The sequence below is a fragment of the Merops nubicus genome, unplaced genomic scaffold, assembly GCF_000691845.1.
Source record: "Merops nubicus isolate BGI_N331 unplaced genomic scaffold, ASM69184v1 scaffold23052, whole genome shotgun sequence".
NCBI lineage: Eukaryota > Metazoa > Chordata > Aves > Coraciiformes > Meropidae > Merops > Merops nubicus.
The window spans coordinates 1-51,357 of record NW_008594571.1 but is presented as its reverse complement, the minus strand read 5'-3'; the positions used below and the strand labels follow the sequence as shown (position 1 = coordinate 51,357).

The window sequence follows — 51,357 nt, the reverse complement described above, 5'->3', positions numbered from 1 at the left end:
TAAATGATTCTATGATTCTATGATACAACTGTAACACAAATTAACTTCTACAGAATTCTAGCCCTGACACCGACAAACTCCCAAGGCTTTTTTCAATCAGTGAGGAGAGAGCCACTCAATGAAGTACTATTAGTCTAGTAAACTCTAAAGCTGAAAAAGACAGACAAATGCTTTATTTTCATCGCTATTAAACACATATATGTTTACAAAATATGTGCATTTTGTGTTCTGTGGATGTATCACAGAAGTTAGGCTGAGATGGAGTCGATTGACTGGGAATCCTTAAATATGTATCATCAAAGTTGGTTTTAACCAACTCTGTGGAGAAGTTCCAAGCATAACAAAATATCCTTGAAGACATGCATTCCTCAAATGCATCTGAACGCCCCCTCCCTTGACACGCAATGTTTTGGGAGCCGTACAGACACATTTCCTTGGCCAGCCTTGGGCAACAAGGCATTTCTCAACACTGCTGCCCAGGGTGTTCTTTTACATCTCAGCTTTCACATCAATGAAGGAAATCACAAGTGGCATCAGTGTCATTACACTGAAGAGTGAGCTTCTGGAAGCCACAAGATTTTGAGAAACTTCCTCCCTTTATTGTCAGTGTGCCAGCCTTTGATGGAATGTGCAGAAAGCAACAGCTATGCAATACACTTATGCCCTTCATACCCCCTGACCATAGGTACACCGCCTGTGGAAGCTTTGACAACCCTTAAGCTTAGTTTTCAGTGGGGCACTATAGCTCAGGGGGAAATCTCAAGACTCGAACTAGGATACACTGTTCCGAAAGGGTAGCTGGATGCCCCACTATCTACGAGAGTGATTAGCTATTTAACACCTTATAAACATGTCTGCATTAGGCAACTGAGCTTTTTGATGCTTGATAAGCTTAACCTCCTGAGGACAGAAGCAAAGATAATGGTGAATCAGCATTAGTTTCTTTGAAGGCAACAGAACAAGATATATCCTTGTACATTTGTCATGCACATTTTTGGGAGTTATACAACTTCAGTTTTGCAAAGCAGTTTTCTGAACTTTCACTGACAAACAAATCCGATCTGAAAAATCTTACATCAGCAACGTTGGTTTGCAGATGTTATTTGCACCATTTATTTATCAAAAATAACTAGAAAATTTTTTTAAAGCATCATTCCAGACTGTACAAATAGGAATGTGACACGGGCTGTCTGTTTTACTTATACTGTTTTACTGCTTCATATTCTGAGCAAAGAGAGAGGCTATTTTCCCCAGGGGTTCAGGAGGGCATACTATTTCATTTCTTCAGAAAATTGTTTCTCTGGATTTCAATCTTTTTAGCTGGATATGACAAAATACAATATCAAGAACACTTATGTTTTTTATCAGCTCTATTTTCAAAGCATAAATAATAGATCAGTATATATTTAAGTCAGGTGACCAAGTCTTATTTCAGAAATCAAATAAGCATTTTGCAATTTTTAAATGATGCTGTATATTTTCACTACAGTATCATTATGCCTCCAAAATGCTTTCAAAAGACCAATTTATAAGCATGTAGCGATTCTGAAGATATTTCACTAGTGTTAATAATACCTCACTCAGGTGGCATTCAATTTTCTGAATCCTTGGGTTAATGAGGCAAATAAATCAAAATTAAATTGGCCTGGAAAAAAAAAAAAATCAAACAAAATTGCATCTATCACATTATACATCTTGAGACTCCTTCAGTACTGTTCACAATGGCTAACACTATTCTAGCTCTCCAAATCATTACATGCACTCATAACACAATCTGAGATCTTAAACTCAAATAGATCAGACTTCATGACTAGATGAACATAGTGGCTTAATATATCAGGAGTGTTCACAATAAGTTACACGCAGTCTTAATACCATACTTTCCATTAAGTGTCCCTAAATTTCAGCTGCCTGCCATTTGTTCAATAATCCAACAATCTCTTTCCAGAAGGATTTCACCACTGCAAACTGAAGTTTTAGGATGAGCCTTAAAAAGAAAATAGATTCTGCAATCAGACTGTCATTCACCATCTCTTTCAAAAAGCCCAGGCAACACACAGATGTAACCAAATAGCTGAAACAAACAAAAATCCTACCATTTTTGAAAAATAAATATTTCCAGTAACATTGCTGTAATAGGAATGGTGGAAAATATACTTCAGAGAAGGAAGTGAAGGTAGTAAAATAGAAAAGAAATACCTTCCAGATATTATAAAAGGGATTCTACTGTTGGGGAATACCAGTGTTGTCAGTTCTTTTAAAAAATGGTTAATAATATACAATCAGAGAACTAAAGATGCTTGGGTTGTTACCAGAAGTAATAAATTCAGCATGAGTAAACAACAATCATGAAATACCTATATGCATTGACAAGGCAGTTGCCATTGTTTTGCTGTTTTTACTTGTAGCCAAGTAACAAACTTCTCTACCCTTATAGTCACCTACCTGTGCAAAGGCATTCTTTCACCGTGAGGAACTTCTGACAGAGCCCCAGTTGATAAACTTCTACTCTGAGCTGTTGTAACCACCTTCATCTGCTGAGTCAGCAGAATAGACTCAGGATTTCCATATACACACTACTTACATTTTTTAATGGAAAAGATCACAAAAGTAGGTTGGGTATTTTTTCCAGAATAATTTAGTACTATTAACATTTAAAACTTCATTAAAGTACACAGAACAGCTTGAGGGTATTTTTATTTAGGAGTTAAGGGCCCAAGTGCCTTTACATGGCACAGGCTGAAAGCTAAGGAATAACACAGAAACACGTTTGCACAATTTCACCAGGCAGCACCTTCCTTGTGGCTTTGCAAAAAGAGTTTGTATTGCCAGGAGCTTAATAAGGAATAACTTATGGGATGATCTAATGTATTTGTTTTGCTTTTCCTCCAAGAAAACAAATAACCATATTGGCCAATAAGTTTCAAATCATTGCTAGAAAAGCAGTGAGAAAATCTGTGAGAAAGACCCTTCTGTTTTGGTGAAACTGTCATTACATAAGTGTTTTATTATCAATCTATGACATATATGTGTATGTACAGCAAACGAGCAATCTCCACAGCCAGGTCCAAAGAGAAAGCACTCACTCCTCTGCTCGTGGCAGACTTGGCAGAGATGGGTCCGTTCATTCCCTGCCCCACACGAGCAATTTGGGTCATTTGCTTCCTGCACCAGTCCCAGCAGAGCTGAACGTTATTGGGGACCAAGGGCTCAGATTTTTGACAGCTCACAGAAAACCATCCCAAGAACTGTTGATTTCATCTTGATACCGAAGAAAATAAGCATTTTCCCAGCTCCTGAATTAAAGTTCAGTGCCTAACTCCAGCATGCCAACACTGCCCAGTGCTGGACTGCTGAAGAAGCAGATATTTTAGAAGAACAAGTTCTACTTCAAGTTATTCCTTTGAGTTTCGGTCTTGACAGACAGCTTTGATAGAAAGTCACCATTCAATGGTTACTGCTTGCTCAGAATGACACAGTAATTTTATTCTGATTTTTAGTCCATAGAACAGAAACCACAACTGTTCTCAATCCTCTCAAGGCTTTATGCTCTTTGGCAGGAAGAACTGATTTGTGTTTTTATAGTACCTACCAGGTAGTGGTTGTGCACTATCATTACTCAATAATTTATAACAACAGGTGAGGAAGAAGGCTTAGAAACTAAACCAAATGTATCTTGAGCTGCTCAGGAAAAAGATGAAACATTGCTGGAGCAGCTAAAACAGCCTTTTAAATCAATATGTGGTGCAACTCACATGTTCTGAAAGGTATTTAAAAGCATGCAAACTTGTATTATTATCATCATGCACATAACCAACTCTGAGAAGTATTATCACGGGAGTAACATACGCAGAGTGACGTGTCAACTGCTTGCAGGATCAGGCTTTAGCCATAAATCAGAATATAAAACTTGGATTACATTAAAACACAACAAAAGGGGTTAAAGAAACTCTCCCAGAAAAAAAAGTATTTTAAAAGAAGCCAATGGCACAAGACTTCTTTCTTCTACTGAACCGATGTTAATTTAAAAGCCAAGATTAATTTAAAACGTTCACCTGTAAATCAAAGTCCCCTAAGACCAATTTCTGCATTTACACTATTTGCAAAATATATTTAACTTAGAGGCATCCTTTTTTTCCCTGAAATAATTGCTTATAAGATGAGAACTAAAACACAATCTCAAGTGTAGTAAAGGTAATTGCTGCACTTACTGCTCATGTCATGTTGATGTATTACTATGTATCAAAGGTCACAGTTCTGTACTCATACATTATCAAATTTGAAAGAGCAATATTCGATTCTGAACAACCTTTAAACTGCCCAGAATGTGTGTGAAAATGGATGTCAGGCTAACTTGGGCTCAAAAAAAAATGAAGCCATGTTTCGGAAGCTGAGGGGTCAATCAACCCAGACTGACAGAGTTAGGTGTCACTTCTCTGCACCTCATACTCTCTTAGATTATCAATGAGGTGCAGTACACTGATCACAAGCTAAAGCAGCTGTACTAATGAAAATTAAACAGTATGAAAAACTTAGGTAATACAGCCTGTGACACAGGGCAGTACCTTGTGGACAGGAGTAAGGACATAAATCACTATTTAGATACAATAAAACCTGTAATACCCAGCCTGAGATGTCTATGGAATCGCAGGCCAAAGTCAACATTGTCACAACTCCACAGTCCTCTCTGAAGTTTACACACAATTTATTTATTTTTTTTTCCACACTGAGTCAAGGCAAGTTTTCCATGCCTTTACGTCAGTGCATACACAAAATTGGGTAGTCATGTGCCAGCCTGACCTTTGAGGGTGGCTTGCTGGCTGTCCATGCCATGAGCCAGGAGGTTCTCAGAATTGGCTGTAGCACAGATAAATGAGTCTTATCAGAACCTATTCAACCTTGAACAACTTTCTTTTTCTACTTATGCCAGTACAACTGGGGGACAGGGCTGTACTGAAGAAGCTGGGACACTTCCATCCTTTTTTGGTAATGTATCAGCATCTCTAAAAAAAATTTTAAAAAACATCTGTGAAGTCTAAGCTGACTGAGTACAGCCAGCATAGAATGAACTACTAAAAAGAATTACCACCTTAAAACCATAAATCACTACTATGCAAAGAGCAACCTGACTCATCCCAGCCACCATCATAATCCGGATCAGATGGATATTCAATAGCTTTTTCAGAATCACAAGAAATTACAAACAGCAAAGGCAGCATATATTCCAACAGCGACCTATATAATTTAATTTCATACTACTTAAATTTTACTTTATTTGGTAAAACACCAGATTTCAAAAGTAGAGCACAAGTTTAATTATCAAAATTATGAACGGAAAAGCTAAGATAGCCATATCATCTAGTCCATTAGACACTAAGAATTCACCACTAATTAACATTTTTGCCATGGAATTTAACTGAGTTTCAAGCCCAGATGATGTAACTACTGCTCAAGGCCACAGCTAGGACTAAAATGATACTTCTGGTTAAAATTATACTATTTATAGTACATAAACACACATACCCTTTACTTTTTCCTTTTACAGCAACAAGTCTATTAAAGCAATAAGAACTTAAACTATAAGGATACAGGATCTCCTGTTTAAATAACAGTTCAATACACAAAAAATACAAGATACACATACAAACATTACTTAAGAAATACAAACTTTCACATTTCTTCAAGAATATAAATTAAAATAGTTTTCTTAAAATTAATTTTCTTGCTGTTGTTATAAAATGTTTTTCTCTGTGTGCCGAACAAGTCAAAATTAGGGTTCATCAACTGAGTAGAACTCGTTGAGGTGATGCAAGGAATTAGAGGGCAGACCATCTCAGGAGAGCTAGGAGGTCTTTGTTGCTTGAGTTTTCTACAAGTCCAGCATCTCTATTTTCATTTAGGCAGCAAAAAGGAGAGAAAGAGAGAAAGAATTATTATTTCAATGTCACAAATTTAGAGCTGAATATGAATTTACAAATTGAACACCCCAAACTGCCAGATCTCTAGCATCTGCACCCCTTGTTTCCTTCGGTATCTGACTACCTCAGGATTTTGCTGCGGTATTTCTCTCTGGCAGTTGCAATCTGCCTTTTGAAAATTATTCTTGCCATACAATTAAAGAATACATGATTCCACAGTGGCAAAGGCTTATGAAGCCCTCATGAGAAACGTTAGTAATTGTTTTCCAAGAGTTCTAGTGGTGCAATGCTGGGCACATACAGAAGCAGTCCTGAAGTAGCTTTGCTCCCAGTGACTACAGCAAGAAATAACCAGTATCAGAAGAATCACTCAGGACCCTCCCTTCTATGCAAAAATTAAGTCATGGTCAAATTGATTTTATGCAACCCTGAAAGGGCTGTATTATGATTCAGTGCTTTAGATTTTGCACTGTTGCCAAGTTAGATAATCTATCAAGAATCTAAGAAGTGTTTGCTTTAATCTCAAAACCCCATGGTCTGGGAGCAAATTATTGTATAATCAATATGTTTCATTTTAAAACCCTTCTCTCTATCCTGCCCATCATACAGCTCTCTAGGTCTTATTCTTGCAGAGAAAAGATTGAATGTGACCTGACAGGACCCCAGAGAGGTTCACAAATCAAAGGCAATGGTGAAGATAAGTCAAATTCCTTGAGACTCACAATCTTAAGGGACAACTCAATTTATTTTTTAACTGCTGGAGGGGAGCAGTTCCTACTGTTAAAAGCTATAACTTATTCCGTTTGTTGTGTAAGCCAGCCCTCACTCGACCAAGTGCTGAGAAATTCCCACCTACTCAGGATGCCAGCTTTTTCATCTAAAGAGGCAAAGCAGAACTGTGAGCATGAATCACTTAATTCCAGACTAGCAGATGTAATCTCAATTATGGCACACTTCTGATGGACGCTTACAGTTTGCCTTCCGACAGAAGCTGTGACATGGTACTATGCAGAGAGACCTGAAAGCCAACAGCCCAATGCCAATCAGCCCCCCAGGAACGTCAGCAGTAGAAGAATTGGTTGTAATTCCTCACCTTCATCACCCTCCACAAACTTGAGACCTCTAAACTCCACCTAAAGACCACATGGTCAGAGGAGCACTGCCACATATCCGCAATTAACAGTTTCACCAACACTTTATTTCCAGTGAATCAAAATATTTGGTAATGGCCAAAAATCTCTTCCCTGCTCTATCACACAGACCCTGACATTTAATACATTCTTAAACCGGAGAGGCACACACCGTCAGAAAGAATCCACTCTTCACTAAGCAATCTCCTACCGTCCTCTCAAACTTAATTTTAAACCTAACATCTCCTACAAGGCTATTTATGGAAATCATTAGGAACTTTCAAACTTCCAGTCTGAGTTTATGAATTAAACACTAGGAACGTAAGGGGTTTTTTTTATGTATCCAACGTATTTGTAGACTTCTCTATTTTCTATTAGGCATGTGTTTTCTATGCAGTCAACACTAGAAACATCCATGAAACTTCAGAGGCTCACTACACCAGAAATATGGACAGATTTGCATTTATCAATTCAAGAAAGTAATTGAAACATGAGATGCTGACATCAAAGGCACTAATTTTTTTAACCACGTGACTAGATGTGAAAGAACACCTTAAAAATATTAGGAAAAAAAAAACACCCAAAACAATATGGAAGATATGGAAGGAAATGCAAGCCTAAAAATTTTGCTTGAGAACACTCAGTGAACTGTGTGTTCAATGTGGTCAAATTATAATTTGCCACATAGATGCAGAATTAATCTTATTGTTCTAGTGAAACACACAGACTGGCCATCCCTTACTCTGTCAAAAGGTTTCCTCATTGAGGAAGATCTAACAAACCTCTCTCCAGAAGCAGCTTATTTTTAAGAGCTTTCTTTACATTCAGTACCCTTGGAAAGAATATGTGCAGACTTGATGACTAAGACTTCTGAGTTTTTAATAGGAGACAACTATTGAACAATGAACACATCCCTCTATACTATTCACTCATTCAATACCATTAATTCTAATCTTAGAAAATTCTAAAAAGCAAACATATTTCTCTGATACCATCCATTGTCAATTGCATCCTTATTAGTGACATAAGAACATGACATTAACCTGGTGTATGCACTGTCATGTAGTAGTTGCCAAATAGCCAAACCCTGCTATGTTTTAAAAGAAAAAAAAAAAAATCTTTCCAAGCTTTTCTCTCTCTCTTCATTATGACCTTGTTCTAACAGACAAAAAAATCACTTTCCCTTTGCCACTCCCCAGTCTGTTTCACTGTCATTCTTTTATTTAAATCCTTCCATTAGCTTCTACCAATGCAGTAATACATGTACCACATGGGGTTCAGCCTTCTTGTTCTTAATTTCAGGGCAAGCATACACACTCCTAATTACATGCTTTTGACAACCTCTAGACCAATCCATAAACAAAGTCAGCTTTCACATCACTTTTGTTTGCCTTTCCTTGTGAGCTTCTGCTTTTCCCACATGTAGGCCAAAGAGCTTTCTTGAGACAAGCCATCTTCATACCAGGATTCCACCAAATGATCTACTTCTGTCAAAACCTCCAAGGGTAAGCGGTTGTGTTCTCCTTTAGAACAAGCATTACAATTTGAAGTAGCATTCCCTCATTTCCCTTTTCTGCAGGCTTCTTAGTAAAACTTAAATTTGGCAACTGAACCATTTCAATTTATTTTGAACTAGAACCCTCATTCATCTTTCATGGCAGATTTTACATAGGTCCCATTATTCCTCCCTAATATATAAAGTGTGTTTGGATAAAAGCAAACCTCTACAACTATAATATTTCAGAAGCAATTAAAACATGGCACCAACAAGCTTAGGAAGTACTACTTTATTAGCCCACTCAGTCTTGCTTTTCATTCAGGCCAGAGGAAGAAAGCAAGTTTGTATAACATTTTTCAGAAGTGAGATTTTCACAGGACCAAGGTTTTAAGAACTTTTGGGGAAAAAAGAAAGTAAGATTCAAGTACATACTAGGAAGTCAGAAGACAAGAAAACATGAAAACACAGCATTTGTTACAGTTTTCCCCCTACTTGCTTCCATCGCAGCTTTTGAGAGTCAGTCTGCAATTGGATTAATATCACTGACAACTGCTGTACCTTTTTGCCCTACATACTCCTACTTCCAAGCTTTGGGGGGGTTACACAGACATAAGTGTGGCTACAGGCATTTTTGGATTTCGATCCAATTCCTGTTGAACAGGTGTCTTGTACTACTGCCACACTTTCAGCAGACAGAAGCCAAGAAGCAACTCCTGCAGAAGCAGAATCCTTTTCTCACATTCATATCAGGACAGGGATACATATACTTGGCAGCACTAACATGTGAATGCTTACTGCAAATTGAAGAAAGCCCAGAGTCTATTACTGTCACATGTACCTCCCCGAGCCTGAACTCACTTGCAGATTAATTAAATATCCACCCTCATTTATTATAGCTGCTTTAAAACCCCGAAAAGTTAAAAATAGATCAAATAGATCAAAACTTCAACATCTTTTTTAGGCTTTCTGAAGCAATTAATGGGAATCACTGCTTGGACACTTAGCATGGAAGTCTATGAGGGAAACTATCATGTGCTTAAAACTCATTTAGTCTTACCCTCCTCAAAAATTCTACATGCTTTTAGGTCTCAAAACTAGATTTTCACATTTTAGCAATGATGTGTCTTCACATCATGTTGACTGTCTCTACTTGATCCTTCAGTGGCATATTAAACAAAGTATCAATCATTCCTGAGGCAAGTTGCTAACAGCACATTTAAGAATGTTTGGAGAAATAATGACCCACTCCATAACAGATACTGAGTCTCTTTTTTTCAAAAAGGTTCAGGTTCCAAAAAACCTAAGAAGCATCAGTTTCCTTGACAAAAGGAAGACATCTGAAAATAAACATCTTCCAGACTAATGAGAAAATTTTAATATACAGCTGCAATATCAACAGATCTCTTCTCAGTCATTTCAATAAATAGTATATGCATTAACAGGTCAGTGGTAGTTTGTCACAGAAAAGACCTAAAATTGCTCTATAAAAAGCCAGACACTTAAGATACACATTTTAAAAAGGAAATAACACATGGTCCTAGAGTAATCTTAACTTTTCAAGTGACAGTAATTCATACATTCATATCCCATATGAGGGATCTTAATGTCAAAATTTTACTTGGTTTTAGTGCTTATAATTTAAGTACATCCAACAACTTACTGTGCCGAATTACTGAAGCATTCTGTGATGTATTTTTCTCCAAAGAATTCAGCCTTTTAACAGATAGTGAGGTATAAAATGCAATGGAGAAGAATCTCAAAGTCTTACAAAATAACAAGTAAGCTTTGTCACCTTTCACGAAAAATTATTTCTATTTTGAAGAAGTTCTTGAATATAAAATGTAATATCTTGAAATATCAAAGAATGCAGTCCCCTATCACTTTGTACCCTGTACTTTTGTTATACCATAAGACACATTCAGAAAATTGACTGTTTTCTTTGTATTCCCAACTGAGATAGTCACACAGAAAATGTTTTCACTAATTGGTTATATAAATACAGTCAAACACCTACAAGTACTCCTTTAATCACATGCCTACATTCTGTCCATTAAGACTAATTAAAATATTAATTGCAATTTAATGAACCATAAAAAAAATCCTCATCTATCTAAACACAGACTAAACTCAATTCTGACTGATGTAAGGGCTGAGTTTCTAAACTAATCCCAAAGAATCAGAAAATAAAGCATATATTTGGAAAATAATTCATCATTGATGTTCACATAATTATGTCTCTCTATAAAGACATGTATACTAAGGTCACATTTAGAAACATGTTTTTCTTGTAGAGGGCTTTGTAGACAATAAGATTTAGGGTTTTGCTGCATTTACACTGTAAAACCAGTTTACTTTGGGACCAAGATGATGGATTTAGAAAAAAAACAACAAAACTAACAAATGTTTTTGAAGTTTCCCTTCATATAGTGAGGTATACATAAAACATCACACACAAGACTTTTATCAGTAAACCAACCAAGTTACACATGGTCAGCATTTATTTCTGAAAAAAAAAAAAAATAAAAAATCTGATTGGTCTAGGTACCTCAATGCCAGGTACCAAAAAAAACTCTAAGTCCAGGTTCCCAACTGTTATATTTGACCACGTATAAAAAGTATCTTTAGCTTGAAAAGCTATACAATAAAAAAAAAAAAAAAAAAAAAAAAAAAAAAGGTGTTTCAGTAATCCAGCAGCTAATACATTCATTGTAATTTTAACAAGTTTATCAAGTCTTAGGCACAGTTAGAAAAGTATTTTGGCAAATGCACATGCACTTCCCCTGTTGATCCGGGATCTGTCTATATTTATTCTGTCAGAGCCACCATAGCTACATATAGACAAGGTCCTTTTAAGTGTCACAATCCCTTCTGAACTTCAACAAAGTAACCGTAGAATAGCTGCATACAGCAGAACAGAAATTCTCTTCACTTTTAGGAATCACAAATCAAGTATTGCTGCTAGATGTCTTTATTTTCATTAAACAAAATACACAAAGGCACAAAATTCACTTATATCTTGTCATTATTGTACAGGTATAAATAGTGCTTGGTATTCAAGTACAATCAAGTGCAGAGACTTTCTATATATTTTGTAAACACAAAAGAGTTTTGTATGTACGTGCCTCTGGTTCATCTGCAATGCAAACACCAAAGGAGATGCCATTTATGTGAGTGCCATTTAAGTTAATTCTGTCAAAAAGTTAGACAATGAAGAACATTAACACCACTGTAATGACACTTCCAACTAACTTGTAAACACCTGTGTATTTAAAATGTATTCAATCCATTTTAACAGGGAAGCATCAAAAAGTATCTTAAGTTCACTAGACTGAACTTACTAGTCAGCTGCTGCCAGCAATTGCTCTTTACGTGTGACAGCTAAAGAGATGTCAAATTATAGGTCACCCTTAGCAAAGCTTTTACTTTTATGTTTTCAAATATGCAAACTGAACGATGGCTACAACTTCAACCAACTATACACTCTATGTGCTAACTTAAAGACATGTGCTTTATTTACAATACCCACTTTTATACTTAGCTTTGACATACTGCGGCAGTTGAGGCAGTTTAAGCTCAAGCAAGATTTTTAAGTTGTACCATTAAAAAAGCTCACCTGAATAGTAACAACAGGCATGAACAAAGCTAAAAACTAGCTACAGAAGGCACTTGAAGTACTTTATTCTGCTTTCATTAAAGATTCTTCACTTTGTTCAGCTGAAATAGACTCTGAAATGGAGTCTTCAGTTGTTGAAACATTTTCTGCTGCTTCTTTTTCAACTTCTTCAGCTAGCTTATCATTTAGCTGCTCAGTACTTGGTGCTTTATCATCAGTCACATTTGTCTCAGCAATCTGAGCTGCATCTTCTTCAGGTTCTGTGAAAAGAAAAATGATGAAATAACCATTTCCAGAAATGAAGAGAAAGCTAACACTTAAAAAGCAAACAAAACAACATTTTGCAATGGCACACATGTTTTGACTAGTCACTGCATGAAGTTCTCAACTATAAAATATTTTAGTTTTCTACCAAGATGGTCACAGGTAAAACCTGTAAAATTTAAGAAAAAATAAAATACTATGGAAAAGATTTTTTTATCTCCATTATGAAAATATGTATTATTTATGTTCCACAACAGAATCTTTCTAAGCTTATTCATTAATGTAAGACAGTGTCAGAAATAAAAACATGGTGGTAATTCAGCTTCTTGTAATGGAAGTTTTACCAACTGTAAAGATTTTTCTGTAAGGGTCCAATCTGTACACAAGACTTAAACATTCTATTTGGCAGAAACTACTTTAAATGTCAGAATCCAGATATCCAGAAAAAAGTATTAGAATAGTCTAGTTCTCAACATCTCAGAATAGCCAGTGAAAATGACTTGGTATTCTCAATATTCTCACAGGAAGTGTGGGGAATATACACGGGAGTATCTTCACTCTCAATGTGAGATAGGAGTTTCTTTGATAATAGGTATACGTTGAAGATCAGTCACAAACATTTCTCGTATTACCTTTAAAGAAGTAAATACTAGCTACACAATAGGATTTCAGTAGCATATGAGAAATAAAAGAGTTACATTTTGAAATATGCATAAGCACAGAAAAACTGAACACTAAACATTGCACTAAAGGGCACAAAAGTACTATAACATGATCCTGTTGATGACAGTTTATTTATTGACTAGTATTAGTTAATACTATGCAGCATTAATGCATACTATGAAGGCAAACAGTTTGCAAAACTGATGCAAAATCACAGCTCAAAAACATTAACCTTACCAAATGCTTGTAATTTCATATTTATCAAAACATGTTGGGTGTCAGAGAAAAATGGACTGATTCAGGCTGATATCCACAGAGTTCAAGCAGGGCTGAAAGTTTTGGAACCATTGCTCCAGCTTCCCAAGTCACAACTGACAAGAGTAGCTGCTGCATAAGCTGGCAGACCGGGCAGAACTGCAGTCTTTCACCAAGAACTTGAGACCACTTCTTCACACACACAGCCCCATGTTCAATACCTTTCTCTTCTCTAGCTAGTTCCAAATCCAATTCAGACTGCTCAATGCAGCCTAGCTTCTCCATTTCTTCATCTAACTTGGTCTTCCACCTTAACAAATTTGGAGCCAACTTATCTCCTGATTCAGCCTCCTTCCCTGCTTTCCCAATCACAGGCTGCTCAACACCTGCCCCGGCTTCTTGCTCCAAAATTTCTCTGGAGCCATCTGTCAGATAGTCAATCCTCCTGTTTTTGCCTGAGAAAATTAATGGTCTAGTTTCTTTCCAGACTATCCCACTCTCCCTTCCTATTCTTCCATTACCCTTTTCATCACACCCAAACCTGTGTTCAGTCTTTATCTCTCAACTGACAGTTTTCTTTCGGTCTCATCTCTGCATTTTTTCTTCAGCCTCAAATTCTATGAATAAGTTTGTGGCTTTTCCTGCTACAATATCTCCACACTTAAGTTACATTCCTTCTTTACTGCTGCTATTCAGGCTTGACTCAGAGGATGTGAGGAAGAGACAGGTCCATGCCCTCTCAACTCATTGGTAGCCATAGCCCAGCCATTACTTCTTTACAGTTTCAGCCCTGCAGTCCTCAACTGAATGATGCTTAGCACTCTGCAGAAGTGACTCATTCTTAGTCCAATTGAGGTACAGAGACTATTTGTTCAGTCTGATCAGGAGGACACTGAGCATCTACAGTGTGAGGACAGCCCCAAGGACAATCAGCCACTAGCAGATGCAAACAGATGCTTCTAATGGAAAGGAACAAAGCCAACCAAGTGCATGTTCTAACTACATTCAAAGGAACATGAGAAGGATACTGTTTTCATTTTTACATTCTACTAAGAAGTATGGAGACACTGCTTCTCTGAGAATAAAATGTCATGTTTTAATGATTTTTCCTTCCAACTTATTCTTGATTAAACCTAGTGAAAGTCTTGAAACTCTCCAGAATATACAGTTAAACCAGACCAACTTAATTACTAGGCCAAAATTTTCCGTGTAAGCCTGACAAAGTTGTAACAAACTAAAGAGTAGGTCTTTTAAGCTAGAAGTCAGAGCTGTCCTAGTAAGTGGTGCTACTAACTCCAACTATAAACACAACCAACCTTCAGTAAACACATACAGTGATTCCATTTTAAATACACTGATGAATGGAAAGCCTGTCTCAAGTCAACTTGATCTCAATATTGAATGATTTAAGTTATTGTAAGAGCAATATCTAAGAAAAAAGTTTAAATGTGGTATACTTAAAGATGACAGAGGAAAATTAGTGTCCTTGATTAATACTTAATCCACCATTTCACTTTTTCTTTAAGGAAAAAGTGCTTCACAGTAGTCTGTGTTCATGGCTCTGATATCTCAGAAAACTATTTTGAAGCCTTTGAAAAGAAACCTGCTAATGGCACAGCATTTGATTCCCTACCAAATTTGATTACAACCTACCAAAAAGGCAAACTATGTTGTTCAGCAAAATTGAACGACGGTAGACTGGAAACACATATTTTTTAAGCCAAAAGAACTTGTTTACAAGTCATTAAATTCAAGATGAGCTCACCACTATCTACTTGAGAAATCACTGAATTCTAGCCATATTAGCTCAACTAAGGTAAAAGTAGAGCAGTCAGAAATCAGCAAACTTATTTTTACAATCAGTTTTATTCCTAGATAAAGTTTATGCTCCATTGATAACACTTGCTCAAAGCTCAGCTCTACTTTTGGAAGAACTCACAAATAAGCACACCCTTGAAGTTGTTTCCTGGATTTCCTGTTCTCAGCATTACTGAGAACCTTTCTGTTGAACAACAAAACAAATTTTTGCATCTGCCTTTTAAATGGAAGTCCTTTCAAACATTAACAGTTGCTGTATTCCAAGAATCCTTAAGAGTGACAGCATTAAGCATTAATAAAAGCATAATAAGAGCATCAAGTCATCATAAAATATTTTTTCAAGATGGTCAAGAAATGCCATAAAAAAATCTGGAGACACAAGAAGCTGTCTCCATAAAATGCTGACCCCTATGGTGAAATCTGAGGTTCAAAGGCATCAAAGACCTCTGAACATCAGCACCAGATACTCACTACTAAACACTGAAGCAGTCAAATTTTGTTTCAATCTTCAAAACATTGCTAAATGCCAAACCTGAATCAAGAACACAGCGTAACAGTACTAAATACAGGCAGGACAAAATTAACCAAGAGGCTGAAAGTGGTTCCTGTTGGCTTTTTCGGTATGATCCAAACAATATTTCTAAAAGTACATGAGAAAACAGACTAGCCTTTGATGAAAAAAACTAAAGATTAGCTATTTAGGAAAAGGGTAAGGAAATCACTGAAGTATATTGCTTAATTCTGGTACTAAAATTTCCCAGGTAACTCAGATGGACATGGTGTATGGGCCAGTAACCTGCATCATCAAACTGATAGTTGATGACTCCATATTTCCAGAGGATTAAAAAATTCGAGGTTCAGCACCAACAGCACTCTCCATAACCATTCTTCAGGCCTCTCATCCACAGGAGTTGCATGTAACATTCTTGTCACTGCATGAGCACACAACTGAAGAGATTCGGTTTCATACTCCACTCATTAGTAAAAGTAGCTGACTGGTTAGAAAAATATTTATAGCACTTCTGTACCATATTAGCTTGCAGTTTCTTTGAGCTATACAGCTGTGGTTTAAATAAGCTGCAGATAAGATTTGTATCTCTCTGTATTGTCGACACTGTGGTGAAAGTGGTTTCCTGACACTAATGTTTCCTTACATCTAAGTGCAGTTATTCTAGCTATGACAACAGTTATATTACTGCAGTCAGTGAACAAGTCCTCCCCAGAGTTATACCTCAATGATAGCTTCATACCCTAAACTTACAATCAAGGAATATGTTCATTTATTAATAAAGCCCAACTGTCTGTAAGCAGTTATGTTTCAAATTAGGGCTCTGATGGAAAAAGTGATGTACAGAAAATCGTATTTTCTGATTCTAAGAGATTACTTTGTGTCACATCACAGGCAGTGAACACAGTGAAACTGATAGGGTAGTGCTGGTCTCTTCTACAAGACACTTCTTAAATATTAGTTATGTAAAATATCAGCATATACTCTACTTCTGGCTGCTTCCCTATTAGCAAAGCATGGTTTATATAATCTTGAAGATGAAAAGTGCAGAAAAGATCAGATGTTTAAGCCAGATAAAATCAGAAGTCAGTATACCAGTTATTTTTTTCTTATGCCTCTTCTGAAAATTTTCACCATACACTTCCTAGTAGGAAAAGAGAATTGGGGAAAATATTCCACAGTGGTTTCCTTTGTTCTATATTTTATCCTGAAATACTTGATAAAACTCTGCTTTCAAAAAAAGAGAAGTTATTTTGCAGAATTTTCACTCCTACATCTCAAGTGCCTCATGAAAATCTCACACTAGTTCTTGAGGTTTTACATTTTTTACAACATCTATAAACTGACTCAGCAGCTCAGACCCATTAAAGGCCATTTGATGAACATTTCCTTCAATGATAATACCAGCTTAATTAGCACCCCTCCCTCACAATACCTCTTAAGAACCTGTAGTTATGGCTAATGCTCAGAAGCCCTCAAGCACACACCTCCAAGAGCTGAATATCCATCTTTAAGGGCTTTCCCATTTGATTCATACAGAGGAAAATGAGTAGAGTTTTGAAAACCCCAGTAACAAATTAAAGTTATAAGACTTAGATGTAAAAGTAGCCAAGAAGCTACTAACTTACCCTCCATTCACTGAAATAATGATTAGATCATTCGAGGGCAAAAGTGATATTTACATCATCTTAGCTTCACGTATCTCATTTCAGTCTTACTTCCACACTAATATAGTACCATTAATGAAATAAGAGCACACTGTGTCACACAGGAAAAGAAACTAACCAAGTTTTCCCTATAATGCTCCCCCATCTGACCACACCCAGAGATGGGTACATTTAGATAAGACTTCCCTACTGGTCTCATGCAGCCTTCTCATGCCAAAAAGTAAAGGCAAATGCCACTTTGTACTCCCTGTTAAAGATAACAAAGGTGAAACGTTCTGTTACACTGACAGTTCCCCACAGGTGGTGGGTTTCTAGCCTGAATCTTGGGGCTGTACACTATTTGATAGCTTCCCCCCATGATCCCTGCTTAAACTAGTGTAAAATCCAATCAAGCACTCAACACACATCTAACTGGAGATTCTCTGTTTTGAAATTATAGTTTCTGGAGTCTTTTAAAACACTTCATCTTCCTATTGGCTGTACACCAGATGCCTACTGTATATGCAGACTATAAAACATCTCCAAAGGAACTATGTGAAATTAAAACTGACAATTTGTCTTTGAAGTCCCTGAAATCAAACAAGGCAGTTTTACTAGATTTTCCTGCCCTGAGGAAATCAGCAAAAGGAACAAAGGCAGAAATTCCAACACACCTCAATCAAATGACCTCCTAAACACAGTGAAAGTTAATCGCTTCAGGACGTATTCCCTTCTTAACTATTTCTATAATTTACAGTGTTATTTTCTATCTGTTTATCAGTAACATTAGAGTGAAAAATTTTGTTGAACTGTTATTCGCATGAAACGCATTGTCTAACGTGAAGACATTTTAGGGTACTGGTTAGAAGATAACAGTATCAACAAGCTCAGCAAGAAGCAGGGACAAGAACTTAAAAAAAAAAAAAAAAATATATAAACCGCACCCCTGTGAGGCCAGAATAGACTAGACTACTCCAGTTGGAACGGACCAGTAATGACCTAGTCCTGCCTGACCAATTGGGGCTGACCGAAAGTTAAAGCATATTATTAAGGGTATTGTCCAAATTCCTCTTAAATACTGACAGGCTTGGGGCATTCATCACCTCACTAAGAAGCCTGTACCAGCATTTGAGTTCTTCGGTTGTTCTTACAAAAAACTAATCAAAACAGAGAGCTTGTGACAAGACAATTTCATTAGATACTAAAAAAGGAGCAGACTTCATGAGATTAGCACATACCTTCTGTCTGTTGAGTCTCTTGGGGCTTTCTCCCTTTAGGTTTTAAAGGCTCAGTTTCAGAACTCAATTCTGCAGATTGCTTTTTTTCAAAACTGAAGTCTGGAAGCCGTGGAGCTTGAGGTCTAGTTTTTCTTGCAGGATTCAGGAAAAAGCAGTAGGCACACCTAAATGCTACACAAAAGCACACTCAATAAGTAGCCCCACTAATTAATTTCATGTTTCACATTTATTCCTATTCTGACCATCCAAAATACTAAAAACCAGACAATTAATAAGTGACCATAAGGACCTGAGAGTACCTCTATCAAATTTACACAAGCTGTTCTATATAACTCCATTTTAAACTACAGCATATGCTTGCTTCTTAAAAATCTGTTTGCTTTCAGCTCTGCTGCACTTAAAAGTACTGCCCAGAACTGTGAAAGATTTAACCACAATGAACAAAATAATGCAATGCAGTACCACCACATGTTGCTACATGGAGTTCTTCTATTCTTTCCTACAAAAGCTGGCAGATATTTGTTTGGTTTGGGTTCCCCCCCCCTTTAAGATGCCACTTTCCTCACCCTTTAAGTAAGGAGATGCTATGGATTCTGCAAGGTATGTCTCACTCTGCTTTTTGATGAGCATCCTGCTCCATGTGGTACTTAAGAAACGACTGGTTTGTTCTGGAGAAGTACTGGATACCACGTAATAGTTAAATGCCTGCTTACCCCACCAAGACAAGGGGGTAAGTAGCAATTTCTTGCACAGCTGAATTGTGAATTCACTTGAGTTAACATGACATGTAGACTACATTTCTTTGTTCCGTATGAAAAGTTGATCTTATTCCTACAATGCTGTATATTTAGTCAAAATTAAGCAAAACAAAATTAATTAGAAGATTTATCTAAGATTCCCTCATGTCTTAAGCATTGAGCTTACACTCATGTTAGAAAGGAGGCAAAATAAAACATCTCTGTTCAATAAACATCTGTGTCTGTCTTAAGTTATTGTCAGCCATAAATTCACATATAGCCCCCTAGAGCTTCTTCCCATTCCTTTTCCAATACCTCTCCAAGATCTTCTTGCCAAAGCAAAACTTTAAGTTCTGGTAAAAGCAGCACACATTAATATCAGGCAGTTTCTCAATATAAAACCCTTCCGAGAACCATTCATCGCCAGTAGCATTTCTCAAGGATGTATCAGAGAAGGCTTATTTCTACTGAATAGTTTTCTACACATAAAATTCTTGGCCTGAAGGTCATAATAAAATACTTCTCCAAATCTTGTAGTGCATCTTAAGGTACAGACTAATAAGTTATCATAAAACTGTTCCCACATGAAGTGGCATTTCACAGTGTCAGTTAAGTACATAACTGCAACCAAAATTCAGTAAGATGCATGTTAGTTATGATGCACAAGCCAACTAACAGAGTCTACCAGAGATCAGTTCTTACCTATGTATTCAAACTCCTCCTTCAAAGCCATACCATTGTGAGAAAAACACTGCTGACATATAAGGGCATACCTAGAAAATATGAATAATACGTAATTATGTAGCTTTAAGCAATAATGCACTGAAGTGAGGTGCATTTTACCTTGGATACTGACTATCAGCTTAGATATTCACTCTTGGAAGGTAATTTCCACTGGGAAATTATTATCTTTTAAAGCAAACTAAATCTGTATGTTAAATAATACTTTTTAAAGTTGGTTTAAAAACAGTGTAATATTCTTAGGTACAATTCAAACCTCATGGTTCAACATTTCTAGTATCATTCTCAGAAAACAACACCCAAATTAAGTTTATATCTTATTATAATACAGTCAATATTAAAAGTGACCATGGTTAAAATGGAAATTCTGATGTTTGGGCACCTCTGAAGACAATAGGAAAGGGCTATTTCATCACAAAAATTTCCAATTCTTTTAACCTTGACACATCTGCCATAAAATAGAAGCTTTCTATTTGTTAAAAGTTTTTAGGTATTTCATTTAGCAACAATTTACCTGTTCTGAGGACCATCACCAACCAAATATTCAATAACTCTATCCACAACTCCTCTTTCTCGAGGAAGAATAGGTCTTGCTAAAGGAGGGCCTGGAGGATGAAGACCTAGGAAGACACAAGCTATGTCAAAATTATTTGCAACTACATTATAACATATAATATTTCACTGGACATGCTAATGTAATAAAATAATTGCATGTACTTAATACACATGGCCACATTTCTTAGTTCACTAGAAAAGCTGTAATATTTTTAAATCCACAGTACTTGAAAGTTCCTATTCTTTTCCTTTAGCTTATAAACTTATTAAATCACCCTACTTCTACACCTTGAACACGTAATTAAATTTATAACTTCTAAAGAACTTAAGGTATCAACAGTATTTAATGATTACTCACAGAAGCTTTTTAAACAAAGAAACTCCCTGACTTTTCTTGATACACTCTCAACTCTGCATATTCAACACTACCTTTTTCACCTGTTTGCATATGGCCATTAAAGTAGACCTGTGGCACAAATCTGTCTTTCTAAAAAGCTTTAAAACACCTGGTCTATTATACAAGACCACTGCAAGCTGCCAGCTTCTGTGCATGTAGCTTTGAGTTCTTATGTCTACCTCCCTTTCCAACCTTAAAACAGATCTGTAGGAATCAAACATTTTCAGCAGTACGCTCCCTAAGTGCTACGCATAGAACGAAACTGATCTTGCCATTAAGGTTGAATTATTTCTAACAGCACAGCCTTTCAAAACACATCTCATCAATACTCGATAATTGACCTAAATGTACTGTCCTCATCTGTATGAGCACAATAAAATTTAATCAGAAAATAGTGTAATTTACAACTCTTCAATAAGCATAAAAAAAGTTTCATACTCAATACAATTTTTTTTTAAATAACCCTAATTTTCACAAGAGAACTAAATTCAGCAGATATCCATCAGGGAATATGTTCCCAAGTTACTTCTCTACTCTGTCAACAAGCACAAACCCAGACTAAGAAAACCCTCACAGGAACAAGGCAGAAGAAACTCAGTACAACATTAACTGGACCTAATGCTTCCTTTCAAAAATTCTGAAAAAGATGTTTGGATAAAGGTTCAAGCAAAATGCACTTCCGACAGCTTCACCAAAACCTAAAAGACCAAATACTTCAATTTAAAACAAAAAGATGAATGGACAACATTCAACATAGGTGTGAAGTAAATGTCTGAAGCACTGATGTAATCTGCAATAAAATTAAAACATTAGAATAATTTTGTGAATACCTGGCTAGCACTCAAACTTTTATTTAACCCTATATTCAAAAGATAAAATTTTCACATGACCTGTGTATCAGCAATAAATGGAAAGTTTCTAGAAGTTAATAAACAAGGTAAGTATTAAATGAATTTACCTAGAATGAGACATCACAACATGTTCCAAGAAGAACTTCAATTACCTGCCTACTAATAACTCAGACCAACCATCCTAGTTCTCATGCTGTTATGGACACCAGTAATTAATATGAACATCAAAAGCAATCATTGTAGAAAGACTGGTCATTCTGCAAACCTTGGCAAACTCTCAACTACCTGCTGGTTATTAATTTTCAAACATATGGGAGCTCTGTGGTAATACACATTAAATTGATTCTTCTCTACAAAATATAGTATAATGAAAATTAATTATTAATCTTCTCTAAAGTTCAGATAATTAAGTTTATTCATATTTGTTGCAAGCCATGCATGAACCTAGATGCAATGATATTACTCTTACAGCTACTGAATTTAGATATTTCTCACTACTGCTACATGACTGGATTTTTATATGCCTGGAGGGTTTGGGGAACTTCAAGAGAACACAGGGCTCCCACTTTAACAGACAACTGCACTGGCTTCTACTGCTATCTAGTACAAAACAACATGTTTGGTCAAAATACCAGTTATTAGCAAATTTTAAAAAGTGTCTATAAAGCATTATCACGAAAACATGAAATGTTTTGATTAACAGGCTTGGCAGCTGTCCTTCCAAATAAGTCCATTAGTTTTTCTTTTTTTTTTTTTAACTTCCTCCTTCAAACCATTTCTGCAGTAAAGGCTGGATTTCATCCAGCTTATTTAATGTGTATGAATCTTCCCCTAAGAATAAAACTGTTACATAACTGACATTATTTTATTATACAACTAGCTTCTTAAACAAAAAGAAGAATGTGATTTTAAACGCATTACAAAATTTTCAATAAGCAGATTTCAGTAAATGTGGCTTGTAACCAAATTAACAATTTCCTGGTACAAGTAGCTGATTTCTGGTACTTCAAGATAATCAAGACTTGCTAATAACTTGTCTTTACAGTTCACTTCAGGGATAAAAACAAATGTAGTAGTTTCATAATGCAGGTAAACAACTACTAACAAAAAATACTGCTTAATAGACTCCGCAGAGAAGGGAAAGATCTCAACTTTTCATGACAAGCTTATTCCACTATACTAAACAACACTAACAGGCATTTCAACCCTCAGCTACCCAAGATCTTCCTTTAAGGGACCATATGTCGATATATTATGTACTGCTCTACTTTCAGATTGTATCATGGAAGTTAGTAAGCAATGGCATACAGTTCATAAGACTTTAGTTAAAAATCAGGAACACAGGACAAAAAAAAAAAAAATCACTGTAGAAAGAGCAAAGAATTACTCCACATTACAGTGGTGCCCAAAAGATTTCTGGCAAGTTGCAAACCTGTTTTCAAGACAGCATTTCATCTCCTTTCTTGCCTTGTGATACAACTTGACAGACATCCTGCAACAAATGCAAGGCCTGGCACTAACCTATACACAGATTTACAATTCATGGGGAGGATACCACCACCTCCCACCCAAAACTTTTGTATTTTGCTATCCCCTCCTATGGAATTCAGTTCATGTTCTATTTAATACAGTCCAGCCCATCTGAACACCAAACTAGAAATCAAGGGGAAACCATTTTCAGGATATGAAACCAAATTTTAAGCAGCACTAATTTCTACCAGATTTCAACCTACTGCTAACTCTTGACTCTTGTACCAAAGCAACAATGCAATTTCAGAAGAATTCAGCTACAACAGACAACTTTTCTGGTATATTTGGTATTTTACACTTTAATCTACGAGTATAGATTGCATGACTATACCTCCTAGAGTAAAACTTCAAATAAATGTCAAGATGCATGTTAAAAAATATGTGCAGGTTTTAGCGAGAAACATGAATGTATTCTGAAAGTGTTCTCCTCTGTACCTGATTTATATAAGTGTAGAGCTCTTCTAAAGAACATAAAAAGGTATGTATATTGTTGACTGCAGAATACTGCAAAGTTTTATTGCCATTTAAACAAAGAAGCCATAACTGTTAAATGAGCTCAGGCAATAGGTTTCAGCATCAAAAGGTGCCAGCTGTAAAGAGTTATGGCTAATTGAATATGGAACTCCTGCTTAATCAGATAACTGCTCTGCTATTTCCAAATGAAATGCCATTTCCATACTGTCTGAAAATGGCCTAGTTTATTGGTAACCAGAGAAAACAATATAAACTGTAAACAACTTTAAGTGCTCTGTTTACCCATTCCAGGCACTGAAGTAGCAGGAGACCCAGGGCGTCTTGGTAAAGCATTTGACTGCAAAGATGGCACAGCAGTTCTTTCTGGGGTTCCACTCAGAGCTGATGTGTCCCTCTGCAGATTAGGAGATGCTGGAACCAGTGATTTTGGAGAGCTGTGTTTAGGAGTTGCAGGTGGGGGTGTAGAAGCATTTCTTTGAGCTGCAGTCCTCTGACGAATTTCTGACAAGAACATGTGCATACTGAATTTAGCATTATAAACAAGAGATTAGCACAAGTGCATTAATAACATTATTCGATCAGTAAATCAGAGTCAAACAAAACCAGAAGGGTCTATAAATAATGATCACCAGCTGTCTGGCTGAGCATGTCAGAAAAATCCCATGCAGAATACTGTGTTTTAATAGCAAACTGTTAAATAGTTAGGGCAAAAATCTTCTAGAAGAAAATTAGCGGACACCTACCTTACAATTCTCTTCTCTAAGGCAGAACATTGAAGATATTAACAGCTAGACTCAAACCACAATGTACAGACAGAACTTATCACTGTTTTTACTCTATGGTTTAAGCACACTTTCAAGTATTTAGCTTGCCATGAGTACAAAAACTATTCAATCAACCTCCAAAATATTCAGGCTAAGTGCCCAGAGGTAAATTTTTTTTTTAGATACAACAAATGAAATAATTCTGAGGCCAGAAGAAAATGTAATGCTTAATTTAGATCATATAGTTTCATTCACTTTTTACAGCAACCCTATCAACAAGCCACAAAGCAAGAATGGGCTCTGCTGGAACATGTCCTTGCTTTTACTTCTTCTCACTCCACTGTCAGAGCTACAATTAAATCACTATTACAAAAAACTTAATAGGTTTCCTCAGTTCTTCTTAAGTGAAGTCAGAGTTCTCAATAACACCAATGGGAATATCATCCCAGGAATATATTAAGGTTTGGTTATTATATTATTCATGCAAACCTGAAGTTCCATTATATTTACAGGCAAACTTGTTTCTCAAAACAAACTAAGAACTTCACTCATGAACAGCAGTCACTATCATTTATTCCTTATCCCATCTATACCTAAACACCTCTAGGGAACCTTTGAAATATACTATTGCAACAAGTGAAACTGAAACGTAAGCCTCACCTTAGGGCTTTAGACATTAACATGTTTAACAAGGAATATCTTAGTCTCTAAAAGGTACACCTCAAGCTACAGCTATAATGATCTACAGAGTTAGTGCCCAGTGCTCACACAAGTTTGAACAAGCTTGCTTGTCTTACCTCAAAACAAATGGATTTTAACATTAGAATTGGAATTTAAAGTCATCTCCCTGACTTTCATCATTAGATTTTATCTGCTGACTGTGTGTCATGCTGGAAGAGTTGGAAAGCTTACCAAGCAGTTTATAGGTCCACTAGCAATCAGCAACAGGGAGATGGGTGTGCTGAAGCCTGAAGGAACAATCCCTGTGCCCAAAAGTACAATACTAACAAACTAAGCATCTGTATGGGCTGGAAGAGGAGTTGCCATTGCTAGTGTATAGGTCAAATAGTTCTGTTGGAAAAGTGCCTGTATTTAGTGCCACAAAACTGCAATGTACGTAGGCTATGTTCTTGCTTACTTATCTGTACATATAAATAGGATCAATATACAGCAGAGGAAAGAATAAAAGACTCTTCAGTATCATCAGTCGGAAGACTACAGCTGCACAAAATCATACAAAAATCCTCCTAGTTCCTCTTCCTACAGACCAAGACAAACTAGTAGTATTCCTCTGCCACACTATATGTGTGACTGCATTTCTTCACACAACTTTGTCATCCAAGTTAGATCAACAGTATGAAGATTCTGTGTTTTCACTTGGTTTTAGCAAGTGAAGTGAAGTTTGTTTCCTCACTATCGAAACCATTCAAAACCTCAAAACTAGGATAAATTGGTGAGGTAGTTGCAGAAACTCCATTAAGGTTTCCTTGGTGACTTGTTTCTGCTTTGAAAACTGTTCCTGTGTTGAAAGTATTATTTTAATCGATTCATTTATGATGAACCTCAGTGCTGACATTTCTATATGAGCGTTTTGAGAGAACTTAATAATAACCTTTCAAGTCTAAATATGTTAAAACAATTGCATCATTCTCTCCATGCCATCTGACCAATGGGCATAACTCACCTACAAACAATGTATTCATTCTGCCCCATGATTTACTCATGTTTTCCTGTTATAGTTTCCATTTGTGTACTAGTTTCAAAAATCAAGCTAAAGGCATTCAAATTCTTAACTCTTTTCAGTTCCACAGATCTTTAAAAAAAAAAAAATATGTAACAAAGCCTAAATCCACTTGCTCCAAGATCATTGTAAATAGCTAAAAAAAAGTATTTTAATCCACTGCTAAAATTTTCTTTATCCTTTTTCTTTAGAAAGCCTGCCTTATTATGGTCTTACATATAAAATGTCAAAGATCATTACTATAATTTCTACATATGAAATTTCACTTATTTTGAAGACTGCTTCCCTATATCACCTGGTTTAAGCATGTCAGTTTTGGTTGCTTAACAGTTCTGAGTGTTTCAATAGGTCATGGATATAGTCATATTTTTTCTGAGCTCATAATACACTATTCATCAGCAATTTCCATGCCACCTGCAAGACTTTTGCCCCTCTTGCCTCTTCTTTCTGAAGGGTTATTTTTTCCAAGCCTCCTTTAAAAATACTCAATTTTTTAAAAATTACTGCTACTTTCACGACTCTTTCCTTGTATTTTTGCTCCTACAAAGATGTCGAATCCTAGCACCTTATAGTCAGTATTACAGAGATGTGCTTCAGTAGTTTTAGTCTCAAAACAGAGGTAAGAATGTAAGACTCCCTGCTAGTTTCTACAAAAGGTTATCAGGTTATTCACAAGGCTTTTTTTTGACCCACCTCCCTCCACTTAAAAGTTTTTTTTGGCTTTCACTTTATTCTTATTTCATACTTAAGAGAACTTGCCAACACTGCTGCTCCCCAACTAAAAAGACGTTACCAGAAGAGTTTACATTACAAAAAAAATGAGAAATGCTCTCCTTGGCAAGAACGATAGCCCATCCACCCCAGTATTTACCACATTAATCTCTTGAATTGCAGATGTTAATGACAAGCCACAAACCTGGATGATTTCTGTTGCCTAAATCTCCAATACCACCTCCAGGATCTATAAGCACATTGTCAGGGACATCAGAATACAGACCTATGTAATCATTTCAGTGTCACATATGGATTCTGATCAACTCCTTGAATTCCTTTTAGATCTGCTGTCTGCTTCCATAATAACAGCCCTAATATTCTTCTGCAGTAACTGAAGACGAACTATATACTCCTCAAATTGAGATGCAATGCGTTAATAATGAGCCTCTTGGAAAGTTCCAGTTTTCCATAACTCAAGTTTCACAAGTTAGCTGAGTAGGCACGCCATTCAGGTTTCAATGCTAACACAGCATACAGCTACTGCTAACGTAGTTTTAATAAAGTTTTGCAATTTTCCAAGGTTTTTTCTTCCCTGATTTTTGTGCATCTGCAAACCAGCTGTATGAAGACAGATTACTTAAAAATAGAACTTTTATTCTTCAAGCACATCAGAGGCCAAATTTTGCAGTTACCAGCACTGAACAACACAGATACATAAGATACATTACATAACAGGACTACTATTCACATTCGGTGATTCAGTATGATCTATTGAAGTATATCAAGACATTGCCAGTGGTGAGGCAGCTGTATCTTTCATATTTATAAGCATAAGTGTTTTATTTCTCTCTCACTTAAAAACTCTGAATTTTGTACAGAAGACTACATAATTTTTAAAGAGCTAAAGCACGGTGCAAGTCAAAATATAGTTCACATAACTTCTTGGCTTTAGTGGCAAAGACCAACTAAGACCTTTCTTTCTTCCTTTCTCCTTGTGCCTGTACTCATCCTACACTTCTAAACATCTATTATTGCATTATTTTTAATTCAGGTCACAGAGTGATCCAATTTACAATGCAGCCCAGCTAACAGCTGTATTAATACAATGAAGGGAGCAGGTATCAACAAATAAATACTGTTGATAAGTATTTCTTACACTGCCATTATATATTTACCCTATTTTTTTCATGTGCCCAAAGCACTGGATGTACTCATTAACTCTACATCTCAAAACATTTCTGATCAGATACAATTGCACTTGGTAAGTGCATATGCCAAACTCAAGATTCATCTGAATCATATGTTAAAACTACAATTACTTAAGTACATGTCAAAATCACAAAAACTGCAAGAACAACTAAGAATGTGCAAGAATCGGAGCACTACTATTTGATTTCCCAAGAACCAACTATTATGCAACGCTGATTAAACCTTTGTACTAATTAGTATGATGTGCAAGTTACTATTTCAACTGGTAAGTCAAAAACATACCAAATAACCAACCTTCCATCAGTTGCCTCACACACAACTGTCCAATATGACTACACCTTGATCATTATTTATCCACTTTTCAAAAAGACTCAATTATAGAGCTCAAGACAATGAGTTTGTCTGCCTGGCTAGTTTGTGTCCAAAGAGAACAAAGAGAAGAACAAGGAAGATTTAATGTTAGCTTGTTAAATACTTTCTTATTCTCAATCACTATCATTCTTCTTCTATTCACATATTGCATACACCAAATTACACCACAACCACATTAAGGTGTCCTCTAGTTACAGGAAGTTAGCACACAAAGCAGAACCTAATATTTTTATGGGGCAGGTACTTAATGTGAACAGCAATAAGCTAGTAGTTTTTTAAAGGTTTGAAATAATTACTGTACATACCAAGCACAGGTTATTTAGAAAGTCTCCACAATTTCACAACCTAAAGCCATACAGAGTTTGTCCCACCTGAACTCCAATGCACATACAAAATAGTCTGAAATCCATTTGTACATGGACAGAAATCGGCACCAATTCTAAATTCAATGTGTTAGAGAACAGATTGGGAAAAGAAAGGAAGTTGTGCTGTATATGAACAAAATTATGTGGAATTGTAAGTTGTAGAAGACCCTTAAGAATATCAAACCCAACCATAAGCCATGATAACTTACAATATTTATTTTCCAAAGGCTAAACTGCATTTTTATTGAAGATAAATTGCTTACTTTAATGTGGATGCACCCAAAGAAGTTGAATTGTGTGAATCAGAAGCATACTTTACCTTTTCTAAATTGTGTCCTCACTCAGAGGTCTCCAATTCACACCACAACACAGTCTCAGAGAGCAGCACTTACATTCTTCTCAAACGAAACTGAACTGAAAGATGCTCTCCACCAGGTCCATGAGACCAGTTTACAGCTAGCCCCAAATAGAAACCTCTAAACACATAGTGTGGACAAACTCCTCAGCAACAACTGTTTCACTCTACAAATCTACTCCTATTGTACACACTTAATGTAGACCACTACCTATAGTGCCTGGGTCTCAGAAATACTTTTAACTCACTCAAATCCTATCCCTCATAGCCCTTCTATTAATCATCAAGTCAAAATCAACACCACACACTGTATGCTGGATCCAACTAACCTTCTTTTTGACTAACTCAGAACCCCGGATCAAAAGTATACACACTGTGCTCTCTCAACCCAAACACAAGACTAGTTTAATAGAAACTGAGCAACTCATTTGTTACCATTGCTACTCACACAGCCTGGGCAGAGGGAAGAGAACAATCACCCAACTCCTTAGGACTTTCAAAAACTCTGGTGATATCTCATAATAAAGCCAGGGTGACTAAAGACTTCTCATTTCCTACTTAATTTAACAGCTAGTTATCTCTAGAGCTCTGCTTAACACACATTTCCAGGCAGTTTCATCCGCTGGTTAATGTTACTTGCATTCTACAAACAGGTCTGTCACTCTACTTCTGGAGTGTTTTCTAACATACCTCAAGAAGAAGAATGAATATTAAGAGCTAAAAAAAGAAAAGACTGTCTAAACCTTACAGGTATGACAAAATTTTTGGCAACTACTCATGACTTGTATTAAGACAGAACAGAACAGGGTGTCAAAATAGCCCTTCAGTCTTAAAATTATCTATGAATGCTGCAGAAATGGAATGGTGGCAGAGATAGGCAAGGAGCAAACTTGAGAAAAAGGTGTTATGCCTAGGATACCAGTAACCTTTACTGCCAATGTACTGCACTGCAACTACTCACTGTCAGTGTCAACAAGTAATGATGGTTTAAAAATGTTTTAATGACAACTTGAAGCTAAGCAAGAACAAAATAGTGGGTTTGACCATGCAGCTTATAAACACTTTTGTGTAAATCCAGGTAGCCTGCACACATCAAAACCAGCATTCCAAGAGCAAGAAGTAAGACAAATTAAGAAGCTGGCTACTCACAAGAACTAGACACAAAGTTGACAGTTCTAACATATGCTCTAAAGCAATCTCTATTTTAAGGAAAATTATGTACATCAGAGTCTGCATTTTATTTTGAGCGCCAGCCTCTGCAGGTCTAAGTTGGTTATACCAGCAAAGTAGTGCTCACAGAGATTTTTTTGGTAGTTATCTTCAGTACTATAACACAAGGTAGCCTTTATAATGTGTTAAAACTAGCACCTTCAGTTTATATTATATAAAATACTCAGCTTTAGTTGAGTATACTTTTTACAGTATATTAAGTATACTTTTTATAGCATATTACTCTCGACTTTAAACTTATACTAATTTGTTTGCCTTTTTTTGTAATTATGGTCCCCATTTTTAATGCAAGCAGACTACTGGGAGAGTTCTTTGGGAGATCTTTTCATTCTCAATACCTGTGTGTGCAGTCTAGAAACAAGGCTTCCCTGAAACACATGCAAGGTTTTTCTGTTTCTTTTATTATTTTATTCAATAGCACCTCGAAACGGAACACGATAAACAAGACTTTGCATCTAAGAAATATCTGATTCCTGCACTAGCTTTGTGGAATCCTCCCATTCACCACACAGCAGTAGTATAAGCATTCATTAGGAAAGGTCAACTAGCCAGAACCAGCATAGAAAAGCTAAGTCATAAGATTTGAAAGCACCTTAATATTCTATAAAAATTGCAAGTATGTCGCCAGTTAGTTTTCTCCCTGCTTTAGCATCAAGCTGCTTTAAACATCCTGCTGTCTAGAAGAACAGCAGCCTTTAGTAATAGATGCCTTGTCTGAAAAATACAGACCAGTAATGGACATAGTCTAATAAATAGTCTATTAACCCTAAATAAAGGTCAACTGATCTACAAGTTTTATCATAGAGAGAATCCTAGAGTGGAAATTGCTATGAAAGATGAGTATCTATGCTAAAGAGCAGTCATTTTACAGGGCTATTACCTTGTCCAGGTCTTGAGGTTGCAGATGTTCCAGCAGATGGCAGTTCAGCCTCCTGCCAATTAATTATAAATAACATTATCTAGATGCTCAGTTCCACAGTACCTTTTGTAGTAAATCAGTATAAATGCCAAGATTCTTACCTTCGATTTTGATTCTGGATCAAACCTTTCAAGGATTAACTTAGCAGCCTTGTAAGTTTCCTTCTCCATTACTTCCTCAAGCTGGAAACAAGAGATTCCACACATCAATACACAATTCTTCAAAGTATTTCCCCCTATATTACTCCCATTTACAAACAACGTATTAATGTAACCAGAAGGTGAAGCTCAGCCCAATGAACCAGCAGCATATTTACATACCTGTGGATTTGCTGTATTCAACAGAAATTAAATTTTGCTTTCAAGAATAGTTTCTAAACTCTAACAGGCTAGTTGTATTTAACAGCTTAATCACAAGGAAACACCAAATATTGCTAATTGTTTACATATAATGAGGAGAATAATTACATGCACCAACTTCAATAATGAAATGTGCAAAAATCTATCAGCCATCATTATTGGAAGTTATTAGACATGACAAGCAAATGACAGGTAATTCCTTAGATTTATTTCCTCATAGCACTTAATGCTATTAATTTAAGGAAGGTCATTAGCCGAGTGCTTTACAGAATAAAGTGTCTGTGCCAATTAACTGCTGTCAGCATCGATTTTAGATTATTTATTAGCAGAAGCAATTAGCTTGCTGCAAATGCTGTGAAAACCTCACTAACTAGAGAAGAGCCATGGAATTTGTTCAAATGACTTTAAATGCTAGAGCTCCATCTTAACAGTGATTCAAACCGCTTTTCAGAAAAAAGGAACATGGTAAGAATCTAAATAAAAATATTTACTGAAAACTATGCATACTTTAGGGAAGGTAATTAAAGCACTTCATTATTATAGTGTTTTATTTACAATGCACTCAAGTGGCTCTATAGTTAATACATGGGCTTAATTAAAAAAGTTATCACTAGTAAAATATCATTTTAGTGGTTAACAGTCAACATCAGAAGCTTAACTTTAAATGGAGATAGTTGAAGTTATGACAAATAGCTAATATGTATAGAAATTATCATACATTTTACAGTATCTTAAGCAGACCTTTTCTCCTAGAGATGACTAATGGCCATGATAGTTAAAAGTGGGGGGGTTTGTTTGTTCTTAAGTTTGCTGTTGGCATAAACTGCAAAACTGAAAAGGTCAGTGGTCAAAAAATTAAGTTCTCTCAAACTCATTTATCACTGCTAAAATAACAAATGGTGCAGGTTAACATAGACTTTCATGCTATTACTTAACTAGTGACAAACCAAAGTTTCAGCCGTTCTGCATACATAGACCTTGCAGGGGTTTTACCTTTTGACAGACCTCAAAAACTAATATAAAGAAGTAAAATACATAACTATACAAGGCTAAATAAAATTCACTCAATCTAATGGATACAAAGTATCCATTTAATGTTTCACTCCTACACGCACTACCGGAGGTTTAAGGCAAGGAATACTATCCAAGCTGTTAATTAAGGACTGCTGAAACAAAAGGGAGTGAACAGGGAAGTTAAAAAACAATTTCCTAAACTTGTATTTCAGTAGGACTTTGGAGTTAACTCCCTAACTTTATAAAACAAATGCCACACAGTGCAATAAGATCAGAATTAAGGGTCTAATAGAAAAAATAAAAGTGCTTCTAAAAGTGAAAACCATAAGGCAGACCTTTGTATGAAGGGGTAAGGTTAGTGGGGTGAAGCTGCAAAGCAAGGAAGCGTTAACAGTCAGTGTCCGATGTCTGGCCCCCAAATCAAAATAAAAAAGCCCCAAGCAACTTTCCATCAATGAACATGTAATGCATGCAATTGTCTTTATAGCCACACAGGAAAATGAGATATAACTTTCTGCATGACCAAGTGACCTTTAGGAAGACATAGAACAGAATGCTCCACCATCACTTGACACTTACTTTATCTAATACACTTCTTGCTATAGCAGTATTAGATAGGGTGGTAGTTATTTATGGATATAAAAGTTTTGCAAAAACAGGAACATCATTTTGGAATGGAAAAAAGCAGCTTTCATCACAAGATTCAGATGTCAAATCAATTATTCACATTATATAGTTACTGCATAACTCAAGTTACTCTTGATATTCTGAAATTCAGAGACCTTTATAATTTTAGTAAAACTGAACCTGAAGAATTCAGTTTCACAACTGACTCTACAAATTTCTTGAAAATATAAATTTTCCTGTAAATCTACAGAAGAAACTGGTTTGTGCACTGCCACAGAAAGCTCATTTATAAATGCAAATTAACATACTGACTACTGGATTATTCACCACCCTGAAGCATAACCTTGGAAAGGTTAACCTAGTGCTGAGCAGTGTCTCGGTAACACAGCAAATTGCTTAACATCTCCTGCTCTTTTTCCATTATATACTCTTCTGAAATCCAAAACTTCCCACAAAAAAACATTTTTTACTTCCTGCCAAGCGCTAAGTCATCATCTATTATTGTCAAGCTTAAAGGCTGAGTAACCAGGACCACAAGCAAAGCCTCTGTGAAAGTTAATACTGGCATAATTGTGAATTTCTCAAACTTATTTCATGGAATTAACCATATCTCAATACAGAAGCATGGTCATATACCATATTCTCTCCTATGAATAATTGCACAGACCGTCTTCTTTACAGCTAGCAACCAAACAGAATTCCTGTGGCAACAACATCAGTTGCCTATATTGAAAAGTAATATGAGTAATGTATTTTAAGCTGCTTGCAAATGCAATTTTGCAACAGGATGTCTGAAGCACTGACACAGTGCAAACTTCTTATTCAAGATCCTAATATGAGTTCTTAAACTGAACTACTTGGTACATCAAACTCAACTATGAAGAAGTTTTTCCTTATGTTCACAAAGCCACAAGACTCATTTCAGTCTACTATGTAAGATAGGCCAGTATAAATAGCAAAAGTTTTCTTAAAATAGGAACACCATTTAAGCCACAATAATCAAGTGTACTCTGGTTAGATCCATGGAAACAGTAAAAAAACCCAAGTAACTGGTTTGTGTGAATACTGCATAAAAGAAATAGCTTATTTGATCATTCATCAGTAAATATGATTTTTAACCATGTTTTAAACTTCCAATTTCATATAATACTCTAGCACAAACTGGGGAGAGAAGACTGGACCTATACAACAACTGACTCTCAAGAGTTTCTGTCACATACCGAAGGTTATCAAAATATCTACAGTTTTCTTTGCCTGGAAGGCTGAAGGTATAAGGTTCATTAAACAGTAGTTATTTAAAATAACAAAATTTAAATGTTGCCTTTTTTTTCCATTATTAGAATAACTTCAAAACAGCCTTGAAATCAGATTTTTTTTTTCCCCCCTTGGAAAATTAACAAAGGCAACTTTCTAAATTCCTTTCTGAAACAGCAAGGAAGCCTGTCGAAGTCTAATATTACACTCAGCCTACTATAACAGAATAGCTGAGCAAATTTGACCAAATTTTAATCCTAACATTAGCAAAGTAATTGCTATCTCCACAACTCTGTCCTCCGGCTAAGAATTATTCCACCTTTAAGACTGCTGCTCCAGGTAAAATCTCCACTAATTCGCACTTGTAGCAGCTTAATACATGTCCTGTGCCCCTGCTTTAATGCACTTAACCCTCTGAACTTGCTCATCTATACACTTCCAGGTTTAAGGGTTGACATCCTTATTAATGGAGAAATTTAAGGCCAAAATTACATACACAATCACAAACACAACCAACGTATCCCTTACAAGCAAGGGTAGAAAAAAAATTGTTGCAAACTGAGTAGCAAATCATAATCCAGCAGGAAAAATATCCTCTTCCTCCCCTCTTCCTGTGATTTTACTTAGTAAAGGTTTTTGTTCTGTTTTAATAAAAAGTAGGTGTTGTTAGAGTTACTCATAACCACATATAGACCTAAGTAAATCAATCCAGAAGAAAATAAAATCCAAGTACTACTAAAAAGAAAAACTCATAAAATTGTATTCCATAATATTTTTATCTAAAACACAAATTATATTCTGTCTCATTACCTGCATCCACTTTCAGCTCATTTCAACACGCTAGGTTTCATGTATGATGACCTAATTTTAATGCTTAATTAAATACCCTTAAATTATGAAGAAACTCCCAAGTCAGTCTCCTGAGTAAAAAATTCAAGAGATTGCAATAAGTCTTCTGGTTCTGATTCCTTCCTAGGAACCAGGCACCCGCAAAATCAGGAGGTAATCACGGATATTTTATTCCCTTCAGACTGAAAAATAACTCAGTTATAGATTATTGGACTTCCCAGAACTCTGCTTTACTAATCCTATTTCAAAGTTTGTCTTTAATCATTAAAGCTTGGCATGCATATATACTAATGGCAACTTATATTTGGAGGTTTAAATTCTCCTTTGTTACAGTATAATTTCTATATTGCTAAGTATTTGTGCAATTGTTTAACTGTTAAATCCTCCCTGCTCTTCTATAATAGGGTTTTTCTTGCATATGCAAAATAAACACACCTTGTTTCAAGAGCCTCAATTCCCAAAGTAAAGAACTCTTCCCTTTATAAACCAACTAATCTTTTATTCAATACCTTTTCTCTAAAAGTGCTTCTCAGACAAAAACTCAGCATTACTACTCCTGATCTAGTCTGATTACAGAAAAATAAACTTAAACTGAAATGAAGGCTTCACATCTCAGACTCCAAAAGCTGGTTTGTTCTCCATTAGGCTCTTTCTGTTCCAAGAACTTTCCATTCAAGGTGACCCAATGACTATGTAAATTGGAGAGTTAAATAATATCAGTTCAACAAGTTTTCATGAAATAAAATTTAAAACATTGAAATAAATGCGTATAACTACTTCCTCAGAAAACAAGCCTCTCCCATTCCTTTTTATTACCTCTCCAACCAAAGGATACTTCCCTTTAATAGATTCCTTAAAGATTAATAGACAGAAATATTAGTAAATCCTCTTTACCAAAGGTTAATGACACAATGAGGTTATAATTTCTATATCTATATTTTAAAAGTGATAAAGAGTGGAAGATCAGTGAAATCCGTTTCTCCTGTACAGACCATATAACACCAGACTGATGCTTTTCTGGTAGCTTTGTTGTGGGGTTTCTATAAGTTTAGCTACCATAACAAAATCCAGACAGCATGAGGTGAACATGTCGGGCAACCCATTAACAATCAAGCCTCATAATAAATATATAGGATTTTTTTAGGGGATAAAGGGCTGTTTTGTTGAGGAAGCATGTTTGGTTTTTGTTTGGTTGAGAGTTTGTTTTGGTGGTGATGGTTTTTAAGTTTTGCCCTGCAAGGCAAGAGATGAAGCCAACAGCACACATAAACAGAGAACTTCCTTATGGAATGATTAAGTAGACATGAAACACCTTTCAGTGTAAGAGTGCAAGTAATCCAAGACTTGCAATCTTTTCTTTCCTAAATTTGTTTTACTGAGATTAAGTGTTAATTCAACTGAAGTAAATATCTGGCATATGCCAGTTTTATACTGTAAACTCATCCACACAGCTCGCAAAAGAAGATGACCCCAAGACAATGGATAGAATTGATACATGACAAGATGAATTTTTTAGAGGAAAGAATGCAATGGAAGAAATATGTTGTACAAAAGTAAGACAGAGGAAGATGGGAAACAAGGGGTGGTGCATTTAACAGAAAAACAGTAATTTGTTTCTTGATGAAAAAGTGAATCCAGACAGGATGGAAGTCTTTTTGCTGTTGATGAACAAGACATTTAAGTGACAGAGTGCAATTATATCTTTAATAATTACTCTATGTTCTTAAACTGGTGCAACATCTAATAATGTTTTATAATCCTGAAGTTAAAGTAGTCAGTAATGAGTATACTAAAGCACACATTTTCATTTTCTGCCAAAGTGGAATCACCTTACACAAAGCAACACTAAAACAGTACATTTAAGTCAAACTGAACGGAGACAATTTATAGTCATATGCAAACAGTCCTTTGTAATTTGGGGGTACTGTAAGCCTTGTGTGGTACTACAAAAAGTATGAAAACAGAGAAATGGTAATAGTTTCACCTTGCTCCCTCTGCTCTTCATTTATATATTACAGTCAAACAACTTCTAGAGATACAAAAACAGTTTAGTGGATCATAAGAACTGGCTTTCTGGATGTTTTACTTACTATTTTTTTCTTTTGAGATTTTAAGTCTTCCAGTGCATCATCTAAAAGAAGGACATAAGTATATTTATGAATATAAATATAAATATGAGATCATTTCAGCACACTCTACACATTGGTTTCACTCTGTGAACCCTACAACATTAAACTTTGCATAAAATGAAGTTTTTATTTGAAAATAAATTATTTTAAAGGCTGAAACTGCTTATAAGTTATAGTCAGCTGTTCTAAGTTCAGAGTTACAACTACTTAAAAGTTATATGTACAATTTCCTCATTAAGAAACCAAGTGTAGCCAGTGCCCTGCTTGGACCTGCATTAAAACTGGTACAACAATGAACCAAATACATTTAATCTCTTGACTCAAACTACAGAAAAAAACCTTCATGTCTAAGTATCAATATATCCAAGTACCATATTTACTGGCTTTAGTATTTCACATAAGCCTCTTAACACATGCTAGTTTCAAATGCCAGGTCAATTCTGAGATTCAAATCTTTACTTCACCCTCTCAATACTTTCAAACTACAGCAAAACCTCCAGTTTTGCAAGAAAAGTTACCAGAAGGTCTTTTTACTACTAAACATTAAGAGACTGTTACAACTGGTAGGCTCAGCACCTAACACCTCTAAAACGAAAGGAAAGAAGAAAGGTCAAATGCATGTGGGATTTTCCTTTAAGTCAATGCTTGCATCTTAGCACTCACGTAAAATCCACTGTAATAAACCATCACCTATTAGAGAAGATATTCTTTTCATAAACCCATGTCCTACTACCTCCTTCACAGAAAGAGGAATTTAACAAAAAGTTTAATAACTTCTTCCCCTTCTCAGATCTGCTGGACATCAGCAGTTCCCTTCTGGTAAGATAACAGCTATTTTTACCCATTTTTCAGTTTTTTAAAAAAAGAAAATACTTTATAGACCTACATGAAACAAAACCAAAGCCCACTAAACTAAACACATACTTTTTCATATCTTTACTTCAATTGTAGAATAGTTGGGGTTAGAAGGGACCTCACTAGTTCCAATTTTCATATACAAATACATACAAGTACTCTATACACGCTTTTTTAACATTACTTCAGGAACACTGCTGTTACTTGAAATTAAGTGAACACATAATTACTTCAACTTTCCCAGAATGTAGAAACCCATTTTGATAGAATAAACCACTTTATTATATACACAAAACACTAAAACTGTACAAATTTGAAAGTTTATGCAATAAAGTACAACAACTACAACAATCCCTTATTCATTAATTAGACAAAGAGTACATGGTATAAGACCATATTTAGCACTGGGTTGGACCACAGAAGACAGCTTCAGGAATTGTGCATCTTCAAATCAATAAGGTACCTTCCTCCACCAAATTTTAAATTCATATTAGAACACAGCCCCACACAAGTTAACACCTTGAAATGCTCTACAATGCAGTGTGGTATCAAGCAGCCAAAAAAAAGGGGACAATTTCATTAGCTGTCAAGTTACTTAAGAAACAGGAACTGCTTTTGGTAGAGAAATGCCTAGAACATCTTCAAGCATAGCCTCCCACAAAGCAATGCAATCACTTTCAAGAGTGAGTATTTGGTTTTGATCACTTTACCTCCTGTATTCACGAAGAGCCTCATGAAACACCTGCCCCCTCAAATGTGGCCAAATGGCAATTACTGCGAAGTACTCTCAAGAAACTAATATATCTCATCTTAATTAAATCCATAGAAAAAAATAATTTATACTGGAGAAGTCAAGAGCTGCAAGACACCTTATTTTCATCACCCTTTGGGACAGATTAGCCTAAATCTTCCTCAACAGTTGTTTGCCCAACCAGTCTTAAAAACTATAATTTCATTAATTCTGTAATTTCTCTATATCACCTTTCCTGATGTCTCAACAGGAATTTTGCTTGCTCAGAATATAGTTTCCAAAACTGGTGTGTGCCAGTTATCCATAGTTATAGTATTAAATAATCATCTCCAGTGACTCAATATGCTATATTAACTTATTCCAGAATAAAGAGCTAGCTTTGAGCCACTCAGTTGCCAGTTTGGTCTCTCAGATGTATTTTCTCCTCCTTTACTGCTGTAACTTTAGCACTGCACATTTGATTTCTCTTTTGCAAATACAGGACTTGTATCTTTGAGGTAAAACATTTCATTTTCACTTGATCCCTGGAACAATGCAAAAAAAATTTTTTTCAGTACGTTCCAACATCTACTAAACCCTTTATACACAGGTTCAGTGAAAGCACTAGACTTGTTTGTATGCTAAAAACAGCAATAAAGACATTTAAGCAAACTAGAAAAACATACATACATTTTTTTTTATCCAGCCATGAAATGCAAATACATATTCCTCTTAGAAATGAATCACACAACATCACAGAATATGTAGACAATTTTATTTCTACATAAAAATGTATGTCCTACGTGTGCATAGCAAACACAAACATTAAGTTTAAGCAAAATTCCAAAAGTGATGTTTAACTCTTAAGCTGTCACAAATTAAATACATCATGTTGTTCTGCAAGTCATAAAGCAGAGTGCAACACTGAGGTCTTCCTGTATTATTGCTCACATCACCATGAGATATTGTTACAGTTTGGACTGCTTTCAAAGAAAGTCTCAAATGAATTTTTAACTACTGCAGACAAGTGTCACAGATGCAGTTTTTGAATTTTGCATTAGAATGGATCTGCATCTTATTTAACAACTTTTCATATATATTTGAACACCTGCATTACTACCTTTTTTTTTTTACATGACTCCAAATTTTCCTTAGCTCTCAAAACAGCACAAAAGCACCTGTTTATCCCTTTTCCACTCAGGAAAACAAGAATATTTTTGAGAACTTGGGAGAGAAAAAACAATCTTGACAAATAAATGAAACACTTGCTCTCAATCTCTTATACATAAAGATAACGGATTAAGACTCCTGGAACACTTGCAAGATGCAAGTATTAAGAGAACTGCTACTATTGTTTAGATTTCCTTCCCTCTCACTCCTAAATAACATTGTATTCCATTACATTTTGAGGCATGCAAAGAGAAAGTTACCACAATTTTGTAAGTGAACTGAAAGACCAAGCAGTTTCCTTTCTTTTCTTTCAAGAACTGTGTGGTAGAAACAGGTTAGCTAAAGCTATCCATTTCAGCATCAACCAAAAGGTTACTCTTCTTTTCCCAAGTCAAATTCTTAAAAGTATTTCCATTGTCATAGGAAGCATCACTCCCAACTAGTTCCAAATTCTTTAAAAAAAAAAAAAAGACACAGAAAAAATACTTACTATTCCTTTCTGTCCTTTTGGAAAAGAAATAAATGAGTAGCGTCCTTATAAACCAGATGCTTTAAAACAGAAAGAAGAATTCTATTAATCAAAGCATATGGCTTCTGAAGCCATTTAACAAACAGAAGACTTACTAGATAAGATTTAACTTTGCAAATACAAAGAATACAAGTCTTCAAGTAATATTTATACAGAAAAATAAAAATTAAATCAGCATCTTGTTAACAAGACATCAACATTGATCTAAATAAAATCATCCTTTGTAATAAAATTTAGCCCAGTATTACTATAGGTAGGAACACTAAGAAAGCAGCAAGTAACATCATCACTTGCTACAATGTTCAGTGTGAACTTTTTAAAATCAAGGTATGTGCAGGTAGCTGAAATTACTTAGTCATCAGTTCTTGATAGATTTTTTGATTCATGCTATCCAGAAAAGCAAGCTTACTAGGCTAAGGTCCAAAATTGACTTGGGAGATTTGTGGGAAGAACCCAATACCAATGAAAAACAAAAGATACAGCTATTGTACCAATACTCTCTCAAGCAGAGTTAACTGACATGACTCTCTGTGACTTTACAGAGCTCCCAACCCACTGTTTCTACACATTTCAGCTGACTTTGCTCAAATAATGCAACAGTTTTTTCTGTTACTCAAGACAAAGTTAAACTGATCTATGACCACTTCACATTTGAAAGGTTTCTCTGCAATCATCACAACATCATTTGTTTTAAAGCTCAGAATTGCTTATAATTAAGTTGAGACTTTTCCTGGGAAGGTATCTGGCCTAAAAGCCAAGTGGCAAATCTCATACTTCAAGCTCATCCAAATACTTTACCCAAAACTCTCCCAGTGCCAAACACTATATAATAGAGCCCAAGGTAACTGATTTTTTTTTTTTTTAAATCTTAAAGGCTAGAAAGGTTCTCTGAGTAACAGCTAGTGTGAGAAAGCAGGTAAAGGCTATAAAATTTCAAACAGTTTCAACTTAGTTCATAAGAACATCTTTTGCATTTATATAAGGGCTAAACAGTTCAAAATGCTTTCAAGTATTATGAACACAACCTGAGTTTAAGTCAGACAACTAGAATGCAACAGTACCAGGGAAAAGTTTAACTCTATTCCATGTTCAAAGGTGTGCTGTAATAACTAGTCTAAAAATACAGATGGTTTTGCCCACTTAAACATTGGAATTTATCTCTTCATAAAGTATCAAAAGAAATAAGTTTGAATTGCTTTAAAGACTGTGGTACACAGGCAAAATCATTATTTCTTTTATACTACATGTTTAGTAAAGAGATTTCTAGCTAAAGCTGTATTCTAAACTAACAGATATATGGTAGAACTTCAGGAAATAAAAAAAAAAATTTCCTCTTTAAGAAATCTTCAGGTGAAAGTTCAGTAACAGACCATTTCAGACCAATTTTATAAAAGATAAACATATTTCTCTGAAAATCAGAACATGCAAGATCAAACAATCTAGTTCAAATGAAAAACATTTCAAGAAGAGTATCCTTCTAACAGGTTAAATAGTTCTTCAACTTCTCAGATATTTCAATATACATTTCAAATTAACAGTGTTATATATTCCTAGAACTCCACTTGCTCTACCAGCATCAGTAACTTGCTGAGACCCTGAGGGAATGACCTAAGGCAGAAAGAAGTTGGTGACTGACTGCAGGCTGGAAAAGGCAGACATATTCCAGTTTGATTAGGGCTGAAAAAGTCTCTAGAGCTATTACTGGGTGGCACTAAGCATTCAGCACAGAGTCACCTCTTGACCAAAAAGAAAGACAAGCTGGCAGTTGCTTGCCATTCATGTCTGCCAAAAAAAGCTGAAGGGGAATAGCTTATGAAAAAAAAAAAATCAGATAAACAGTTGCAAGTCATAGGAGAATAAGTCTAATTCTAAATCTTAGTAAGCTGATATCCAATTCAGAATTTTATAAAAACTCACCTTTAAAAAAAAAAAGAAAAGAAACAAGAACTGGAGGACTAGCAGTAGAAGCAATCATCTTCAGTAATAACAGTTTTCATATCTGCACTAATTCTAACAGACCTAAGTGAAGAGAAGCTGGTAATATTCCTCTTCTACAAGCCTTCCCTCCTAGCACGAGCAATCCCCGTGTGCTAGCAACAAAGACTTCCAAATCCCTGCGTCCTTAAGAACAAAATCAATTCATATTGCTGCCAAAGATTAATTTGAGGTTTAATTTCTGTGTTAATCCTTTTCAGTCAAAATATTGCTGCCTACATATCTTCTCCACAGGATTCCATAACAGCAGTCTATGAGTACATTATGCGTAACACAGTATGAAATACAAAAAGGATCCTTGGGTATTTTTTTTGTATGTTATGTTATGCTAACCCATACTAATCAAACTTGCAAAGCCTTAAATATTTATATTTGGCTTTGCCTTTAACATCTAAAGCTCAGGTACTGACAAGTCATGTTTTCATACAAAGATGCTGTACAAACATGTACAGTGTTTATGATGTTCACTTCAGCAGATTAGCAAATGCACTGTGCTCCCTGTCAGTAGGATAGATGCCTAAGTAGGCTGCTTCTCCTCCTTGATGGTCTGGGGGAAGGGAAGGCAGGGAAGCAGCTGTTTAGTGAGGTGGGAGCCCATTTTGATATTTTTAGAAAGGTAGTTTTCTCAGAAAACAAAAGACGCTCGTGAAAATAATCAGCCAACTGGCTCCATGAAAAAAAAATTCAGACAACACTTTCTCCCACTCACATCCAGTGACATTAGGGTATTTTCTGGTTGAAGAAAACAGTCGATGATTTTCCAAAAAGACAGATAATTATGTTAAACTAATCCTCAACCTATTTAGGCTGACAACTCACTTCTGTGTTGTTACCTAAAATGTAAAATCAAGTTTCTCCACTCATTCTTTTTTTTTTTCCCCAACTTTATATGCTGCCTTTTACACACAGGTAGCATACCTTAGGTAACTAATATAGTAGCATACCTTAGGTAACTAATATAGTAGCATCACTTTTGCAAATAGCAGTAGAAATAAAACCCAAGATAATGCACTTCTGCTTATATTACATTAGCTTGCAGCTGCTCAGATACAGGTCTCTCTCTAGCTGTAGTATAACTTTGATAAACCTGCTTTAGATGCTAACATCTTCTGAGGGTGAAACTCAGTTCTAAAATTAACCCAGACCCATAAGAGACATTTTTCTCAAAGAAAGTGTCTCACTACTTGACTTTATTTTAAAAGAAAAAAATTCAGCAAGTTATGACAACGCAAGGATTGCGAAAAGTAAACCCAAACCCCTGCTGAGACATACTTTCCATCTCCTTTTATCAGAGACAGCAGCAAGGGAGAAAAAAAAAAAAAAAAAACACAAACTTATTTACTTACATCAATGGAAATGCAAAAAATGGAAGTGTCATAATCAACCTTGCTGTCCATTCGTCAGGAAGACACCACAAATATACAATTAAGCAGGTGATAAGGTAAATAAGTGAAGAGTAGAGAAGCAGCCTTCCAACCCATAGTTTCTGTAGCCTCTGATTTTTTTCTCTAAATTCTTCTAATGTCTGTATTTCCTGTAAACAAACAGGGTTCAACCTTATCAGTGAAATTAGTGGATGGTTTTACTAACCTGCCTTTAAGTGTTTGCTAAAATTAGCCATATCAATTTCATACTTGATTAAAACAGTCAAGCAGCTTTTTGATAAACGACAGTATTTGCCCAGAGGTAACTTTCATAGCATAAATACCTCACACAATTAGGGTTATGGTATGGGCCACTTGCACTGTCTTAGCAGTAACACATTGCTATTGGAAAGAAATATTACAAATCAGCCCTTTTTCCTATTTTGTAATGCATCGGTATACTTGGGACAAGTGGAAAATATTAATATCTTAAGAACAGCAATCTTTACAATCACATAAAATCACTACTGATCATACTTTACATCTTACATCAGGTACCTGTGGAATTTCAACCACTTCTAATACTTTTCTACAACATGGGAAATTCCTGAAATCTCTCCATTATTTCACATGTTTTCACTTCAGTGTTTTCCTCATATTAGAAGTTGAATGTCGAAGATGTGAATGATGCTTTTAGTGTATTAGTAAGTGATTAAGCAATGCTCTGCTATGTTACCATTTTGACTGCTTTTCAAGGAGGAGGAGTACTCACACTTTCATTAAAAGGAAAACAAAAAATATCAAGAGCATTTTTCAAAACAGTTAATTTCCCCACAGAGCACAGACATCTGTCACAGATGCTGGCTAAAATTCACAATTGATTACTGAACCATCTATTCAGTTATTCTGCCCCAATCTTTCTTACTACCACTACAGTTAAAACTCTAACACTTAAAAACATACACTGAAGCTTTTCTAACAAGCCTGATGAATGGAACTTTGTGTCAGTGATATTTTCCATTACATAGAAGCTTAACCATTAGTTACAATTAAACTGCATAATCAGGCCAACTTCACATTCATTCCCATCTCAGACTCTCTAGATTAAATATTTAAACTGCAGTTTCTCACTATTATACTGCTAGGGGGGGTTTAAATTACTAATAGTACGTGGAAAAAAGGTAGCATTCCATCTGAAACTCAGAATTTCTATTACATCCAACTAGAATGATTATCAAAATAATGTAAAATTTCATGACAGTATTTTACCTAGTATGAAAGAAATACATGGCCAGCAAAAATGATGCATATTTCTAAGCAAAAATCAAACAAAAACAAAAAAATCAAACACGTACCTTATCAATTTTTTCTAATACTTCTACGGTGGAAGGCTTTGTCTGCTTACAAGGAAAAGAACAAGGATGTTAATCTCCCTAAAAGTCAATATTTTGGGGATTGTTGTACTTTAACAGTTTCCTACCCAAAAGACACATTCATAATACATTAATATATTATCCATTTTACATAAATGTAAGAAGTTTCCCTACTTTAATAAGTGACCAATAGAAGGCATTGTAACAAATCACTATTTTAGAGCTGATATTACTATGAACTGAAGGCTTCTCTCCTATACCACCCTAAGATGAAAACCTACATACAGCAATACTTAGGTACAGAAAAGCATGTACAGAAAGAGTGAATGCTTGGGTGGGAAGTAAAGAAGAAGTGACAAGTGGAGGCAATAGGCAAAGCAAAGAAACTATACACAGGAAGCCCTAATCTGAGAACTTAAGCTTTTCATTACTACTCATTTCAAACAAAACCACACGCTCTAAATAAATTAAATTAACAAGTAAGCGCCGTCATCTCCAGTAAAATTCCCCTTAGGAGCAACTTTGAATTCCCCTTCCAGGAATCTTTCCCAGTTTCTGAGTAGTATAAAGCAACTACCTTCCCCTGCTATTCAGGCCACAAATTCAAAAACCATAGCCCACACTGCATCACCATGAAAGTGAGTTTATTTCTGTTACACAAAACTGACATTTCACCTAAATTTCTCCGTTTAAAGGAATTTTGCACGGGAGGCTCTGAAATCAACTGATAATATGCAAAGGCAAACCTACACTCTAACAACTCACAGCTCTCAGGAGGGTAGTCAAAAACCTCATGCTTCTTCCTCACAAACTCAGTATACCATCCAATAACATACAAGTCAATAAAAATAGTCAGGAAGAAAGACTTGTATAGGTATAACTAGCTACCAAAATATTTGTCAAAACAGACACAGAAAGCTATTCTGAATGTATCCATTTTCACCTAAAATACCCAACAATCTTCAAGTCACCATGATGAAGCACCACAAAACTATTCAGATGTACAGAAAGAGTTAAACTCTATTTTTATACATGTCACGGTTTAGGGTCAGGGCCATCCCCAGACCTGTAACAGACACTGTTAACCCTGCTCCCCAAAAGGGGAAGAGAAAGGGAATAAGGGAGGCAGACTTACTGATTAGAAAAGAAAAACAAAACAGCTTTAATGAAAATAATAATAAAAGGGAATATGTACAAATACATACAAAGCCAGTATCAAACCCAACTCCCCTGATGGCAATATGTCACCATCACCCCCTGATGCTGGGGAGCAGCCCCTGGGGAAAAGTTCTAGGCTGGACTCAGCAGCAGACAGCAACTGGGTACAGGAGATGGATTCTGGAACTCAGGAACACAGGAGCACAGGGCTCGGGATCAAAGGCAGGATGGATGAAGTTCTCCTCAGATGCCAGCCAGTGAAGGAGCAGCAAAGGCAAGAAGGCAGAAGGGAGGTGGAAGGGTCTTGACCCTTGTGATCCTTCAGCCTTTATACCAAGCATGACAGCTATGGGATGGAATACCCCACTGGTGAATTTAGGGTCACTTATCCTGGCCGCTCCTCCCTGCGGGTGCGGTTTGTACTTTCTGCCCCGCCCCGCCATGTGGTACAAAAGCTTAGCAGTGACTGTGGTCTGCACACCAATCCTTGGTCGTAACTCTAAACATCAACTGTTATCGCTGTTTAATATAGCAGACGGTCTGCAAAAATATGCTGCAAACTTCAGAAAGTGCAGGTAATTAGAGGAGCTTTAGCTGAAAAGTAAAATCACTGGGGTAGAACAGAACCAAACAAACCAGGACAATACATTAACCAAACCAGTACCAGGCCTGGTACTGCAAAGGAAATAAGAGGATAGTCACTCAGTTTCACAGTTAGGGATTTGGCAAAGAATATTTTTGGTTGTTAGGTCTCACTACTGGAGTTTTAAATGACAAATTAGTTTGAACAGTTCAGCACTAACATTCAGCAAGTATTCAGTCAACTAAAAGGCATTACCTGCCAAACATGACCTGCGCACTCCCACGTTCTAGACTAAAGATTATTATATTGTTACATGATTTTACTTACCCTCCATCTTGAAATTAATCCACCCATCTTCTATTGTGGACAAACGTTGGCAGAGCTATCTTCTACAAGAATTCACAGCTAGAAGTGAAGCATTAAGCACTTAGGAGAAATCTAACAGCATAGTCCAACGCTCATGAACTTACTCCAATATCTAAAGGAATCAAAATACCATAGAAAGCCATTTCCTAGTTATCTACCTATATGTTACTTTAAAATCCCATCTCCTGTTTCATACGACATCCTGTAAATCAGTTTATCTACCTCAATGTGGCCAAAATTTACTTTTATTTTACTTTTATTTACTTTACTTTTTTACTTTACTTTTATTTTTACTTTAGAAATATTTAACCAGAGGGGAGTCCTCAAAAAACAGAGGAAATATAGCTACTAAAAAAGCCACCAAAATCATCCAGGAGAAAAACAATTTTTAAAACTTATTATTAAGCAGGATTATTTAATAAAATTACTTCCAACTATTTCCTCAGCTGCTCATAAGCGTAACTCTTCATGTTCCTTTTCAGTTGTCACTCCAGGCATCCAGCATGAATATTCCACTATTCATAACAAAGTTCATCTCCAATAAATCTACTTCCTTTCCATACTCTCACAAGGAGAAACTATTGGATAACACTATTGCTCTTCCTCTCTATGATCAGTTTCAGAGAGACTTCACTGGCTCTAGGAAATCAGTATGTTGGCAGGTTCTCCCTGACACAACACACAGTACAGTCACCACCACATCAAACGGCACAAAGCAATTCCAGCGGTGCAAAAGTCACTCACCTCACCCTACTAACCTGGAACCTATAAACAGCACCAATTTGATGTGCTAGGTCTAGGTTCCTGAAACACAAGTGTGTCAGTTTTCCATCAAACAGTTGGAATCAACTGACTTTGAACCTCAGGATAACAGAATATCTCTCCAGTTACTTAATGTGCAAGATTTTACCCAGTGAAAGAAAAAGTGACAGGCTCACAGCAACCCCAACGGTAAACAAATGCTTAACGCCAACTAGGGCTCAAACCTTTTTAAATCTAGAACGAAACCGTAGCATTTAAAGCAAAGCATTGATCCAGTTAGGCAGAAATATAAGTGATTATTACCTTGTTTAATAAGTTAACCTTAGCCAAAAACTGAAATATACAGCAACCTAATTTCAATCCAAATTTGTCTGAGGCAGAACAAATTAATATAAGAGAGGATACACCCTGCTCATTAGCACCAATCCTACTGTAGTATAGTGACCTTTTGATAAAGCCAAGGACTTCAGAATCCAGAACTATAGGCCTTGAGTTCAAAAACCAATCCTCAAAGTCAAGAAAGTCCGTATCTGAAATGCCGCCAAAACTAAGCCAGAACAGGTGGACAGATTAGCCCTGCTGCTGCCAAATTACTAGCACAAAGGGGTGAGCTACAGAAAAAGCACAATTATCCCTTGGCCTCTTCAGTAAATTCTCAAAATAATCACTACTACATCAACTGACCTCAGTAAAAAAGCTGCAATATTTCATTTTGCAAATACATAATCTAACCCTGAGAATTTTATACAATTGTCACTTTGCAGTTACAGGCGGGTTTTTGCATGACAGGCATTGGAGCAGATGTGAGCAGACACCTTCTTCGCAAGTACTTCTACAGAGGCAGTATCTTTACTGAAAAAGAACACAAGAGTTATGTCAAATAGTCAAGAATTTTGTTGGCCTAGCATGAGGTTCCCAAATCTAGTTTGTTTTCCTAGAATTGCCACTGCTGTTAGAAGCTCTCAGCTGTGGACATCGAGAGATGTGAAGATGCTTGTGTGGTATTTTCCTTCAGGCCATGTTTGAGAACCTCCACAGGAGAGGATCTCTTGGGCCCAGGTTATCCATGAGCCATTGGTGACACCAACTTTTGTCAATAACACATTTACGGTGCTATCTCTACTTGTTTTTTAAGCTACCTGGCAAATACTTGAAGAGAAACAGGTTTTACAGGTGTCACTGCACACATGATTCTACGTGAACTATGACACTGACAGGCTTTACGTATGCTGCTCTGCAAGTCAGTAATACTACCAAAACCCTTCTCCAATGAGGTATTAAGGGATTAGGGCCACTGGATTCACAATTTAGTCACTGAATACTTAGTTAGGAGATGGAATATTTTGTATGAAATCTGTGGCTTGCCCCAGATGTTTTCCTTCCCTCCCTTCCTTCTCTTCTGACACAACAATTTCTTGTTCCTCACTCTTCCTCACCTACCACTAATGTCCTACAGCTTATGGTCAGAGCCCTCCTTCCACAAGCCTACTCCATTCACATGTTCTAACCATCAAATTATTGCACAGCTCTGCTGAAGATAGCACTTCTTTGGCACAGAGCTGTCTTTTCCCCTCAAAGGGCACCGCTTCAGTTGGACTTATTTCCATAAATGTTATTACTAATCTAATATACAAACAAGACAGTTGCAACATTTCCTAGCCCTGGGCTTAAAACAAATTTAACAGAAGTGTTAAAAAACACTGAATGTAGACACTTAAGAAAACAGTATTGCCAATTGCATTACGCAATTCTCTCAAAAAAAATGAATGGCCTGATAGCATCTCCCCTACCCTAAAAATAAAAAATTTAATCAATCAGCAAAAAGTAAAGCAAAAGTGCCACTGTAAGCATAACAAAGGAGATTGGAAGCTGGATGAATCACATAAAATTACAGAAATCATTTGCGCTGATGGGGAAAATAGTTTGATAGTCTCCTTACATTTTATCAAGTCAGTCTCACACTTCTTCAAGCCTGCTGTTGTTTTAAGATGAAAGCAAAAAAATCAAGTCTTCAAAGTAAATTTTAATAACTGATATGCTGAAATTCAAGACTGCATATCATCAAGACAAGTCACATAAAAAGAAAAAAAGCAAGTTACAAACTTGAAATGAAGGCTCTGCATACAGACCTTTCCCCTGGAGAAGAAATGCTGTTTAAAAGAACTTTTTTTTCATAAGCTTAAGTGACTTCATTTTGTGTAAGTATCTTCAGATATTTGCCATTACAAAGAACACAAGTACTACCTTCCAAAGGAGATCTCCACTTCTGCTCATGCTTTCCAACCAAAATTCCTATTCTCCCATAACTTACCAGCCTCAGAAACTTCCACAGTGACCACAATATTTTTTTTTTCCAGTCATAGGCACCCTGGACATGGGAACAATCAAAACAAAACTAGGAGCATCACCGACCACCTACTGCTACTCTGCACCAGCACCTCTCAGTCAGAACAAGATACTGAATTTCCTTCACATCAAACTTCATTTTCAGCTGGTTTTCGAAGTATTATAAGGAGGGCCTATGCCTTGTAAAGCCTTAATTAGAGAGGCAAATTAGCTCCCACGGAGACTCCAAAGTGACAGAGCAAGAAGTGGGAGGGTCAGGCGCTTTTTTTGAAGCCCAGCTTTGTTTAGAAGCCTCCGAGAGCGGCGGCCAACAGCACGGGTAGCGAGCCCAAGGGCCTGCAGGCAGGGAGGGAGGGCGACGGCAGAAGCCAGCTCCGGCTCCCGGCACC

The 51,357-nt window shown here is 36.1% G+C and overlaps 1 protein-coding gene across 1 annotated transcript; it reads right to left on the bottom strand.

Annotated features, from left to right (window-relative positions):
* Positions 1-11,919: 11,919 nt before the first annotated feature.
* KIAA1715 (KIAA1715 ortholog) lies at positions 11,920-47,848 on the bottom strand. The gene is made up of 12 exons (XM_008935829.1): positions 47,822-47,848; positions 45,736-45,777; positions 44,363-44,550; positions 40,983-41,041; positions 37,699-37,739; positions 31,607-31,687; positions 31,467-31,518; positions 24,119-24,337; positions 20,544-20,649; positions 19,991-20,061; positions 18,552-18,722; positions 11,920-12,419 (listed from the first exon to the last, which is right to left on the bottom strand). The coding sequence occupies exons 1-12, from the start codon at positions 47,846-47,848 to the stop codon at positions 12,223-12,225; spliced, it is 1,254 nt and encodes a 417-aa protein (XP_008934077.1). The 3' UTR covers positions 11,920-12,222.
* Positions 47,849-51,357: the final 3,509 nt, after the last annotated feature.

Coding starts and splice junctions, on each gene's coding strand:
- KIAA1715 (XM_008935829.1), bottom strand. CDS start 47,848: ATGGGTGGATTAATTTCAAGATGGAGG. Junction 31,519..31,606: donor ATCCAGAATCAAAATCGAAG/GTAAGAATCTTG, acceptor ATTAATTGGCAG/GAGGCTGAACTGCCATCTGC. Junction 18,723..19,990: donor GGAGGAGTTTGAATACATAG/GTAAGAACTGAT, acceptor GCTTTTGTGTAG/CATTTAGGTGTGCCTACTGC.